At 38.0% G+C, this 72089-nt stretch overlaps 3 protein-coding genes, 1 long non-coding RNA gene and 1 pseudogene across 6 annotated transcripts; 4 read left to right on the top strand and 1 right to left on the bottom strand.

Annotated features, from left to right (window-relative positions):
• Positions 1-13110: 13110 nt before the first annotated feature.
• Positions 13111-14084, top strand: LOC122136478. The gene is made up of 3 exons (XR_006154157.1): positions 13111-13164; positions 13266-13327; positions 13959-14084. It is a non-coding gene; the product is annotated as an uncharacterized LOC122136478 (long non-coding RNA).
• A 1580-nt stretch (positions 14085-15664) lies between these two features.
• LOC122136477 lies at positions 15665-16976 on the top strand (annotated as a pseudogene).
• Positions 16977-17005: 29 nt separating this feature from the next.
• LOC122136476 (CREB-binding protein-like) lies at positions 17006-28287 on the top strand. Its single transcript, XM_042719595.1, is given in 17 exon segments — positions 17006-17121; positions 17331-17570; positions 18129-18217; positions 19336-19476; positions 19565-19621; positions 19777-19854; positions 19942-20009; positions 20091-20170; positions 20172-20242; positions 20410-20556; positions 20653-20766; positions 23627-23792; positions 23912-24079; positions 24160-24321; positions 24434-24715; positions 24989-27001; positions 27004-28287. Coding segments are annotated over 17 exon segments (4230 nt in total). The 5' UTR covers positions 17006-17034; the 3' UTR covers positions 27271-28287.
• Positions 28288-31073: 2786 nt separating this feature from the next.
• Positions 31074-43238, bottom strand: LOC109062167 (heat shock protein 75 kDa, mitochondrial-like). Its single transcript, XM_042719606.1, is given in 20 exon segments — positions 31074-31597; positions 31676-31748; positions 32274-32422; positions 36051-36065; positions 36788-36858; positions 37083-37221; positions 38102-38287; positions 38369-38516; positions 38592-38661; positions 38761-38881; positions 39046-39201; positions 39299-39372; positions 39465-39574; positions 40108-40268; positions 40358-40429; positions 41575-41715; positions 42170-42252; positions 42509-42529; positions 42532-42660; positions 43042-43238. Coding segments are annotated over 20 exon segments (2142 nt in total). The 5' UTR covers positions 43163-43238; the 3' UTR covers positions 31074-31495.
• A 5852-nt stretch (positions 43239-49090) lies between these two features.
• On the top strand, positions 49091-60726 carry LOC109062218 (butyrophilin subfamily 1 member A1-like). Of its 3 annotated transcripts, none has more exons than XM_019079301.2 (9): positions 49091-49431; positions 51418-51517; positions 52646-52721; positions 54551-54901; positions 55013-55288; positions 55539-55646; positions 57126-57170; positions 57450-57476; positions 57963-60726. In XM_019079301.2, exons 2-9 carry the CDS (start codon positions 51503-51505, stop codon positions 58493-58495), a joined length of 1431 nt encoding a protein of 476 aa, XP_018934846.1. In that variant the 5' UTR covers positions 49091-49431; positions 51418-51502; the 3' UTR covers positions 58496-60726. The 3 variants fall into 3 exon arrangements, with proteins under 3 accessions (XP_018934846.1, XP_042575530.1, XP_018934848.1); XM_042719596.1 differs by having other exon boundaries at positions 57960-60726; XM_019079303.2 differs by lacking the exon at positions 51418-51517 and having other exon boundaries at positions 57960-60726.
• The last annotated feature ends 11363 nt before the right edge of the window (positions 60727-72089 follow it).

The raw sequence follows: 72089 nt of genomic DNA, 5'->3' as shown, positions 1-72089 counted from the left end.
ATCTACCACTACTGCGCAGCATTTATGGATTACTGTATGGTTTATACGCACTAAATGCGCACTGTGGTAGTGTTGCGCAGAAGTCAGGGGGTGCTTTAGATACCGATTAATCGATTCTGATTATTTTTGCAATGTATTCATGGATATTATATTAGATGATCTAAGGAGGAAAGGCAATATTTCTTAGGGGTGTGCAAGACGTTATCGCTCCGATCAATTCACACTTGCATATGTCAGTAAAAGCCTGTTCACGTGGATTCGGGAGTAGAATCACCTCACCTGCTTTCAGATGGAGAAGTATCTTTAATGAAATCAGGTGTTCGCGGTGCGTTCAATGACACGCTGTCAATTCCCATCAAACGAATGCAAAAATTCGATCACAGCGATTATGAATGTGATATTGCCCTAGCTTGTTCAATGAACTAACCGACCATGTTGGCCCAGAACTCATAAGCACTGCCCATTTCTGGTTGCATTTTGAGAAACATTCAAAAGGGCAAAGTAAAGAGAAAGTGAAGTACAAAAACACGCACCGATTGCACGACAGTGCGTGCGAGAGAGTCCAGTGAGCAGGCATTTGAATTCACCACAGCCACGTGATAAGAGGGTTCTTACGAAGTGTTCTTAAGTACCTTGGAAGTATCTTTAATTTGAGCTTTTTTTCAAATTTTAAAGTACCTGGAATACACCCCTTGAAAACTTGCCATAATTACTTGAATGTTGCTAATAGCTGACATTAGTATTAATTTTTTGTTTTCCAGCGATTTAAAAACGGTAATCGTTTTCACTCATTCCAAAAAAACCCCCCCTCTTTCCCCTCAACCACAAAATTAAAACCATACGCCTAAGCGTTCTCTGAGTATTAGCCACAGCACACCGTTTCGTCCTGTTTTTACGCAGCAACACGGTGATATCACCATATTACTCCTCGTCTTAGGGGAAAAGTGGTCTCGGGCTATATCCAGTGACAAAAAGTTGATTTGTCGTGTTACCAAACTTTGATAGTGTCTAGTGTTTATATTTGTGTTGGATCTTAACAGGGTATTTCATTTGGGAACGTTGCTAACCAAGTCATGAACAGCCATCTGCAACGTCAGGCGTATGTCTTTACCAGCCTGGAGCGCATCTCCATACATCAGCAAGCTTGGCGACAGCAAACTCCTTCTCGAGCATTATGCTGTGCGTTTGGTGCTTGCTTTCCCTTTCATGTTGGGAAAACACGGTGTGCGTTATCTCACACTAAATTATATAAAGTAAAAATAAGTTTATTAACAATATGGCAAAGAAACTACAAGAGAATGCATCAACATTTTTTTATATTATGTGATTTGTTGTACATCGCTATTTCAAAATAAAAAGCTCAAACCCTCACTCCGGAGTTTGTATGTGGCCAAATATTAAAATTACACGGATTTAGACGCTGTTGAATCAGAGGGCAAAAAGCATTGAGGACTTCCTGTGCATTTCTGCCAAAATAAGAGTTGAGAAAAAAGCAAGAACTCCATTCATAAATGTTAGTATTTTAATTTACTGTTGTTCTATAAATAAAAAGAAGACAATAATAATGATGATAATAATTACAGCAGCTCTATTAATACATTTATTATAACGTTCACACATAGTGTTCAAATTGGGATCTGTAATATTTTCTAATGTTTTAAAAGAAGTAGTGGTTGACCGATATATCAGCAAGGTCAATATATCTGCCGATATTTGGCATTTTTCAAATATCGGCATTGGCCGGTGGGTTTTTTCTGTTTGGCTGATGCGTTCGAGGCAGCGCCTGATCACACAGTGCTCACATTCTCCCTCTGGTTGGCCGTCGTCGTTAGCAGTTCTTTTTAATATGGATAGAAGTCTGTCTAATAATCAGATAGAACAGTTAAGCAAAGGAATTAAAATGTACACAAAACTTTTTTATTAAATTTCACAACCTTGCAAACTTGGACGAATCCAGTAGTGAGATCTTTTGAGGGGTGTATATGTGACCTGCATGATCGTGTGTCTGATGACTTTTGGTCCGTGCAAATTGAATGCTTTTAAACATTAAATAATATAATCCACAATCTCACGGAGACGACAGGAAGATATGGAAATTGAGCATATCGCCCAAACACTAATGTATCAATTGTTTTGTAAATTTCAGGTGCAGGTACATTAATGTAATATTTCGGTGAACTTTCATTGAGAAAAAGGTGTCTGTTCATTGAGAAAAAGGTTCTGTTCATTGAGAAAAAGGTGTCTGTTCATTGAGAAAAGGTGTCTATCGATAACATTTTTCTGTTGTCTATAGTGTAGGGACGTATGAAGCAGAGCTCACACAGAAGGCAGTTTCAAACCAAAGCGCTTTTTGTTTGCCGACGCGCTAAATTCACATGTACAGCTGGAAATCTATTTGTGGGAATCTCACGCAAAACTCCCATTCATGTCTTATTCCAATGGAAATGTCTAAATTTGGACATGCGAAAATTTGTAGAAGGGCGGTAAATGTTACCGTTTTTATTTATTTTTTTTTTTTTTTTAGTGGGCCAGATCCATTGATTTTATATTACTATTGAATTTACTTTTTTAAGTCTTTGTTTAATTTAAATTATTTGAAGTATTTTTTGAATTTAAAGGCATAATTCAGTTGGGGGAAAAAAAGCTTTTGGCTTCTCTCCTGGCGCATCGAGCAAATATTACTTATGCACGTTTCTTCTCAGCAATAAAATAACACAACTGTCTTTGAAAAAAAGTGCATAATGTTTTAAATAATGTTTATAAACCATATATAATTAATAAAATGCTTAAAAAATTAGAAACAAAACATCATGCAGTATGATATTTTTATACAAAGGATTTATTTACCAATCAAAATAGAAACTTTTCTTCATTTAAAAATGAATGCGTGGGATAGGGGGAAAAAACACCAAAACTCTGAGACATGTTTTTTAAATGTTGAACTTCATTCATTTACATGGCTTTCAAAAACATGCCTCTTGTTGAGTGCAACATGATAAATGTCCTTATAGAAAATGTGATAAATGTGTTGTGGGGAAACGGCTTTCAGTTTCGCTGAAAAAACACATCTCCGCATTGATGTTTTCTTTTTACGAAATAATTTGAAGAACAACAAAAAAAGACTAACAAAGCATTAAAAGCAAGACACTTACATCGTCGTCGCCTTTCGTGCGCCACTGATAAGGGAGCCTAACGCACACCTAAAATTTGAATGCCCAAGTTTTTGGAATTTTAATGTAGATTTTATTTCAAATTTGACAAATATTCATAAATTTAAATTTTTTTTCTGACAGCCTATTGTATATGGATAGCACATCTTTTGGTTTGTCTATCAAATTCAAAATAAAAAGAATTTTTTTATTTTGCTGATTATTTGTATAATATAAAAATGGAAATCTGCCATATGTCTATTAAATGTATAGATATTTTTTTGTTGTATTTGGAGCTCTTTTTTGGTTGGCCCCAAAACAGAAATTTTCTTTTTTATGAAAAACCCTAAAAAATGAGACAAAAGTATGTTAAAAATTTTACCCCAAAAAGGCCCCCCCGTTTGGGGGGGGCCCCGTGAGAAGTTCGGGACAGTAGAGGGGATTTGCCCATTTGGCCCGAGGGCCACTGCAGCGTGGGCAAAATTTTTTATATCGATGTTTTTTTAGAAGATTTAAAAGTTTTTTTTTAAATTAAAAAGAAAAAAAGCTTTTGGGCGCAAAAGGCAGTCCTTTCGTATTCAAAACCTTGTGTTCTGTGTAAACCCAGGGCGCACAGACAGCCGTTTCTTTTACATCTCGATTTTCCAAAAGGGTTTAAATAAAACAAAATTTATGCAAAAAACGCCCAAGGCAATAATTTTTGTAGTTTTAACCCAATAAATAATATATTAAATTTTATAGAGTTTTGGGGCCGCACGTGCCGGGCCCCAAAGTTAATTTCCCGGGCCCTTTGTTTTTTTTATCAGCCCTGGCTATGGGCCATCTACAAAAAATTTAAAATTAAGGGTGGTAACTGTTTTGGGGCTCGGGGGTTGGGGCTTTTGGAGGGGTTTTTCCCAAACTTTATTTATTTTGGTGTAAAAATAGAAAAATTGACCAATTTTCCAAAGGATTCGTTAAATTAAAATGAGAAAGGTAATGCACTTTTAAAAAAAAAACGGGGGGCCACTGGGGAGGGGCGATATTCAAAGCGTTGTCACGCGCTTTTCCCATCAGTAAACCCTTTTTCCCTGTTAAACCGCAAAATCTCCATCACCTGTTTTTAAAAGGGAGCGGCTTTAAAACATCCCGAGCTTAGATCATGAAAAGCCTACACAAAAATCACTTTCAAAAAAAAGGGCAGATGAATCGCCTTCGAATTGAACCGATACTGCTTTTTTTTATATCGCTGTACTTCGAGGTAGACATTTTTAATTTCATTAAATTTTCTAGCATTTTATTTCATCTTGCTTTAATAGGTTTTAAAAAAGGGGGGTTTTTAAACCCGGGAATTAATTTGGGGCCACAAAACCCGCACATGCATTTTTTTCAGTTGTTGCCTTTGAAACCCGTCAAAACACTGGATTTACAGATCCCCAATCTCCCGGACATTTTTTGCTATGGGCCATTTTTAATTTGTCTATTCTTGTAATTTTTTTGTTGTTTTATTTACTGACGGGTTTCTTTTTTTTTAAAATAATTTTAAACTTTATATTTGTTTTTTTGGCTAGTGATTTTTTTTGTGGTATCAAAATTGTATAGGGAAATTGTAAAATGTAATTATCTAAAATAAATAAAAAAAATTTTAATAAAAGTTTTAATTTAGAATACAAAATAACAGATCAAAAAAAAAATGATAACCCAACTTTTTTTATTTTTTGTGGAAAGGCCAGTAAAATATTGGCGGGGCCCAAAAAAAAAAAAAAGACCACCCCAGTAAAAAAAAATCCGTAGTGTTGATCTCGGAGTGAAAGTGAGAGAATGACGGGCCAGCGGAAGTGATGCCCTGACGGGGAGATCCTCATTGTGGCAGGGCCCGCGGGGCGCGTGCAGCCCCTAAGGGCTCAGGCCGCATTGTGATGGGGGGGATGGGGGGTTTAAAAAACGCGCGGAGGGGGCTCTAATCTGATGCTCCGCTCCCGGCCATCCGGTAAAAAGCTCACAAAAAGTGCCCCAAAGTAACCCCGGTTTTAATGCATTTTTTATCCACATGCAATTCTTTTAGTATCAGCAAATAAAAATTAAATCAAATCAAAATGGAAAATTTTTATTTTTTAATGGAATACTGTATTTGTTTTTTTTGGGTAATTTATCTGTGCACTACATTTTTTTTAAAAAAAATTCATGGCCCTCTTTAATTTTTAAACCAAAAAAACAAAAAACCGCCCTCCCCGTTAAATTAAAAAAAAAACAAAAAAAAAAAAAAAAAATAAAAATCCCTATTTAAAAAAAATAAATTTTTAATTTTTAGGGGTTCCAACAATTTTTTCTTTAATTTTGAATTCCCTAAATAAACCGTTCCAATTTTTATTTAAAAGAATTAGGGTTTTTTTTTTTTTTTTTTTTTTTTTTTTTTTTCCCTTTTTTTTTTTTTTTTTTTTTTTTTAATGCAAAATTTTTAAAGTACGTTCAAAAGTTTGGGGTCAGCAACTTTTTTAATAGAAATAAAACTTATTCAAAAGGGCAAATTAAATTGATCAAAAGGGGACGGAATATAAAATTATGATTTTAAAAAAAATGCCTTTAAAAAGGGGAATGCTTTTTTTTCTTTTTTACTTTCGGTTCAAATTTTTTTAAATTTTTAAAAATTTTAAAATTAGGGGTGCACCGACAAAAAACCTTTCAACAGACGTGTACATTTGTGCAGATCGCATCCCACACAAAAATCTTCTTTCCAAATGTTTTGGTCAACCTGTTCGTGTTTTTCTCAAAATAGCTCTAATTTTTTTTCTAGTTTTTAAAATTAACTTCTTAATAAACCCCAAAAATTTTTTAAAATATACAACAGTATTACTGTTTACTTTTTAAATAAAAAAACCACCCCTTGGGGGAAAATTTTAAGGGAAAATCTTTTTAAAAAATCTACCCCAAAAATTTTTCTGAAACGTGGAAAAATTTTTAAACATTGTTTTATATCGTGCATTTTTGGTTTGGTGTTTTTAGGGAAAGCAGACACCATTTCTCAGCCTCCCCTAAAAGAAAGTGGGTCTCTACTGCTCGAAATGAGGGGCGGATTTTAGAGCACTGATGACAGGACCCTTTTTGTACCCCTCTTTGGGCCCCTTTAATGTTTGGCTCGACAGCGTCTACTCTACCTGGCAGAGAAACAGGACCTTTTGCTGTGGAACCCCCTTTCCTTTTTCCCTTTAATTTAAATTAAAAAATACACTGGCACCCCTTTTTAGCCATTGTTTTTTATGAACGTTTAGTTGGGGGTTTACAGAGCGACAGGTTTTTTTTTTTTCCCCCATAGAGGGTCTTACAAAGTAACGGCCCGTTTTGGGGAGCATATGCACAGGGTTTTGGTGCAGATGTCCACTGGATTAAACCCCTCAGATCCAAAAAAAAGGACTTTCCCCCCGCCTCCGCCTACCCTGAAGGGTGCTTCCCGCGTGCCCAAAATTTGGGGAGTAACCCCAAGGGTTTAATTTTTTCCGGCTTTTTTTTATTTAGTCCTTTTTCCCGGGGCGAAAAGGCTTAATAGTCCCTTTTTCACATTTTATTCATTTGAGTCTTTTAGTTTTTTCAACAAAAGTCATTGCATTTTCAACTTTTAATCAAAACCCCAGTAAACCCAAACCTTTTTTTGGTAGCTTTTTAGTGACGTGACATACAGCCAAATATGGGGCCCCGGGCTCAGAATTTGTGCTGGGATTAACCCCTCCAGATTTCACCCCAAACAGCCGTGACAAAACCCCACAAGCCGCGAACACAAAACCCCCCGCAGTGGGGGAGCCCTTTATTCCATCAGTGCCTTTCTCAAGGGGGCCTCTTCGTGGGATTGCTGGGGCCCGAGACTCGAACCCCCAACCTTTTGGGGGTTTGGAGCCAAAAAATTTCCCTAACCATTAGGCCACACTTCCCCCCATATATATGAACTTCCAAAAAAAAAAGTCATTAATTCTTCTTTTTAGACCAAAACAGGGAAACCAATGAGAAATTGAATCAAGGTTTAATTTGGGGAAAACTTGAAAAAAAATTTTAAAATTTCATTTTGGGTGAACTGTCCCTTTTAAACCCGTTTGCCCAAATTCCTTACTTCAGTTTTGCTAAAACTAGGGGGGTGCCCTTTTTAGAATTTGGGGATGAGTTATGACGTGATCAAATGGGGACGGGTTTTTAACTAACGGGGGGGGGGGGGGTTATAGGGGATAGTTTTAAAAACGGCGACACTGATTTGCCCACTTGCTCTACGTTTTTTTAAAATCATCAGCAAGACAACCCAGTGAATGTTTTCCAAATTTAAAAGACACACACATGAACAATCCCAAAAAAAAAAAAAAAAACTTTTCAAAGAAAATGCTTTGTTTTTAAAAAAAATACACCCAGTAAACCAAAAACCCTTTTTTTTAAAAGTAGGTACTTGTAACAAAAAACCGTTTTTTCCCCATTTTTCACACAGGCCCCATCAAGGGTTTTCTGGTTTTTCCCCTTGCCATCTGGTTTAAAAAACCCCAAAATTTCCCATTGGCGATGTAACCTTTTTTTTCGCAACAATTTCCAAACGGGTTTTGGGTTTTAAAACCCTTTTTTCACGAAATTTTAATTTGAGCCGGAAAAAAAAACCCTCACCCCCGACGTTGGGGTCCGGGAACATTTTTTTTGGATCCCCCCCCCTCAGTCCATGTCACATGGGAAATTAATCGCCAAATTAAAAAAAAAAAATTAAAATTTTGTAGTTTTAAATGTTGTTTTCGATAGAATCCCCAGGGGGATTATTTCCTCCCCAAACCCCTCAAAATTATCATCCGCGCCAACGGTTTTTTTTAGCAAATTTAAAGCCGCAAACCCCCCGCCCTCCCTGATTAACAGAAGAGTGGAGCATAAAGCTTGAGAGAGAGCACTTCTTATCCCAGCGTGATTTTTTTCGCTTATTTACCCACCTTCACCTAAACTTCAAGTAAATCGACCAACGAATTGTTGTGACTACAGGGAAAAAAAAAAAAAACGGGATGTGGCTGGTCACACTTATCATAATCCTACACCTTCGGACCGGGGTGCTGAGGCCATTGTTTCAGAATTGCTAGATTGCTAGGTCGCGTTTTGGTGGCCTATCCATCCATCACTCGCCCCCTGCCATATTGAGACTAGATATGCAAACGCCCCTTATCCGATTGCAAATGCGATTTCAATGACAGGGACACACATTTTTGAAAGACAAGAGACAGTAGCCTATAGGATGTATTTTGAATGTCTGGTAGTCCTTAAATAATAAGAAAGAATATGACGCAAAAGAGTGGATAAACTGGACCGTTTACCCAAATAAGAATTTTTAAAACAATTCTGTGTTGTTGTTGAAGCCTAAGAGGACAGGAGCACATTGTTTTGATTAAAGGCGTACAAATGGACGCTTTTAACACCTCAGCGAATAAACTCCCAACTTTCAGCCTCTCGTTGGCTTGAGGCTTTTATCTGAACCAACTGAGAATATTTAGAAAGATTTGTGGTTTCTTTTATATAATAACACAACCGAAATGGGGCTTCTATCTAATTAAAACTATTCCCTCCAGCTGCGAGCAGCAGCAGGTGCCTTTTCAACCGTGTGGGCATGGCCATATCCACGGGACCCCGGGGGTGTCAGCAAGGCCCCACGGACCCCCCCCCGAGAAGCAAAAGCGCAAAACTGATCCAGCAGCAGCTGGTCTGCTGCTTCAACGCCCACAAGTGCCAGCGGCGAGAAGACGTAAGAGAGGAGCGCAGGCCAACGGCGATGTGCTCGCCTGCAAAGGCCCTGCCCCACAGAAACGTTCGCCGCACCATTGAAGAACGTCCTCAAAACCACATGACCCACTGCCAGGCGGGGTAAGTCCTGCAAAGTGAAGGTGAGAGGTCAAATGGAGACCAGTAATGTTAAATGTATAACTGGACTCCAGCACTTTAAACCCAAGCTCTGAATTTTATAGAAAATCATGGTCTGTCATCTCTGAAGTTAAAATCTGAATAGTGCTGTGTGTCTTTCCGTCTCTCTTTGTCCAAAACCATATTCACAGTGATGACCTGGTATATCTCAGTGTTGTTAAAACTGTCTGGCCGGGCAGGGCTCAGGTCATTTCATGTAAAACTTGGGAAGTCAATCGTGGCTCTTGTGGTCTCACTGTCTGGAACGTCGAAAAACCCCTTTTATTTCTTGCAATGGTTTCAATTGACGGTCGGGACAAGGTAGGCGGAGTGTTTTTATTACAGTGTGAAGAAACAATGTTGGAGACGTTTACTTGCTCATCAAGAGTGTGTGTATGTCTGATTTAATTAGTTTGTGCTTGTTAAGATGAGCATGATTATTTAAATCGCTCTTGATATTGGCTTACACTGCAGGAGGAGGGACCTTAATATCTAATAAGGCATTTTTATCACCACACCCATCACCCATTTTGCACATTTCCACAGCAGAAACTGAGATGGAGAAAACTGTTTAAATTATGACCAAGTTGTCGCAAAACTACATTGCCTTTCATTATAATCAACCAATGCTACAATTGTTTTTTAATTCAATTCCTCTGAAATTCTTTTAAGAAGTTGTGATTGCTCGGTATTGTCATTTTTTTTTAATGATTTTTTTTCTCCATTTCAACAGTGGCTCACTGGCCTCACTCTAGACAAGATCGGAAGCTCGCACTGGGAAAGAGACATCACACCGGCTTTACTCTGACGAGACTGCAAACCCGGCAAACGACGTCCCGTCTGGTTCTGCCCCCTGAGCAAAGCCAGCGACAAGAGAAACCAGAAAGCGTAAGTCACGTTCTCATTTAAAATAACCCACCGGCACCGATAGACTTCTCCCCTGCATGAGCTTATTTTCCCAAGCAGGGATCTTGATCATATTTTCATCATAGATCAAGGTACTATACTTCATGCTACTTACATGGTAAACACTGCATATTAAAACAACAAACAAAAAAGATTCCTAGCACTATCATGTGATGTAGTACAAATAACTCCTAACTATTTTTGTAAATATTTATTTCCTTATTAGGGGCATTGAGATTAGTTTTTTTTTGAATGGGATTTTTTTTTTTTTTTTTTTTTTTTGCAATTTTGCATCAAATGCAAAAAAAAGTGAAAATGGGAAAATCATCATTTCTGCCCTGATATAAAAAAAAATGAATGCCTCTTTAAAGTATAGAAATATCTACATTAATGATTTAAATGTTATAAACTCTTTAAGGGGTTTGTTACTCTACTGATTGTGTGTATGCATACTCATGCTTTGAGATGCGGGGTGAGCGTTCACGATGAAGTGCTGCCACCTGTAGGGTCGTGTGTGCAGCTCGGCTGCGAATTCTCCTGAATGTGAAAAGCACGAGACCAGCAGCAGCGGATTCCGGGCAGGCAAGCGGGACTGTAATCGACACTGCGGGGGAGGGGGCTCAACCCCTGGTTTTTTTTCACAGGGGGCGGGGACACACAGAGCCTGCTCCCGCTCTCTGATCATGGACAAGAACGAAACACTGACTCGTTTAAATTTTTAAACACCCCCGTAGTGGCCAACAGAAGCGTCGCCTCTCTCAGTGTCCTCTTGCAGTTCTGTTATCTGCCGCCCTGCTGCGAAGTGCTCTGTGTTTGCAAAATGGCTATTCCACACTTCAGTCCTTCTGTTTTCTCCAGATCAAGTAGAATTACTGGCAAGCTTGCAATTATTCCGAATAGAAATAATTCCTGAAATGCATTACGTTTCAAGGCAAGACAATCCAGATGACTAGGATAAATTTAACTAATGGATATCACCATATTACTGCCCCAGTTGACTGATTTAATTACATTATTTTCTCAAGTAGTACTGCATATTTTCTTAAATGTCATAGTTTAATTTTTTTATTATATATGCACTAATTTTGCAGTTATACTTCCAGAAAAGAAATCGAAAACAATGGGGATATTTAAAAGCCGATTCAAAGTTATTTTATTTAGTGGACAAATAATTAAGTTGGAGCAGAGGGGATTTTTGGATACTCTCTTTATCCACCAGTCAGATAAAAAATACATGGGGGGTTTTTAACTTTGTTTTTACCTTGTTTTTAGACATAAATAAAATATGTAAATCAGGTGAATGTATATATAACAACAAAATCCCTCTGCAAAACCTTTGTTAATCATATGAATAAAAGTACGTTTGACTTGAGTTCAACAAATATGGTTTCTTCTAGTTGCAGCGATGCTGAGCTCTACTACCCACACTGGCATGCAGGCTGCGCTGGGCCTGTGGGCACGGCATAGTCAAACTGCTACGCCTGCCTGCCCATCAGCAGCAGAGGCACGCACATAGAACCCAGCTCTATGCAGCGGGGTCCGAGTACGCCGCACTCGGCCTCCGTACCGGGAACCAGCCGGCTGCTGCAGACACAGGTCGCAGGGGGACAGCAGCCCACACAGCAGCAGCAGATGCGCTCCATGCATGCACTAGGTATCAACTATCAGTTCGCAAGGAAATCTAAAAAGTGTTTTTTGAGGAAGAGATGAATATTTATTGACGACACAATACATGTTCCCATGTTCATTATTAACACATTGAAAGCTGCCTGTCAATTCTGTAACTTCATCTTGCATCATATTGATTGCTTTGAGCCATTTACTAAACATGCACACTAGTTGCATCAGATGATTTTATTGCAGAATTATATTTTAATAAATGCAATTTATCAAATATCTTTAAACATGCCCACAAGTGCATTAGAATATTTAATGCATAATGTTGCGTTCTATGGCAATTATCAAATATCTTTAAGCATGCACAAGTGCATCAGAATATTTGTTTGTAATTAGATTTGCTTAAATGCCTCATGGGTTAAAGATCAAAATTGGTGCATCATGGTCTATAAACAATAGATTAATTGCATCTGCTGTCAGTATGCATTGAAACGTCATGCTGCTCTCCTAATATTGTGTATCCATGTGTAACTCCTGTCTGGTTTCCCGCAACATCTTCAGGCACTAATCAGATGAACATCGTGGCGGTAACGGTATGGCTGATCAGACGAACCTTCACACTGATTCCTCTCTCCCCTCATCCCTCAACCAACAAGTGAGTCTCTTCACCTTCACCCCTCACCTTTAACCTCTCACACACACTGCAGAGCAGGAAGTGCTCATCTATAGAGTCCAGCAATGTAAGAGAGCAAACAATATCATTTGTAGAATGATTTTACAGCAATTCTGTAGCAATAAACGGTTGAATGAATGGAAAATCTGAGATGATAAAAGGGAAAAATGTTTTAAAAACTACCATTGAAACAAATCGCCGTTTTGGCTGAATTTTGCGCGAAATGTCATCACACCGGTACGTTCTTTGATTTGTGTTTGAAGAATGTAACGTTTCGGGAAGGCAAAACTTGAAAACTAATGTCGTAATCCTGCTCCCACAGTCAGTTGATGCCAGACGGGTCGAACATGGGCGGCTCGGGGAACCTGCCCACAGCTGCGCCGCTGTCAATGCCTGGCATGAAGAAGCCCTGGCACGAGCACGTCACTCAGGACTTGAGGAACCACCTAGTGCACAAGCTGTGAGTTGGAGAAGTCGTCATATTTCATAATCATGATTTGTCAAGGGTAGTTTCTCTTAACCCGGTATTCCCCTGCAGAGTTCAAAGCCATATTTCCGACCCCAGACCCTGCAGCACTGAAGGACAGACGCATGGAGAACTTGGTCGCTTATGCGCGTAAGGTGGAAGGGGACATGTACGAGTCTGCCAACAGCAGGTAAAGCTCACAAACTTTCTTGCTACATCTCAACCTTCTTTCAGGATGGTGTTTGTGATTGTACGAAGGCACCAGGTGGCTTATGTTTTTAATATCTCTTAATATCTTGTGTTCAGGATGAGTATTACCACTTTCTGGCTGAGAAGATCATAAGATCCAGAAGGAGCTGGAAGAGAAGAGAAAGTCCAGGCTGTCGAAAGCCCCAAATGGGAGCTCAGGGTCCTCAGCAGCCTGGCCTTCCCCACGCCCAACACTATGGGACCTGGACAAGCCATCCGGCCTCCGAGTTAGTGGCTTTGTGTTTTAAATGCTTTGACCTTCTGGTTGTTAGATTTCCCTGGCTGCTTTCTTTTGATTAGCTGCTTAAAATATGCCTTATTTCCTCAGATGGACCTGTTCCTATGTCCAATGTGCCAAATCAGTTGAGGCCCGGATGCAGGTCCCTCAAGGTATGGTTTTTCATTCTGTGTACATGTCTACACTATTGTTTCAAAAGGGTTGAGGTAGCTAAGTTTTGAAAAAGAAGTATCTAATGATCAGAAAGTCTCATATCTTTGATTAAAACTACAGTAAAAACAGTAATATTGTGAACTACTATTAAAATTTAAATAAACTGTTTCTGTTTTTTAATGTATTTTAAAAATTCTTTATATATTTGATGCAGTGGTGAATTTTCGTTAATTTCTTTCTCAAAATCGCACTGACTGAACAGTTGTGTACGTTCTTCTTTATCGTCTGTGATTCCTTTTTGGCATAGATTTTTGGAAGAATGTAATAACTTAATCTCTGAAAACAGCAGCCTTTCTGAAATTTTGTCAAGTAAACACATTTAAGGTCAACCTTAATTGAGTAATTTATGGCAATATAGCAAAAATGAAAATGATTTGCACTCTAAGATGTCATATTTACAGAAATGTAATCGGTTGTGAATGACATTTTCACGTGTTGACTTGAGTATGATAAAAGCAGTCGGGCAGGTCATAATTGGTAGCGCAGGAATTACTCAAAAGCTTCAATCTCCCGTTGAGCAGAAAATCTCTTTTGCCTTCTTTTAATGTGTTTTTTCATCATGTTCTTCAGGGATGGGACAGTTCAACCCCGTGACCATGCAGAATGTGCAGATGTCCCAGTCACCAGTGGGAGCTCCACGGGCTGTGTCCCCTATGACCCACCCCACTCAGATGGGCATGGGTTAACGTTCCAGCGGTGAGCAGCAAGAAGTGATTCCAGATTGATTCCAGTTTTGGAATTTTTATATTTTTAAAACAGTGTATTTTTAGTCAGATTTGAAATGCTTTTCTCCATCATTTTAAGTGTATTTATAGTCAACATTGTTTATGAGGTGTGCACCATTTTGGATTTGTATTCATAAAAACAAGCTTGTTTCACTGGAAAGTAAACTTGTGAATAGCTTTATCATTCATGTTGTGTTAAAATTGTTTTTTAGGGCAAAAACATACTTTTGTGGCTCAATGCTAATTTCTCTTCATTCTTTTGCAGATGAGTATGTCTCCCTCCAGGTTGCCACAGGCACCAGCAATGATGGGAGGCCATGCTAGCAACATGGTGGGCCAGACCGCAAAACCAGAACCAGTTCATGAACCAGACGCCGTTCCCAGCCTCAGCCGGGGGCATGAATGTGAATGTAAACCTGGCTCAGCAGTCGGGACAGACTGTCCCACAGGTGAGATGTCAGAATTTAGTACGGTTTCATTGTTTGTGGTGTTACTTGGGTGTTAATAAGAGACGTTTCACCACCACAAACACTTCTTGTCTTTCTATCATAGAGTGCATTAGTGCCTGCCCACTTTTTCAGCGGTATTGGTTCCAGAAGTTTTTTTTCCATTCATGTTTTTTCATATAGATTAAAAAAAAAAGTTCTAAGTCATGACCTAAACCAATCAGCTGTGAGGAGAATCGCAACATTATTTACATTACGTTTATTTGAAGTAAAAAGAAATTTAAAAATTCAAACAGAAACACAAAGGTACAAGACTGAGTACTCGTTGACTTTAAAGAGGGAAGGAACTGCAATCCCAAAATAAAAATGGAGAAATATAAAAAATATTTATTTAAAGTGGTTACATATAGTTTAAGTTCAAAATATGCATTATTATATACAAATATGTAATTTTTTGAGAGCATAGCAAGACCAATTTGATTGCGTCACTAGTGGAGCTTCGCTCGCCGCACCTTTCTGATTGGTGGAGTTTTCTTTGCAGCATTATGGGTAATGTAGTTTTTCAACAGGCCTCCCACTATGAAACATCTTCTTTTTTTTTTTCTTTTTTTTATAAATAATGCAGTTTGATGGGTTCAACAAAAGCATATACCATTAATTAGCATCCTCTGGGCTCACAGTAGATCTGTCTTTAAAGGTTTTTGAGTTATTGTTAAAATCAGTCCTCCTGTGGAGAAAATGAATGGAGTTTTTACCTCTGGAACCTGACTGGTTTCACTCTATTGTAGTTTGTTGTGCTGTATCTGAGTTGGTATGCCCTGCATCTCTCCTCTGCAGCAGCAGCAGAACGCCTAACCTGACCCTGAATCCTGTGGGCCCTCTGGGCACCCCGTCCACCCTGTGCTCCACCCTCTCCTCCGCCCTCGCCTCCACCCCGTCAGCTGCAGCTAGCCTACAGCCACTCCAGACCCAGCCTTCCACGCCAGCCTCGGTCGGAGGCCACGTCACGCCCACCCACATCCCCAGCGGCTTGCCCCGCCCTCCCTCAGCCCTGGGCTCCTCCCCTGCCCACTCCCAGCCGCTCACCGGCCCCTGCAGCCCCAGCCCGAGCCCTCCCTGCAGATGCAGCAGCCCACCTCTGTGCAAGCGCAGCAGCCCCGCACTCCGGTGAGGATCGCCATGAAAAAACACAGCCTCGATTGCAGCTGTATGTCATGACACCCTTAAACTCATGTCCTTACTCGTTTGTCTGTCCGTTAGCTCTCTCAGATGGCCGCTAGCGTTGATAATAGAGTTCCTACGCCAGCATCCGTGGCCGAGACCCACTCCCAGCAAGCTTTGCCCCCTGACTACCATGCTGCCGAAAACACAAAACCGAGTATCAATAAGACGAGCAGGACTTTGGATCTGGGAAAAAGCAGCTTGATGTCAAGATGGAGGTGTGACTAAAAAAAAAAAAATCTTAAAATGGTTCAACAATTCTTGAGTTTCTTGAGTGTTTTACACTACCATTAAAATGTAAGAAAATAGTCAATTAATGTTAGTAAGAAAATTACTGTTAATATTAATATAAGTAAGTAAGAAATTTTATTCAATGAGGCATTCATTGATCACAAGTTACAGTAAAGACATTTGTTACAAAAGACTTCTATTTTAAATAAGAGTTATTCATTAGAATTTTCTGGTCATTCAATTCATTCTAAGGATTCTTTTCAAAGAATCCTGAGAAAGAATTAAGCAGTGCATCTGTTTTCAACATTGATAATAATAAGAAATATTTCCTTGAGCAGCAAATCAGCATATTGAATTGTAATAATATTTCAAGTTTTTTTAATTGTGTTTTTGATCAAAAACACACAGCCTCGGTGAGCAGAAGAGACTTCTTAGGAAAACTAAATATTACATGAACCAAGCTTTTGAACAGCTCTGTATTTCTTTGCAGTATACATTTCTTGGTTTTTTTTATCTTTTAAATATATTCATAGTCTCTTAATGTTATATTGACACTTATTATTGCATTTATTTGTTGAAACTGTTCAACTGATTTGTCTTGCTAGCTGTAATGCCAATTTATAACACTCTTCATTTCTCTAGTTTCCTAATATTTCATTGTCCCGTGACTCAAGTCTAATGACACAGTCGTTAGTAAACATTTAAACATAATTCATGTTGTTCATTAGGATGAAGATGTCAAACCTCCTCAAGTAAAAGAGCAGCCAGAGTCTGTAGAACCTAAACAGGAACCGATGGAGACGGATGAGAAGAAACCAGAGATAAAGACCGAGCCGAAAGAGGAGGACGTGTCCGGCACCAACAGCACAACAGCATCCGGTCAATCTGCCCAGTCACGCAAGAAAAGTACAAACGTTTTTCTGAAAACATTGAAACCACATTTAGTAATATCTGGAACTAGATTAATCACACAACCTCACTTTGTTACAGTTTTTCAAGCCGGAGGAGCTCAGGCAGGCGCTGATGCCTACATTAGAAGCTCTGTATCGTCAAGACCCAGAGTCCTTGCCCTTCCGCCAGCCGGTGGATCCCACTCTACTGGGCATCCCGGTAAATACCATACACCTATTTATTGGGCTAATATTTTATATATACATCTCTTTAAATGCTCTAAAAATATTAAATAAATCAGCCCTGCATCTTCTAAAAAAAAACTGATTTTGTCTAGTATTAGCCAGTTTAATGCTGCAGAGTTCAAAAATATCAATGAAAGTTTTTGAGTTTTGATATTTGTTGTTGTTTTTTTTTTCTTTTCCCAGGACTACTTTGATATTGTAAAGAACCCAATCGATCTTTCCACCATCAAGAGGAAGCTGGACACGGGGCAGTACCAGGAGCCCTGGCAGTATGTTGTCGACATCTGGCTGATGTTCAACAACGCCTGGCTCTACAACCGCAAAACATCTCGAGTGTACAAGTACTGCTCGAAGCTGTCCGAGGTGTTCGAGCAGGAAATTGACCCCGTCATGCAAGGTCTGGGATACTGCTGTGGACGCAAGGTGAGGACTTGAGCTTCTTCATCCAGGAAAAAGAGTGGTTAGCTAGATGAGTCCTCCACATGAGCTCAAACTCCTCTAAAATGAAACCCAGAGCATCTTTAGATATTTTTGAGTGCAATTCAGTGTTTGTATTGTTCACGTTAAAGCTGTTAAAATGTTTTTTGATTATTTAAATAAAACTGGAATAAAATATAAATATTGGATGAAAAACTTGGAAATGTAGATAGTTGAAACAAAAATGAGAAGTTGAAATATAAAAAAAAAATATATATAACTCATTTTTTATTTTAAGTGTTGTAGGAAATACTAATGCATTTAATTATTAAAAAAAAAAATCTAATTGCGTTTGGCTAATTTCAATTCATTTTGTTGAATCGCTAAAAAGTAACTAAAACATCAACTAGAAATGAAAACAGGAAATATAAATATAAAAGCAAATTCAAAATATTACTAAATACTACAGTAGGTATGTAATAAAGAAGAACTAAAATATCACTGGTGCAGTCTGTTGTTAAATAAGTTGCTCTTAACAGAATTGTATTTTCTCTGTCTCCACAGTACGAGTTTTCACCTCAGACGCTTTGCTGCTATGGCAAACAGCTCTGTACTATCTCCAGAGACGGCACATATTATAGCTACCAAAACAGGTAACCAATGACATGATCAGTGGTGTGAGAAATGAGAAGGCGATGATTGACTTTCCAAGTGGGACTGTGATGCACTGAGATCATGCTTGGGATTTTTAGCGCTCAGTTGACTCCATGTTGTTTGCACCTTATAAACGGAGTCATTAAAATAAAAAGTTCAAAGGTTAAGCGTCTTGCTCTAGGTTACAGTGGTAATACTCTGTGGGTCAATCGTGGTGGGTTTTGAATCTCTCAGTTCGCAAGCCTAGATCTGGTCTGTTCCACCCACTAGCCCACTAATATTTGTGTAAATCCTGAAAACTTTGGCAATAGTCTTTAGGGCTGCACAGTTTATCAGATTAAAACCAAACTCTGTGTGATTATCAAATTACAACGGCATTGCGTTTTCATTAAATATATGTTCTGCGCATTTCAGAGTGAAGCATGTTCTTGTTATCAATGGTCAGTGTTTGAAAATTAAGAAATTAAGACAGCCATAAATGTTTTTGCAATTTTACAATTATAAAGTAAAATTATTGTTGTGTTATTTTTTATTAAACACTTTATTTTAACAAGTGAAATATCACAATAGTAATATTTTATTTTCTTGTTTTAGCAATTTTAGATTTTTCTTTAGTAACAGTAATAATAATAGCTATTATTTTATAGTCATTTTGATATATAATCCCCGTTTTTCAGTACTGTGTAGCCCTGCAGACTTTAATGTATTTTTTTTTATCAGAAAAATCACAATTAAATGTTTTTCCCCAAATCCCGCATTCGTTATTGTTAAGTTGTTAATACAAAAATTGTGCATCTGGAAAAGCTCAGGTGCATCACTTTTCCATAACTGGCATTACTGCATGTTTCTCATCATCACATTGTCTCCGTTTCATTGTTCTTAAAATCAAATCAGAAAAGGCATGTGGTTACTTTCTAGTGCATGACAGGACATACCATCCTGTAGCTATTATTTTTTTTTTTGATTTAACGTTCATTTGTGAGTTTGAATGCTAACCTGTGCTCTGCCTTGGACTGTTTGCTGTGTGTCGATCTCTGTCCGACCCTGCGTTCTGCACTCTTGTGCTGTGATGCTCTCCGTGTGCGGGTTTGCCTGTGCTCTTTTGTGCTGGCTCCAGTTCACCCAAATATGGCCTTGTTGCCGACAGGTATCACTTCTGCGAGAAGTGCTTCAACGAGATTCAGGGCGACAGTGTCACCCTGGGAGACGACCCGGCCCAGCCGCAGACGTACGTATCTGCCGCCCAGAAGGCTTTGAGGTTTTTCTTTGTTAAATTACACAATTTATACTCAAAAATGAGTTGTGCATGTATGAAGGTAGAATTTATCTTGTATGTCTTTCTGCAGTATGATATCAAAGGAGCAGTTTGAGAAGAAGAAAAATGACATGTTGGACCCCGAGCCGTAAGTTTCGTCATTTTAATGCTTGTACATTTTTTATATATATCTTTAATTCGAATATTATATATAACAATTAATATGTATGCAAATACTGTGCAAGTGTGACGAAATATCCACTCTTGTCAAAATGGTTTTTAACAACACTTTCTGTCTAACAGCTTTGTTGAATGTAAAGACTGTGGCCGAAAGATGCATCAAATCTGCGTACTACATTATGACGTCATCTGGCCATCAGGGTAAGTGTTTTATCCCACTGTTCTCCTGAAGAGTTTAGCATGACATGATCCTACAGCTGCTTTGTTTGTCTCCCCTTCCTATAACAGTTTCATCTGTGACAACTGCCTGAAGAAGTCAGGGAAAACAAGAAAGGAAAACAAGTTTTCTGCTAAAAGTGAGTGCTTTTCGAAGCGTCTTCCTGCTTGCCTCTCTGTCCGTTGCAGAGTGAAGTAACCCTCTGTGTTTTTCTGATCAGGGTTACAGTGCACAAGGCTGGGCTCGTACATCGAGGACCGAGTGAACAAGTACTTGAAGAGGCAGAATCACCCCGAGGCCGGGAGAGGTGTTTGTGCGGGTGGTCGCCAGCTCTGATAAGACCGTGGAGGTCAAACCTGGGATGAAATCCAGGTAACGTCACAGAGAATGAATATGAATCGTGTAAAGTTATTCTATTGAAGTCATTTCAAAATGTATTTAGAAGTAAACTGGTTACATTTTTAATTCATGTTGACAAAAGTATGGCATGTACAAGAAATTGAAATGAGCTGATTTTGCATCACATCATTTCTTTGCAGGTTTGTTGACTCAGGAGAGATGGTAGAAAAGCTTTCCCTACAGAACCAAAGCACTTTTGCATTTGAAGAGATTGATGGAGTGGATGTGTGTTTCTTCGGCATGCACGTCCAGGAATATGGATCTGAATGTCCCTTTCCTAACACCAGGTATCATGCAAATACTGATCAATGGGGAAAAAAAAGTAACAAATTGTATCTTGAGCAGGCTGTATTGACTAACTGTCCTTTTACTCCTCTTTCCAGACGGGTATACATATCATATCTTGACAGTATTCACTTCTTCAAGCCTCGGATGCTAAGAACTGCAGTTTACCATGAAATCCTCATTGGTTATTTGGAGTATGTTAAGAAACTAGGGTAAGTGCCACCTTGAAGTTGAAATATAATGTTTAATTATTTTTTGGTCTTAAAATACTTGCTTTCTCCAATCTCAGCTTTAAATGACAAGTCCACTTTATATGAGCCATTCACAAGTTATTTGCCCAACCAAAAACCAAATTAGAAATCTTGCACATCATTATTTTTCACTTCACTATTAACACTTGCTTTTGTGATCTAATGGACCCTTTTCACAAGACTGTGACGATGCGTTTAATCGGGTCATATGATTGCTGCTAAAAAGAACATTATTTTGTGTGTTTGGTGTAATGCATTGTGTTTATGCGGTTTAAGGTTCAAAAAGCACATTATTTTCCACATACTGTATTATTATTTCTCCTCTGTGCCCAGCCTTTCTGAAACGTGTCGATTTTTACAAAGCTCATCGGTCTGCTAAGCGAGGTGTGCGCTGATTGGCCAGTTATCCAGTGCATTGTGATTGGCCGAATACCTCAAGCGTGTGACAGAAATGTTACGCCCATTGCCATACTGTGATGGGTGTCCTGGTGTGACAAGATAAAAACAATCAAACCGATTACAAACGAGGCATTTCTTGCATCCAGTGGGGACATAATTACTGATTATAATGACTCCTACTGTGTTCACACTTGGCGTCTTTTTTTGAAGCTGCCAGTGTCTTTTACATTATAATCCTATGGAGTAAACCATGTTTTCAAAAAATTCCTGAGCGCTTTTAAAAAATGCCACAGCTCAGAGCGTCTTTTTAAGTTGAAAAAAAAGTTTAAGTTTTCTGGAAAAAAACAGACATGTCTTTTTGACAGTTGACCAAAAAAGTACGAGTGGCGAGACCCTAAAACAAGGATTTGTATGATACGAGTACAAAAGTCTATAAAAAAAAATATGTCGCAAACCGGGCATCATCCAACCAGAGCTCCTGAACTAAATGGTTGGAGCAGCACCATACAGTTTCCTTCCCCAAATAATGTTGCGCTCCCACAAAATGTCATTGTGAACCGAGTTGTGAATCGACGTTAAATTGTGTATACGACGTTTCTGCAGCACACAGTGCTAGGCTACCGTTGCAGCTGTTGTGATAGCAACAAAAGGCCCTTGGCTGCTATTTGTAACCAAAACGCTGCCAGCTTTTTATTTATTTAAAAAAAAAAACGCTTGTCAACTTCTTGTCAAAAAAGACGGCAAGTGTGAACGCCCTTATACTGTCTTTTACGCGTTGTTGCGTATCACGCCGTGTAAACACAAAACCATGTATCCATTTGTAATCGAGAGTAGAAATGACAAACAACAAAACTTGCGTTTGCATCATCAGTGGCAAATTCTTTACAAATGAAAACTGACTTACAGGCTGTGAGTCAGAAGTGCCAGACTGTCCTTGCAAAGTTGGAATTGCCCCATTTTATTAGGGGTGTAAATCGGATGGTTCGTCACGATACGATATCGATTCTCATACCCAGCGATACGATATTTGCCGATACCTCAAAAAATTATACGATTCGATTCGATACAGAAGTATATCGATCGATATATCGATATTTTGATATTTTTACATCTATTTTAAACAACCATCTACATTTTTATTAACTCACAAATGCAACCAAAATATATAACATGAACATTTATCTGAAATTTTCACATTGTGTACAGTACCTCATTTGGGACATTCACAACAAAAAAAAATAGGCCTAAACATTTTTTTTATTTTTTATATAATACAGAAAATAAACAATTGGAAAAACAATGCTGGCTGCTACTATGGGCTCAGTGCTAAAAATCTTTTCTACAGGTAACCAAATTATGAGGAATAGCAGAAAATAAATACAATACAACAAAGACACAAGTTCAATAAAACAGTTAAATAAACTGCTTTTCAGGTTTTCAGTCTCAGTCTAAAATCATGTTTAAGGTATGGTACAGTAATGTAGTAATCAAATGTAAAATAACTGCATAGTCTTCACTGTATAAATGAAATTTATATTAATCATTTTTGATTTTACAAAGGTTATTTAGTCAGGAGTAGTGAGCACTTCTTTGACAACATTAGATTTATTATTAGTTTGCTTTCACTTTAAAGAACCAAGCACGGATTTATTATTATTTATTTTTTTTCTTTATTGATTTTTTTTATTAAGTATTATGAAGAAGACTGTGTTTACTATGGGATTTTCGAAAACGCGCATTTTGATGTAATTTTGTCTGTATTTATTCATCCATGCACAAAAAAAGAATGAGTTGTTAAAATGACCCGTTTTAGGTAGGCGTGGTTGACTCAACTTTTATAAAGAATATCTCTTTGGATTTGAGACTTCAGTCTTTGCAACTTTACAGATCTTCTTTATGCACCAAGTGCTTGTAACACTCCAAAGAGAAAAGAAAAATTTAAATCGCATAATATGACCGCTTTAACAGTCATCAGCATCATAAATCCTCGAAAGTTTTTTTTTATATTTTCCTTTTTTTTTTTTTTTTTTTTTTTTTTTTTTTATATATGTAAATTAATAACACTACTTTGTATCATATCACCTTTGCATCAAATTACAAAAATGCAAGGGTGTTTCTAATGCAGCGTCTATGGGAGCGTCTATGGGAGGGACGGTAAATTTAACATTCTATCTTCTGTCGTTATCAGTATCTAATTTTTTTTTTTTATTTGAAAGTCATGAAAACACTATCGTGGAGTTTTTCTTTTGCTATTTGAGCAAATGAGAATGCAAAAAATATATTTGTGGTACTCTCCCATTCAGTGCTGTTGAAGTTAACCCAACTATGATGACTTCCGCTTCTGAGAAACCTGGAAATGTGAAAAAGGTCCATGGCATTGGTAGGGTTATGCACTAATGAATTTGGTTTTTCCCACCTACAGGTATGTGACTGGTCATATCTGGGCCTGCCCACCTAGTGAAGGCGATGACTACATCTTCCACTGTCACCCTCCTGATCAGAAGATTCCCAAGCCTAAAAGACTGCAGGAGTGGTACCGCAAAATGCTGGACAAAGCCTTTGCAGAAAGAATCCTCCATGACTACAAGGTATGCCAATGCTGAATTTGTTTTTAAGGGATTTACGGTCTGTTGGTTTTCATTCACAACTGGTTAACGTCAAACTGATACACATACGACTCACAAAATGACTCACTTGTATTGTGCAGGACATATTTAAGCAGGCCACAGAGGACCGGCTTACAAGTGCCTACGAGCTGCCCTATTTTGAGGGTGATTTTTGGCCCAATGTTTTGGAGGAAAGTATCAAGGAGCTGGAGCAAGAGGAGGAGGAGAGGAAGAAGGAGGAGAATACAACCACCTCTGAGACAACAGAGGTTAGTCAGAGAGACAAATGGTGTGAATGAGTATTTAGTATAGTCTGTAGCCATTTGCTAAATGTCTTCTTGTACCACAGGGAACCCCAGCTGACAGTAAGAACGCCAAAAAGAAGAACAATAAAAAGACCAACAAAAATAAGAGCAGCGTGAGCCGCGCAAGCAAAAAGAAGCCTGGGATGCCGAATGTAGCTAATGATCTCTCCCAGAAGCTATATGCAACAATGGAGAAGCACAAAGAGGTTGGGCCTGATACATTACTTATTTTTTATTTTTTTTAAACCTGAATACCATTTGTTTTGCTCTGAATGTGCCAAGTGCTGACCAGAAACCCTCTCGTTTCCTAAAATCCAGGTCTTCTTCGTGATCCACCTGCATGCTGGTCCAGTGATCAATACCTTGCCTCCGATCATGGATCCTGACCCAATGCTGACCTGCGATCTGATGGATGGTCGTGATGCCTTCCTGACACTGGCCAGGGACAAACACTGGGAGTTCAGTTCACTACGCCGCTGCAAATGGAGCAGTATGTGCATGCTGGTGGAGCTACACAATCAGGGCCAAGACCGATTTGTGTACACTTGCAACGAATGCAAGCATCACGTAGAGACACGTTGGCATTGCACCGTTTGCGAGGTCAGTCTTCTCTTTGTGCAGCAGTCAAGTCTATTGCCTTTGTTTGCTCCCATTATTTGTTTTTTTAAAAACAGATATGCTACTGTTTTATCACAATTTATCAAGATCTAAGGTTTAAACTAGTAGGTTGTAGGTTTAAAATCTCTCAAGGAGCAAACCTTCCTTGACAACTGTCTCCACCTGTAAATATAACATCAATCTCCAGTCGTGCAACAGTAAATAAACATTCTGTGATATAATTGTCCTAAAAAACAAAATTCTGATTTCTTTCAGGACTTTGATCTATGCATTAACTGCTACAATGCTAAGGGCCATGAGCACCAAATGGTGAAGTGGGGTTTGGGCCTGGACGACGACAGCAACAACCAGGGCGGCGAAGCCAACAAGAGTCCACAGGAGAGTCGACGCCTCAGCATCCAACGCTGCATCCAGTCGCTGGTGCATGCCTGTCAGTGCCGCAATGCCAACTGCTCTCTGCCATCTTGTCAGAAGATGAAGAGAGTGGTGCAGCACACCAAGGGCTGCAAGCGCAAGACCAACGGAGGCTGCCCTGTTTGCAAGCAACTCATTGCGTTGTGCTGCTACCATGCCAAGCGCTGCCAGGAGAACAAGTGCCCCGTGCCCTTCTGTCTCAATATCAAGCACAAGCTGCGGCAGCAGCAGATTCAGCAGAGGCTGCAGCAGGCGCAGATGATGCGGCGGCGCATGGCACTCATGCAGGGCAGAGGAATGCCGCCCAGTCTGCCCTCCCCAACTACCTCAGGAGGTCCGGGGACGCCCAACTCTCAGCAGCTGCAGCAGCCTAATACGCCTCAGACCGCGCAGACATTAGCCAACCAGCCCCAGCAGACACATCAGAATGTGGCTCCAATGGTGCAACCCTTCCCCAACCAACCGTCTACACCTGGGTCGCAGGGAAAATCAGGCCCGCAGTCCTCGCCTCTGCCCCAGCAGCAGTCTCCCCTGCCCATGCCGCCTCAACAACAGCCACAGCCCTCTCCGCAGCAGCAGCAGGCTTTGAAGGTTGCAAAACAAATAGAGATGATGACGAAAGTTCAGCAACAGCAGCAGCAACAACAACAACAGCAACAACAACAACAACAACAACAACAACAGCAGCAGCAGCAGCAAGACTACAGGATGAGTGTGAACGGCATGCAGATGAACCAACCTCGCATGATGACTTCCATGCAGATGATGGCCCCTCGTGGCCCTCAGATGGTTCAGAACATGCAGCCTGGCCAGTGGCCAGCTGGGATGCAAGGGTCCATGCAGAATTCACAGGCACCTCTGCCGCAGCAAGTGCCACCGCAGCAGATGGCCATGGCCCCGCAGCAGTCTCAGGTAGTGCAGACTCCTCAACAGGCGCAAATGATGCAGCGCGCCATGATGCAGCAGCAACAGCAGCAGCAGCAGCCTCGGCAGATGCAGGCTGTCATGCCTCCCCAGCAGGCACAACCACAGGCTCCGCAGCAACAAGGCATGCAGCAAAGAGGGGTGGCCAGCAGCATTGCTCCAGGAGCGCTGCAGGACCTGCTGCGCACATTAAAATCACCAAGTTCCCCTCAGCAACAGCAGCAGGTCCTCAACATCCTCAAATCGAACCCGCATCTCATGGCGGCGTTTATCAAACAGCGGACGGCAAAGTACCAAGCCAGCCAACCGCAGCAGCAGAACCCGCAGGCCATGCTCGCAGCTCAGCCGGGAATGCAGACCATGGCTGCGATGCAAACCGGCCCCGTGCAGCGAGCCGTCATGCCGCCTCAGCAGCCGCAGCCAGCTGCAACCCAAGCCGTGGCTGCCCTCGGACCCCAGGGACAAATGATGAACGCTGCACACAATGGAAACCAGCAGCTGTTTCGCCGGCAACTAATGCGCATGCAGCAGCAACAGCAACAACAGGGAGTAATGCCTCCAGGACAAGGAAGATTCCCGCAACCTCAAAGTCCGGCCAGCTACTCACAAATCCGCATGCAGCAGCAGATGGCCATGCAGGGAGGCGCCGGGGCCATGGGTCAGATGCAGCCCATGGCTCAGATGGGCCAGCCTGGCATGAGCATGGACGCCCAGCAGAACATGCTGCAACAACGCATGCTGCAGCAGCAGCAGCAACAGCAGCAGCAGCAGCAGATGCTAAAGCAGCAAATGGGATCGCCGGCTCAGGCCGCTTCCATGAGTCCTCAACCCCACATGCTTGCAGGACAGCCACAGGGAGCTCACTTGCCCGGACAGGCCATGGCCAATGCGCTGGGCAACCAAGTGAGGTCGCCTGCACCCGTGCAATCGCCCCGCCCCCCCGTCCCCAACAGCCGCCACATTCCAGCCCGTCCCCGCGCATGCAGCCCCAGCCCTCTCCCCTGCACTCCGGCGTGTCCCACCCCAGCCTGGCGGGACCCATGCCGGGCCACATGGACCAGGCTCACCTGTGCACACCCGAACAGAGTGCAATGCTTCCGCAGCTGAACACGCCAAACCGTGGAGGGCACCCCAACGACATGAGTATGGTTGGGGACACATCGGGAGACACGTTAGAGAAGTTTGTCGAGGGATTGTAGCATTAAGAGACGTTCTTTTTGAGGACAGAGGTGTGTTTTCTACACAGGAAATTAGAGAAGGCGACAAAATGAACTGTAATAGGTTTACACAACCAATGGACTGCTTTTCTTCCCTGTTGGAGGGATTGAAATTACTGTTTAAAGAGCAGAATCACAAAGGGTATTTTTCTGGGAGGGTTGTCGGACCGGCCGAAATGCAGTGCTGTTCTATGAGTTACATTTTTAATTGTTTTGTTTTCGTTGTTTTTTTTTTTTTTTTTCGGGGAGGGGTTTATTTTGAGCTTATGGACTTTTTAAATGGAATATCTCAAGGCAAAATATTTGATTTTATTATTGAAGACTTTCGTTTGCATGTTTGCAAACTGAAATGCATTTTTTTTTTTTTTTTTTTTTTGGGGAGTGTGTGCGTTTAGGGACTGTAAGATACTCAGTGTGGAATTAGGATCAGGAGCAATCCTCATTCCGGTCTGATACGTATTCACATTTACCAGGTTTGGAAAAGGACACACCGCCTTTTTCTCTCCAAACTGTGGAGTTTGTACAGAGGACCTGTATTCATTTGTACAGAAAGGAGCTTGGCTACTGCACACACACACACACATACACATAAACACACACGAACACGTGAGCAAATTGTGAAAGTTGCTCTTATTTTTCAAGGTGCCCAAATGCGTTAATTTATTGGCCTGGATTCAGTAGTTGTCTCTTAAGATGTAGGAAGATGTTCCTGTTTTTCTCGTTTGATCTCTGAAACATCAATGATGTCCCCTCCACCTCGCGTATGAGGCCGGAGCTTCTTCTGACTGCTGATTCGTTCAAAGAGTTCTTCAGTCAGCCTCTTTTGTTTTTCTCCTCATGAAACTTGAATTGAAGGTGAACGATTCTTTAATGTAAATCATGCAGCTTGATGACATACTGTAAATAAAAGGAAAAAAAGATTGAGATCGCTGTATAAACTGGTTAAGAACTTGTTTCGTACTTATATACCATATTGTTAAATAAACTGTGTGCAACAGACACGACCATTGTGGTGACTTCGTTTGCGTGTTTTTGCAATTCTGATTTCAGGTAATTAATATGCATAAGTTTTAAACTAAAGTCTGTGTCATTTCAAACAATTAGTGGACCAGAGCTAGTTGTTTAATTAATAGAATTGAGGTTTTTCTGTTTCTGTGATTGAGAAATGCATGGATGTGTTTCTCTGGATTCCGTCTAGATTATCACCTATTTTATTTATTTTTTTTTTGAAAACACATTTAGTTTGATTATTTTTAATATAATTTAATTTGTCTTTTCTTTTTTTTATATATGGGAGGTGTAGGATTAATTTATAAATCTGTTTAGGTTTTATTTCATTTCTGATTTGCTTTATCTAAGGGAGGAGTGAATGTACCAGAACATTACATTTGAAATGCAATTATCAAATGTGCCACAGAAGTTGAACTAACTGACCATTTTTCAGCATGAGATTGGAGTGTGTGCTCACCACTGGCTTCACTGCACCTTCTGGTGCCTGAAAGGTGCCACTGCAGTTTAGAGCCCTTGTTCTGCAATTCACAGTTTCTGAGCACACCGCATGTTTCGTTTTACAGGTTTGGATGTGATTGAATTGCATCTTTTTTCCCCTCTTCTTTTGCATGAGTCTTTGTTCTAAATTTCGGCACCACTGTGACTGGACTGTGGCGGGTAATCTCATTCTGACCAATGATTGCAAGTGTGGTATTGCTTAATGATTAGCAATTGACCAAAAAAAAAAAAAATGTGAAAATGCAATTGCTCTATTGCAAGTGTAGCTCCACGCACACTGGTGAGAGAAACCCTGCTACGAGCGATCCTGAGAAACTGATGACTAACAAACCAGTCGCAAGCAAAAACAACTACAGCTCAAAAACTGAATTTGGTTGTTGCTCCTCTACTGAGTGCTTCATCCGATTTTCAGGAATTACAATTGCATTTTTTTTTATTATTAAACCCACATATTGTGTACGTGTCTTGTTAATGCATTGACCATCATTTTTCTGCACACTATAACTGTCTGAGGAGCGGTGAATGAAATCACAGAAACTGAGGTACATGTCTTCACTTATTCACAAATGTGCTTGTCTTGTGGAAACTGCACACAAAATGGTGTTTAAAGGCAGCTGCCTCTGCCTCTCTGGCGGTTTTTATTAATTAGTGACTTAACTGATAATTGTTGGACAAGTAATTTATAAAATAAAGTTTTATTCTTTAAGTCAATTGGAATTTCAATTTTTTTTTGTCATTTATGACTTGTCAATTTTGACTTAATGCTTTTAAATGATTTTTTTAAGGCATCCGGTATTACTTAGTATGTTGTAATTTTAACTTTTTATATTATGATTGTGAATTAGGTTCTCATAATTATGATTTTTTTTTTTCAGTAAATTCTGATTTACGAAAGCATTTTTATGTAGCATACATGGGCTCCTAATGTCGCTCTGGTGGAAAACGCATCCATCAAACGCGCTGTGAGAAGTCACACATTCTAGCTATTACTGCGTTAATTATCTTAAAGTAACCCCTGTATTTCGGGGGGATGCAAATGCTGTATTTAAATGCATTTGTCACTCTCTTGGAAGTTTGCGGTGTGTACGTGACCTCGTACTCGTTCTGTGTGTTCCGGAACGCTAAAGGGCTTGAAACAAACGGTGAAACGGTTCACTTTTGGCGCTTAATGAATTTTATGATTTAAGCTGTGCCTACACACTATATTTGCGTCATTTTGGCGAGTTAGTCCTGCAAGAAATACTACCCACGGTGGAAACCTTTAACAGATCACACAGAACGCGCTGTGCGTTCGATGGTGCTGGATTCTATTGTTTTTTTTTTATTCGTAACCACGAGCTGTGGTCTCACAGTTGCACCACATTTAAAGAAACATCTCTAAACGGGTTAAAAACGTGCCTGAGACCATGCATTCTTCATTCAGCATCGCTGCTTTGTGTTCTTAAACGCAAGAACACGTTCTGTGTGAACGACCCAAAGTAACTGTTTTCAGGCTAGGTGGCCTTTTGAATTGTTGCATGCACACTGAAGCTTTTTTTTATTTATTAATTATTTAAATTTATTTAATTAATTAAAAAGTATTTTATAAAAGAAACTGGCCTGTTGTGACATCATAATTGGCTCCATCTAAAGTTATTTAAAATAGCACTTCGTTCATGCTTTTGTAATCCCATAATTTATGAGCTCAAATTAAATTAATGATTACCTGAAATATTTGTACGTTTCAAAATTCATGCCATGCCGCAGGGGCATTTTTTTAAAGCTATTGAAGGCAATGGTGATAACACAACGTCTAAAATTAATGTTATTTGAATTATTTGATAATGTACAGGTAACACAAAGAACCACACAGCATTTGAGGTTTCTTTTTTTCGCCTTCATATTCTTTACAGTAAGGTGAACTAGAATCCACATGATCTACTGTAAAAGCGTGACTAATAACTGGCTGGTTGACCTCCATCACAGTATGCGCTCATCGGTCACTGCGCCTCCTGCTGTCTGAACGAGGCAACTGCAGCGACGAGCGTGGCGCACTTCTTTCTGAGCGCGCTGGATTCCCGTTTCATTTCGAAGAGTTGGATATGATCACATTTAGCCAAGGCGCATTTTCTTTGGCGTTTATGAAATTATAGAATTTTTCATGAGACGTTAAGGAAGCACAAGAACGGTTATTTATGCTTTATCATTTTTAATAAATCAAAGCATTAACCCATATAAATGTTTTATTAGAGGTTTTGTAGTAATTTTTTTTTTTTTAATGGCTGAAAAGCATTGGAGACACTTAATAGGTTTTATTTAATATTTTCCTCATGCTAATTTCAATGAACGTATGGAAAACCTGTTAATGTACAGAATCAATGGACTGAAATGTGAATAACTTTAGAGCAAAAAGGTACAAGAAATATCAATATTCAACATGTTTCACCGGAATCATCTTCTTGCTATGCCATTATCTCTTGCATCTTTTCAGGTTAATTCAGGACTCAGTTGTTGTTTTGTCCAGTCTGACAGTCGTCTTATTAAAACATGACTCAATGTCACACCTGCACAAAGATTCTCAAGTCTTCATATAAACAACGTTTGTTTGTGTTTAACGTGTGATGATGACCTCTGCGGCATGGGACGCCGTCTTTCTGCATCCATGCATGGCTCTAATAAAGGCAAAACAAGTCCGTCAGGCTGAACTCCAGCACAGGTGTCAGTGTTTCTCCAGAGCTTGAGTCAGGAGCTGATTCAGCCGCGAGATCATCGGACGAGGGTCTTCGTTCAGGCCAGCGGTGATCATGGCGTTGTCATAGATCTGGTATGTGAAAAAAAAATGGAATTTAGTTTTTAATTCGAAATAGGATTGAGATGAGAGAGTAAACGGTTTCTTTACCTGCTCGAGGAGAAGCTGTGCCAGCTCAGGGTTTGAGTCCTTCAGTGCATGAAGCTTCTTGATCAGATCATGTCTGCAAACAAACGCTTGATGTTAGACAGACCACAGCATTTCTACAATGCAAATATGCTACATCACAATAATCCACATGACTCCAGTCCATCAATTAACATTTTTTTGAAGCAAAAAGCTGCATGTTTGTAAGAAACAAATCCATCATTAATGTGTTTTAACTTCTAACTGTTGTTTCTGGCTAAAATACAATACTACATTGACAAAGAGAAGTCTGGTGAGAAACATGTTACAGATCAAGTACGGATTATTGTGATGTTTTTATAAGCTCTTTGGACTCTCATTCTGACGGCACCCATTCTCACTGCAGAGCAATCCAGTGCTGAGCAAGTGATGTAATGCTACATTTCTCCAAATTCTGTTCTGATGAAGAAACAAACTCATCTACATCTTGGATGATCTGAACACTGTTCATCTGCATCTCCTCACTGTAAGGACATTATTTTGGAGACACTGGGCTGTTTTTATTCTTCATGCAAACCATCAGATTGATTATTTGTGTTCATTTAAATCCAGCGTCTCGTACCCAGCGTTGATCTCCAGCGTGGGCTGCAGGATCTGGGCTCTCTCCTCTGAGCTGCGTGCGAGCTGCTGCGTGCGCAGGACAGTGTCGAGCGGCGCCCATCTCTCCAGCACCGTGATCATAGCGGGGTGTGTGTCCAGACGCGGCGTCACCTACAGAAACATTGGTAAATGTTAATAAAGATAATAACTGGTGTCAGGTTTTTACACATTTGAGAGTAAAAATCACTGTTTGAATTTGCAAAATGATGTAAATGATTGAGTGTTTACAATTAAACAACATGTAAGTCGATCAGCATCATAATACAAAGAGTGATCAGGATTTATTACAAGGCTGATTACCAAACAAATAGACATGAAATATTGATCTGAGATGAAATTACAGGTGCATCTCAATAAATTAGAATGTCGTGGAAAAGTTCATTTATTTCAGTAATTCAACTCAAATTGTGAAACTCGTGTATTAAATAAATTCAGTGCACACAGACTGAAGTAGTATAAGTATTTGGTTCTTTTTTTTGTGATGATTTTGGCTCACAGTTAAAAAAAACCCCACCAATTTACTATCTCAACAAATTAGAATACATTTTTAGTGAATTGTTGGCCTTGTGGAAAGTATGTTCATTTACTGTACATGTACTCAATACTTGGTAGAGGCTCCTTTTGCTTTAATTACTGCCCCATCATTGCGGCGTGGCATGGAGGTGATCAGTTTTGTGGCACGCCTGAGGTGGTATGGAAGCCCAGGTTTCTTTGACAGTTGCCTTCAGCTCATCTGCATTGTTTGGTCTCTTGTTTCTCATTTTCCTCTTGACAATACTCCATAGATTCTCTATGGGGTTCAGGTCTGGTGAGTTTACTGGCCAGTCAAGCACACCAACACCATGGTCATTTAACCAACTTTTGGTGCTTTTGGCAGTGTGGGCAGGTGCCAAATCCTGCTGGAAAATGAAATCAGCATCTTAAAAAAGCTGGTCAGCAGCATGAAGTGCTCCAAAATTTCTTGCTAAACAGGTGAAGTGACTTTGGTATTCAAAAAACACAATGGGCCAACACCAGCAGATGACACTGCACCCCAAATCATCACAGACTGTGGAAACTTAACACTGGACTTCAAGCAACTTGGGCTATGAGCTTGTGAATTTTTTATTCAGAATACAGGACCTGGGTTTCCAATGAAATACAAAACTTGCTCTCATCTGAAAAGAGGGACTCTGGACCACTGGGCAACAGTCCAGTCTTCTTCTCCTTAGCCCAGTAAGACGCCTCTGACGTTGTCTGTGGTTGCAGGAGTGGCTTAACAAGAGGAGTACGACAACGGTAGGCAAATTCCTTGACATTGTCTGTGTGTGGTGGCTTTTGATGCCTTGACCCCAGCCTCAGTCCATTCCTTGTGAAGTTCACTCAAATTCTTGAATCGATTTTGCTTGACAATCCTCATAAGACTGCGGTTCTCTCGGTTGGTCGTGAATCTTTTTCTTCCACACTTTTTCCTTCCATTCAACTTTCTGTTAACATGCTTGGATACAGCACTCTGTGAACAGCCAGCTTCTTTAGCAATGAATGTTTGTGGCTTACCCTCCTTGTGAAGGGTGTCAATGATTGTCTTCTGGACAACTGTCAGATCAGCAGTCTTCCCCATGAACCAAAACCTACTGAACCAAACTGAGAGACCATTTTGAAGGCTCAGGAAACCTTTGAGTTGATTAGCTGACTGGCATGTCACTATATTCTACTTTGTTGAGAACCAAAGACTTAAACTACTTTAGTCTGTGTGCACTGAATTTTTTTAAAACACGAGTTTCACAATTTGACATGAATTACTGAAATAAATGAAGTTTTCCATGACATTCTAATTTATTGAGATGAACCTGTACTATTACAGAGAAATGACAAACTTCTGAATACTAAATTTAAACTAATGTAAATTTGTTTTAATTTGTATGCAAATGAAATGCATATTTTGCAAAATTTATATAATTAAAATTCATGCATATGGAATTTATATTGCTGTACATGATTATAAATAGACATGAAAATATTAATTTGGATTTATTTATTTTATGTAAGAAAAAAGAGATTTGTGAGATAAAAATCAGATACCACCGCTAATACTCAAATTGAAACTAATACTAAATTAAATATACAATTGAAAAAAATACATCTAAAATTAAAACTTGTGTCGAAATGAAATGCACATAACTGCATATTGTATATAAATAAAATTATGAATATTTGAGGTAGTTAAGCAGAGTGTGTAACAGGCTAATTAAAATTGTGTAACGTGTATAGTGCAATTTTTTTTACTTTTTTAAAATAATATATATGCAGTTCGGTATTGCATATTTAAAGTTCAAGAATGCTTTTCATTGCATAGAAATTGAAATACATATTGAAATAATGCTTTAAATGCATTTATATGTTTAATAGGCAATACTTTATAATATTACATACAAAAAGTGATCAGGATTTATTACATGGCTGATTACCAAACAAATAAATAAATGGAAATGAAATATTGATTTAAGTTGAAATTATTATTAAAGAGAAAAGAAATCAGACACCTTTGAACTCACAAAAAAATTAAACATTTTATTTATTAAATATAACAGGCTTATTAAAAATGTAATATATATATATATAAAATGTGTGTGTGTGTGTGTGTGTACAGTTGAAACCAGATATTTACATACACTTAAAAAAAAACACAAAACTTTTTTTTTTTACTGTCATACATTAAATCAGAGTAAACTTTTTCTGTTTTAGATCAATAAATATAAACATATTTTTTGCATTTGTTAAATGTCAGAATCGAGCGAGGGAGAATTTTTATGTTTTTTTTTTTATCACTTTCATCAAAGTCAGAAGTATACATACACTAAGTTTATTGTGTCTTTAAACAAAAATAAAACTCCAGGTGATTCCATTCTGAGCTTAAGAAGCTTCTGATAGGTTACCCGATTCCATTTGAGTTAACTGGTGGGACACCTGTGGATGCATATAAAGACACACCTCAAACACAGAGCCTCTTTCTCTGACATCATGGGAAAATCAAGAGAAATCAACTAAGACATTAGGAAAGGAATTGTGGACCTCCACAAGTGTGGCTCATCCTTAGGTGAAATTTCCAGATGCCTGAAGGTCCCACGTTCATCCGTTTAGACAATAATATGCAAGTATAAAAAACATGGGAATGTACAACCATCATACCGCTCAGGAAGGAGACGGATTCTGAGTCCCAGAGAGGAATGTTTTTTGGTGCGAAATGTGCGAATCAACCCCAGGATAACAGCAAAAGACCTTGTGAAGATTCTGGCTGAAACTGGCAAGACAGTGTCATTATCCACAGTAAAACCAGTCCTGTACCACCATGAGCTGAAAGATTACTCCGGGAGGAGAAAGCCATTACTTCAAAACCACCATAAAAAAGCCAGACTACAGTTTGCAACTGCACATGGGGACAAAAATCTTAATTTCCGGAGACATGTCCTGTGGTCTGACGAAACAACAAAAATTGAACTGTTCAGCCATAATGATAAACGGTATATCTGGAGGAAAAGCGAAGCTTTGAAGTCTCAGAACACCATCCCAACTGTGAAGTATGGGGGTGGTAGTATAATGTTGTGGGGCTGCTTTGCTGCAGAAGGGACTGGTGCACTTCACAGAATAGATGGCCTCATGAGAAAAGAAAATTATGTGGATATATTGAAGCAACATCTGAAGACATCAGCCAGGAAGGTAAAGCTTGGGTCTTCCAAATGGACAATGACCCCAAGCATACCTCCAAATTAGTTACAAAGTGGCTTAAGGACAAGTCAAGGTATTGGAGTGGCCATCACAAAGCCCTGATCTCAATCCCATAGAAAATTTGTGGGCGGCACTGAAAAGGCGAGTGTGAGCAAGAAGGCCTACAAACCCGACCCAGTTACACCAGTTCTGTCAAGAGGAGTGGGCCAAAACTCCAGCAAACTATTGTAGAAAGCTTGTGGAAGGATCCCCAAAACGTTTGCCCAAGTGAAACAGTTTCGGGGCAATTCTACCAAATACTAAGGAAGTGTATGTATACTTCTGATTTTGATGAAAGTGATAAAAAAAAAATACATAAAAATTCTCCCTCGCTCGATTCTGACATTTAACAAATGCTAAAAAAATGTTAATATTTATTGATCTAAAACAGAAAAAAAAATTACTCTGATTTAATGTATGACAGTAAAGAAACAAAAGTTTTAGTTTTTTCTGAAGTGTATGTAAATATATGGTTTCAACTGTATATATATATATATATATATATATATATATATAATGTCATTATTTATCTAGATACTTGTCTAAATATTTTTCATAGTATACTTTTTGGTTCAGTGTACACTTTTTTTAAATATAGTTGCATTTTGACTGATTTTCACAAAGTTACCTTTGCTATACAATTAGTATAGTTTTTGATGCAAGTAGAGGAAATGTACGAGAAGGTAATGTGGTTTTTTCTTGTTGTTAGTTGTTGGTTTGTTGATTTTTGTGTCTCTGTGTGAGTGTGTTTTTCTTATAGGGGATATGATCTTCTGTCTGCTGATCTGTCAGTCGCTCTGATGCTGCACAACACAATCACAGCACCACTGACTCAGGCTGATCGGATTCGTTTTTAGGTAACTGGCCTTTCATTTATTTGTCTAAATGCTTAATTCACATTAACACTGTTTCCAAAACAAGGTGAAGAATCAAGAACATGAATTCATCAATTCAAGAGATCCAGAATCACTCTTTAGCTGACACGTCTCAGATAATGACAGAAAACTGTGACTGTACTGACTCTTACCTGGTTTGCTGTCCTGAAATTTCTCCTCTTTGTAATGATCTACGACAATGTCGGTCTCGGCTGAGATGAGCTTCTTCCTGTCGAACTCTCTGAGGTGAAGCAGCGTGAGCTCATCGAACTGCTCAAAGCAGAACAAGACCTGCAGGAACACACACAACCTCAGAAACAGACACATCTTTTTCTGCTGTTGTGCTGCAATCAAAATGACTTTCCTAACTAAATCCTTGTGCTTAACTGTAAATATTTAACCAATTAAATATAAGACCAAACAAGTATTATTTTACAAATATTAAAATATAAATACATAATGATTAATAGAATAAATCGCTAATAAATAAGCATTAAATAAAAATATTTTTTTCTTTTGAATGTTAAAAAGTTAGAGATTGAAAAACTCTGTCTTAATAAAAGGTAATAGGTTTTAATATTAAGTGAGCTCTCCATTTTTTTTACCATGTTGTTTAAAAGAACAGACAGACATTAAATAAAAAAAGTTAGTTTTTTGTTTTTGTTATTCAATATATATTAATATATTATTAAAAGTATAATACAATTATATTATTAAATACACAATTTTATATTATGATTAATTTATATGTAGTTGTTTAAACATTTACAATTATGCACCTTTTGAATCTATTTTCTTAAGATGAAAAAAATTGAGACCTTGAGAAAACAACTTTTTATCATTTCTGTCATGTTGTGACCACATCAAAATAGATGAAATGATTGAATCAGTGCATCTTTAGCCTTCCATTAGCTGCTGACCAATACTTTTGGCCATTTTGAGATTAACAGCAGCGTTGGCGCCCCCTTGTGTTCATCTCAGGATCTATCGACAGCCTTGTCAGTGGATGCACAGTTTATGCTTTCAAAATAGGAGTGAACGGAGTACATACTAATCAGTTAGCAGTTGTATCCAGCAAATCTGCAATGCACTGTATCAGTCTTTGGATCAGCTTGTAGACTCGAGTGTGACAGTGAATATTAACTGTAGACCTGACTGTCTCTAGTCTCACCTCCATATCTTTCTGTTTCATGGCCTCAAAGTACGGCGAGTGCTCGGCCAGGTGGCGATTCGGCGCACACAGATAGTAAATGTTCCTCGTTCCCGCCTTCATCCGAGAGGCGTACTCCATCAGGCTGGTCTGCTGTCCCGCAGGAAGCGCTGACGACTCGAAGCGCAGCAGCTTAGCGATGTCCTCCTGTGACGACATAATCAGCTGTTTAAACACACTCAGAGAGAAACAGACTGATTAAAAAGGCCAAACGAGTCGTTCTCGCACCTTGACGCTCTGCTCCGCTGTGGTGACGATGCCCTCGCGCATAAACAGCCCGTACTCATCAAAGAAGCGAGCGTATTTCTCCGGATCCTTCTTGCTCTGGTCCAACAGGAACCGAATGACCCGCTGCTGTAAAACATCCCGCAGTTTCCTGAAAGAAAAGAGTCTGTTACTCTTATTTGCACGATACAAAAGTAATAATGTGATATTTCAGGCTGGTTTGTACCTGATCAGAGCACTTTCCTGTAGCAGCTCTCTGCTGAGGTTCAGAGGAATATCTTCACTGTCCACAACTCCTGCAAATGCAGTCACACAACTGTCAAATCTCCTCTGTTTTTTAATCTAATAATGCATTTAAAGTTGGTTTCACTCAAACATCTGGACGCTCATCTGACCTCGCAGGAAGCGCAGCCACTTGGGCAGGATGTCTGTGGCTTTGGTTTGGATCAGAACCTTCCTGCTGTACAGAGCCACGCTGGATCCCATCTCACGACTCACGTCAAACATGGAGGGTTTCTGCTCACACACATTTACATTCAACCATAATGCAGTCAGCTGTGCATTCATCTAGTAATGTAACGTAACTAATAGATGTAAATAATTTAAAATTACATTATTTGTAAATCTGTACAATTTTTATATGCATAATGTCAAAGATTCAGCTGTCGTCTGACGCTCACCATCTCCGGCACGTAGAAGATGCTGCGGATGTTGAGCGGGGCGTCTGCGCGGTAGTGCAGTGTGTAGCGGGGTTTATCATGAGCTTGAGCCACGTAGCGATAAAACTCCTCGTGCTGCCACTCGCTGATCTCTTTGGGCTCCATCATCCACAGCGCCTGCAGAGAGAGAGAGAGAGAGAAAACAGCTCAGGACTGATCCTCAGAGCCACAGGGAGGTCAAAGGTCACTCACAAATACACTTCACACACTGTACCTGCAGGGTGTTTAACCGCCGTCCGTTCAGGAAGATGGGAAAACTGACAAAGTTACTGTACTTAGTCACAACCTCTGAAAAACAGACCACAGTCACTTCAGTGAGTTTGTTTTCCAAGCATCTCATGTTTTATGTCAGTGTTTTTCTGGTTTTGAGCGCTGCACACCTTTGACTCGGTCTTCTGATGAAAACTCTTTGCAGTCGTCTTTAAGGTGGAGCACGATCTTGGTTCCCGGACGCACACCTGAAGCTTCTGCGATCTCAAACACTCCAGAGCTGCCGACACACAAAACTCAGTGAGTCAAACACAAAAATCTGATTCATTTTATTCAAATATTTCCTGTGTCTTAATGTTCGATGCCTAAAGACAGTCTAATAGCCACAAATATGGCAAAACCTGGCTGGGATGTGCAGTTAATTTGCGTGCTGATGCTCATTTTAGTCTTGATTTCAAACTCGGCTTCCAATGATCAAGAAAACCCAATAATTGACATAAAACTATAGTGCCACCCATTGTTTTTCTTTAAAGCAGTGCACTTTTCACCCCAAATGTAATGTTCAAATCATTTAATGTTACAGATGTAACATGCAGTTGATTTTTCTGCTGTATTTGCACTATTATTTGTAATTTCTTAATTCTTCAATAATTGTTTAAGGGCTTTTTTACCTGCATTAGTTGGCCTAGTATTAGTTACCGTGTCATAATATTACCCACTCCTCATGTTTAAATAATCGTGATTATGATATAGACCATTATGACTTCTGCCATAATCAAGGAGCCCTAATAAAAAAAAGCACATTTCTCTCACCCGTCTGAAGACCACTTGTATCCAGGAGCGCCTGGTTCTGCTGACTGAGAATAAACGTCCACTTTATCAGCCACCATGAAGGAGGAGTAAAAGCCCACACCGAACTGACCGATGATGGAGCTGCTGGCCTCCGCTTGATTCTGAAGAGCATCCAGAAAAGCCTGATGGAGGAAGAACAAAAGGACCATGAAATAAAAGCACTGTCAGAATGAGGAACATAGAGTTTGGAAGAGTTCAGTGAAGAGCTCACCTTTGATCCAGATCGAGCGATGGTGCCCAGATTAGCCACCAGCTCCTCTCTGTTCATCCCAACACCCGTGTCCTACACATCACAGCAGAACAATGTTGATCAAGGCATTCTACGCAGAGATTACAGTGCTCCCTCACTACAATGGAAAACTAATTAATAACATTAAAATATTTTTTAAATGTAATATGTTTAAAATATGCAAATATTAGATTTTTTTAATTACTTTCATCTTAAATTAAGTACATACTGTTGAATTCAGATGCATATAAATTATGCACAAATTAGTAAATGTATATTTCAGTTGTTCATTTATATTACAGGCTAATTAATTTAAAATGACATTAAGTAATTTTATATTTATAATGTAATTTTAAAATATGTAAATACAGAATTTATTATACTATATATATATGTGTGTGTGTGTGTGTGTGCAATATTAAATTTATTGTGCAAATCATTTAAATTTAATGTATTAAAACTTATTGTAATGTAAGTTTGAATGCATATAATTGCAAATAAGTTAAAAAGTTAAAAACACAAGTTAGTGCTTTAAATGCATATTTCAGTTGTTATTTTGTAGTAAAATTACATTATATATAATGTTTAATAGATAATATTTTATAAAAAATAATGTAAATAATGTAAGTCACAGTGGTTCAGCTGCTTTAATAAGACTGTAAGCTCATGATATGAGGGCCCCTGCACAACTGAACTAAATTCATTGCTATGATTAAAAGTGAGAAGTGAAAATATATGAAGTACCAATTGCAGCACTAAGTTTAGATCTGCTCATGTTGCAGATTGATTCTGTTGCAGATCACGTTGAATTAAGACTGCAACGGCCACTCAGAGGCATTTAGATTAGTCACCTCTGAAGAAATCATCATGAAGAGTTGAAGGTTCAAAACACTGTTTGTTGTTACAAGATGAAAAAAAAAAAACATGCAATAGAAAGATATGTAGATGGTTGATTTTTTGTATGCCTAAAAAGGGTCAAGTGTGTTTTATTTCATAAACTGAAAACAGCTTTGGAAATATGCAAACTATCAATAGAAAAACTGTTCTTTATCTTCTTTCCTTAGAATGCAATTGGTCTCAAGACTATTTAAATAAAGTGATGTGTAATGGAATATGATGTATCTAAAAAAAAAACTATCAATAACAGCTGTTTAATCTGATTCTAATACATGATTCTGTTCTCGGGGAGTTGAAAGTACCTGGATGGTGAAGGTGCCTGTGGCTGCGTCTGTCTGCAGGTGGATCTCCATGGGTGCTGTTTCTCCTCCTGCTGTGATCATCTTGTGCCTCAGCTTCTCCAGAGCATCACTGCCGTTTGAGATCAGCTCTCTGATGAACACCTAACACAGCAGAAGTGTGTCAGAAAATCACTGAGTCTTTTAGATGAAGTTACAGTCTGATTCATGTATTTACATGATATTTCTTCTGTTCATGCATATATTACATTATTGTAATTTATATAGATATTTCTCGGATGGGAAGAATCCAATCCTTGAAATTAAATGCTATATTTATTAGTGTAAAAACTTCTCCAATGAGACACAAATGATGATTTTTACCCAAATCAAGCTGATAAAATATGTCATTCAATTAAAAATATGTGATCAAATAAATCTACAAGGTGGCCAATATATTGCAGCTGTATACATAATACAACTTTATGATGACAAATCTGAGGAACTCAAATAATCAGCCTGAAAAAATGTATCGGTTAATCACAACACAGTCTTGAATGCTTAAAGAGAACTGATCAAACAGGACCGCATTGCATCTGTTTTTTGTTTAATTTATCACCTCTTTCTCAGAATACAGCGATCTGGCCACAATATCCAGCAGTTTCTTGGTCTCTGCTTGAAACTCGTGTTTGGAGTAGGATCCTTATTTAAAAAAGAAACAAGAGTTTAAACATTTTCATCATTTCCATATGCTACGGTATTTGGAGTGTGGAACTATAATTGAACTATATTACTATAATTGTAAGTCTCTGTTGACAATCTTTTACCATCTCAAATCTGTTTTAGGATCAATGCAAATGTTTGGGACCGTAAGAATGCATTGTTGCTGAATAAAAGCGTTAATTTCTTACCAAACAAATAAATAAATAAATCTCTCTGAGCCCAAACTCTGGTTTACCTTGAACGTTCTCGGTGTCGTCTCCTCCTCTGCGCTCTCAGTCTGCTGTGTGCTGTATCTGCGATGAGCCACACTGACCCCAGCAGCACAGCTGGAGCTCCAGAGTCGGACAGATCTGCTGTGAGGAAGCTGCTGTCTGCCATTAGTGTCAACTGTTGAAGAAAAAGAGTCAGAATCATCAGAATCAAACAGCACTGATGTTTTATTAACCATATAGAGGGGTCTGGATTTGATAATTGTTGCTGTTAGTCTATGCTCAATAGTTTTTATATTTCCATTCGCAGGTAAACATAGAGATTATTTACAGAAATTGATAACATTACTGAACAAGTCCAACTGAGCAATACAGACTTATTCAGTACAAAACGTGCTTATTTTGTCAATGAGACAAATAAATTTTTTTAAAGGAACAGCCTGTGTTTGTTTGATCAAAATCATTCGTCCCCTTTTATAATATTTCAACACGCTGCTGTTCTGATTCACTGATCATCTTATTAAACGGCTAATCCATGTTAAACACATTAAACATGTACCTCCAGTGAAAGTCGCGGGGACTATTTTTTTCCCGACTCCTCTGCTGGAAGACAACAGCCTGACATGAGCCCTCTGAGAGACATTCAGAGAGTATTTGAGTAAACCTAATGATCGGATCATTTCTGCTTCTGCTGCTGCTGCTGTAGTTTGACCTATAGAAGACTGGAACTACGGCGTGACAAGCGTACGGTGAGTCAAAGGTCCCTGGTGACGCTCACTGATGACGTCTGCGTGCACTTCGATACATGCCTGTGTAAAATGTTTTACATTTACATTACATTTAGTCATTTAGCAGGCGCTTTTATCCAAAGCGACTTACAAATGAGGACAATGGAAGCAATCAAAAACAACAAAAGAGCAATGATATACAAGTGCTATAACAAGTCTCAGTTAGCTTAAACGCAGTATACGTAGCAAGGGCTTTTAAATAATATAATAAATGAAAAGAAAACAGATAGAACAGAAAAAAGAATAGAGCAAGCTAGTGTTTAGTCGGTCTTTTTTTATAATTGTATAATAAATGAAAAGAAAATAGATAGAATACAAAAAGATTAGAAAGGTAGTTAGATTTTTTTAATTTATTTTTAATAGAATTAGAATATTGAGTGCAAAAGTTAGAGGGTCAAATAAATATAGGTGGAGATGTTTTTTTGCAATTATGCATTTTGTGGGGCTTTTGGATTTTGTATAAAAAAAAAAAAATAATGACTTTTTAATTTATATTGTTTTTTTATTTAAGTGATGTGTTTGGGGATACGTCATAGGCTGAATTTAGCTTTTACAGCTGTTTTAATCTGCCTTCTAGTGCATGATTCTGTTCTTTGAGCCCCTCACAGAGTCACTCGTGATGAAGGTGTTGTATGGCTTGAATGTACCCTGGATTGCTGAAGGTGCCTTTGGCAGCATGTGTCTGCAGGTATTATTTGAAAAATACCTACATATTACTAGGCAAAATATTTTATTTATTTCATAAATGTAGGTGACCAGACGTCCCGTTTTCCGGGCACAGTCCAGGTGTTTTGGTGTCCCTGCACCCGGCTAGAGCTGTCCCCACCTTTTAAACAAAAAGCAAAAAACCATCAAAACGACCCGCAAACACACTGTAAACGGCCCGACCAATTTCAGCCCAAGCTGGTGGCAGTCGCATGATCGTGATTATTTTCACCAGCAGAGGGCGCTGCGAGCTACAGATTACTTGTTCTCGCGTCGCTACTGTGGGCATGAAGAGCTTAAGAAAGCAGAGCGCTATAATAATCATCTATTATCAAAAGAGACTGCGTTACTGGTTTCAAGGTTGTCATCACATAGTAAATAGCCTACATGTTAAATCAAAGTAAACTATTTGTGTGCACAGTATAACAAGGCATGATAAGGTTGCGCGATTGCACACTATATATGTCCCAAAGTTAAGTGTACACACCGAAGTGCATGAAGGACCGTCAGGGTGTATTCTGGCAAACTGTTCACCTGTCACGTTTCGCAATCGGCAAAGCAAACTGTCTTAGAAGTAGAAGGCGGGGCAACAGTTAAAACATTTCAAAGTTAAAGTTCATGCAAACACATATTAACAGACAAGTTTCAGTCAAATATTTATGGTTCAGGCCTATAACAAAACCCAGTGTTAATGCAGAGCGCATCTGGAGCATTAGAATACTGTAGCAGATTACGAACTTTTAATCTCACATAAATTCCTCCCACGCACTTTTTCGGTCAAGTGTGTACACATGGAGGTTTTCAAGAGCCGGTGTGAATAAATACAGATTTAAACTCAGAGAGACAGGATAGTCTGCGCATAATCTAATGGTTAATTCGGACCCAGAATAAAGCGAGATCACGGAGCGCTAAACACTCCTGCTTCATTCATACTCGAAACCGGAGGGCGCTCTCGCGCAGAAAGTCATACCAGGAAATTACTAATATGGACAAAAGCGTCCTATTGCTGTATGAAAACAGAAATGTTTGGAAACATTGGAAACATGAAAGACATTAAACATACGATTGCGACAATATATGGTTTATTTGTGTTTTTCAGGTCATCTCTAGGTAATAAATAATATGAACAATGCAGTGCTAACTGACATAGCATTTATTATGGTAGAAACCATTCTGCCTTATGTGATAAAAAAAAGTGTTTGTAGTATATAAACGAATCATTATTATTGATTATTGTCCAGCAGTTATCTGAATTCTAAGCCTATACGTTTTTGAACAGTAAAATTGTTAATGTTTTTTAAATAAGTTTTTTTTTTTCTGTTCACCAAGCCTGCATTTATTTAATCAGTAAAACAGTACAATTTTGAAATATTTTTTACAAGGCTTTTTAAAATAACTGTTTTCTATTTTTAAAATGTGATTAAAAATTAATTTTGATTTCAAAGCTAAATTTTTAGCATTATTACTCCAGTCACATGATCCTTCAGAATCATTCTGGTATTCTGATTTCCTGTTCAAAAAACACTTATTATTATTATGATGTTGAAAACAGCAGAGTAGATTTTTTTTTTCAGATTTTTTTTTTTTAAAATAGAAAGTTCAGAAGAACAGAATTTATCCGAAACAGTAATCTTTTGTAACATTATAAATATCTTTATAATCACTTTTGATAAATTTAAGGCATCCTTGCTAAATAAAAGTATTCATTTCTATAATTTATTTTCCAAAAAATACAAAAAAATGATATTGACCCTAAGCTTTTGAATGGTATAGATCGTAAATCCTGATCTAAAACATAAATCCTGATCTTTGGATCCTTCTAATACTTGATAAGAAATGACAATTGTTTTTTTTTTTTTTTTTTTTTTTTTTTTTTTTTTTAACTGTTTTAAATATTGATAATAATGATACATTAAAAAAAAGTTTTGTGTTGAGCAGCAAATCATCGCATACTACCATGATTTGGAGGCAGTAGGATATGTCATGTGACACTGAAGACGGTAGTAATGATGCTGAAAATACAGCTTTGAATCACAGGAAATATAATTACATTTGAACAGATTTGCACAGAGTATTCCATAGAAAGCAGTTATTTTAAAATAGTAAAAATATGTTCAACAACATTGCTGCTAACATTTCTGTCCCCCTCACTTCTGAAATGATGGCTACGCCCCTGCTGTAGGCTATCATTGCAGAGCTGAAGAACATGATTTTTTTAGGGATCACATGCATAGTTATGTACAATAACAATATGACACGATTTAAGAAAAGATGGAAGAGATGTGTTTTTAGATGTTTCTTGAAGATGCATGTGCATTACTGCATGTAAAATATATTTTGCTTTGCAATATAACAATTTTAAAGGTAACAATGTAATTAAAAAGGCAATGGTTGACATACTGTTTGTAATTGTATTTTACCGGACAGTTAATAAAAAGTTACTATTAATTACTATCAGTTAAATATATTACACACTTTCATTATACTGAATTTATAGAATAGAGCAGGTTTATTGCACAGCTGTACTTTTAATTTTAAGTTTTAGTTGTAGTGGAAATTTACAATTAGTTATAGTTCTAATGTAAACAAATATGTACAGATCTACGAAGTTGCATATTTACATTATTTTTACAGTAACTTTGCAATCTGTACAAATAAAACTAATTAATTTATTCCTTGTGTTATGTCTAATCCTTAACAGGCAGCTATCTACTACTTTGTGCTGTTCTTCATTATTAATTACTGATGTAATATCAGGGTCGAGTTATAAATCCGTCTTAGTAGGCCTACTGTAAACCCATGGCTTTATCAGAATCTGTTTCAGAATTGGCTGGAGGAGGGTGAGCAGAATTCGGCTGCTTACTTCTTTAGGGTTGGAAAAGGCAGCAAATTAAAAAAATTTCAGCAACATAGTTCAGCAACTATGTATTGATAAGAAAATAACTAATGACTTTAAGATAATTGCAGATTTTTGTGCTAAGTTCTTTAATGATTAATATTCTTCCAAATTCTGCCAGCAGAATTGTTTTGACTCTTAATTCTCACATAAAATAAATGAATGGCCTAAAGAAGACTGTTGTCTTTGTGATGAATCAGCATAAAATCAGGGTTTCATCCCAGTCATTTTTAATTTAATATTGAAATCTGAAAAATGTAATATTCTTTTATCTCATTAATTTACTTTATACCTGTCCTCACAACTAGAAATAAACCACTGATGATTCTATCAGTGTCAGAAATGTACTTTCCCATTAGGGGCAACTGATTTGTTTTTTTAACGATTTAAACAATATCATATTAGGCCTAAATATGTATGTCATACAGTGATCATTCTGTGCAGCGCTGCTTCTAGTTGCTTCAACTTCGTGGGATTGCTTCGGAAATTGGCAGGTCGTAAAATCGTGTCGTATACCACCTCGTCCGTACGATTTTTAGATAAACTCACTCGTGACGTGTGCGTGGACATACGATCTTCCGACCATCCGAATTCGCACCGTGTACGCCTGCCTTTAATAAAGAAGCCTTCAGTCTATTCGTTCAAGATGCTGATTCATTCAGGAATAAATTCAAGTGTCTGTCTTTAATAATTGGTGAGTGAATTGTCTATAATAATGGGTCTTTCAAATACTGATATCAGGATTCACATCTGAGAACTACTATCCTTACCTATCATGCCACACAATGTAACTGTAAAAATAATGTAAATATGTAACTTCACATAATTCTGTACATATTGTTTACATGTTTACATTTGAATAAAAACACTTGACCCTCTGTTTGCTCTCTGTTCGTTTTCTAACTAGGCTACTTGTTTTTCATTAAAAAACACTTGCTTTCTATATTCTATATATTTCTATTCTATCTACTTGTTTTATTTGTGTTTGTGTGTGTGTGTGTGTGTGTGTGTGTGTGTGTGTGTGTGTGTGTGTGTGTGTGTGTGTGTGTATAAGTCAACATTTGAAGTGGATCAAATCGTTTAATCAAAGTTTGTGTGTGTGTGTGTTTGTTTGTTTGTTTAAGTTTTTTTTTGAAGTTGATAATGTTGTTTATTTTATGTCGAATTTCTCCCATCTCCCGGCTGCATCTCTGGAGCTTAGCCACAGTGATCTTTGGGTTCTTCTTTACCTCTCTCACCAAGGCTCTTCTCCCCCGATAGCTCTAGGAAGGGTTCTGGTCATCCCAAACGTCTTCCATTTAAGGATTATGGAGGCCACTGTGCTCTTAGGAACCTTAAGTGCAGCTGTAAGGTCTTATATAGACAGGTGTGTGGCTTTCCTAATCAAGTCCAATCAGTATAATCAAACACATCTGGACTTAAATGAAGGTGTAGAACCATCTCAAGGATGATCAGAAGAAATGGACAGCACCTGAGTTAAATATATGAGTGTCACAGCAAAGGGTCTGAATACTTAGGTCCATGTGATATTTCAGTTTTTCTTTTTTAATAAATCTGCAAAAATGTCAACAATTCTGTGTTTTTCTGTCAATATGGATTGCTGTGTGTACATTAATGAGGAAAAAAATTAACATAAATGATTTTAGCAAATGGCTACAATATAACAAAGAGTGAAAAATTTAAGGCGGTCTGAATACTTTCCGTACCCACTGTGTGTATATATATATATATATATATATATATATATATATATATAACAACTGTGTTGTGATAGAATTTGGTTTTTTTTGATCTTTTGTTTTTTTTTGCTGTTTTTTTATTTTTGTCTTTTTTTATTGTCTTAGTTTGAAATCGTCTGATAAATATAAATGTAATAATTAAAATTTCCACCATATCCAAACAAGTGGTTAGCGTTATTTCAAAGGACATAAACCATCTCTGATTTTTCTTATATCATGTCATATTGTTATTGTACGTAACTATGCATGTGATCCCTCAAGAAATCGTGTTCTTCAGCTCCGCAGTGATGGCCTACAGTATTCTACAGTATTCTAATGCTCCAGATGCGCTCTGCTTTAACACTGGGTTTTGTTATAGGGCTAAACCATAAATATTTGACTGAAACTTGTCTATTAATATGTGTTTGCATGTACTTTAACTTTGAAATGTTTTAACTGTTGCCCCGCCTTCTACTTCTCAAACCTCGTACTTTCTATGGTATAGTGCTGGGAAGACACAGAGGAACATTGTGCTCGAGTTACCCATCGCGTGTGTGCAAGCACAGTTTGCTTTTTCTCGGACTGGCAACAGTTTGCTTTGCCGATTGCGAAACTTGATTGGTAAACCGTTTTACAGAATATACCCTGACCCAAATCCGTGGCCAGGGGTTCCAGATCAGCGCTCTGTCCCATCGCAACGGCACAAGAGGACAGCTGACAAAAAGACAATTCTGCCAGGATAGGTGGAGCCAGAAGCGCTCATTTTTGTTTTTATGTTTTCCGTCATAATGGAGGAGACGGTGATGTAGGCTTACCTCAGGCTCAGCCGAGACCGTAGCCAGGTAAGTTACTCAGGTTGACTGGGTCCCTAATTGAATGCATTAATTCGTTATTAAAAAAGATGAAAATGGAGTTGAATATGTTTGCTTGTCTTATAAGGCAGAAACAATAAACCACAAAAAGCCCACGAATCCCAACAAAGACTGCTACCGAGGATTCATGTTTGCCAGCCCAAGTGACCCCCTTTGCCCAGTTAAAAGTTTCAAAAAGTACACCACTAAATGCCCACCTCCTTTTATTTTCATCCACTGAAAGCCCCACAGGAGCTTGATAGGCGAGAGAACCTCGCAGTGGCGGAAAGTTTTATACAGGGTGTGGCCAGGGCTAATTCAGGAGGTCCATGACAGAAAATCAGTGTATAACTCAACCTGGCATAAAAAATGGCAATTATATAAATTAATACTTTTATTTAACAAGGATGTTTTAAATTGATCAAAAGATGATAAAGACATTTATAATGTTACAAAAGATTTATATTTCAGATAAATGCTGTTCTTCTAAACTTTCTATTTATCAAAGAAACCTGAAACAATTCTAACAAAGCTGTTTTCAAGATAATAATAATAATAACTGTTTTTTGAGCAGCAAATCAGAATATTAGAATGATTTCTGAAGGATCATGTGACTGGAGTAACGATGCTAAAAATTCAGTTTTGAAATCGCAGGAATAAATTACATTTTCAAATATATTCAAATAGAAAGCAGTTATTTTAAATAGTAAAAATATTTCACAATATTACTGCTTTTGCTGTATTTTGGATCAAATAAATACAGTCTTGGTGAGCAAAAGAGAATTCTTAAAAAAAAAAAAAAACATTAAAAATCTCTTTTACTGGTAATGTAGTCTACACTTTATGTTTTTCTCATTTTTTTCTAAACTAAACTACAGGGAACCCTAACGATTGTTTTGTATACAAGTTCATATTAGACCATTTTTTTATAATAACTAAATATAATAATCTATACATAAATATAAGAATCTACATTTTTATTAATTATAATAAAAAAGCAATTATGAGTTAATATATAAATGTAATTTTTTGCAAAATTTTCTCTACTGTACATTTTTCTCAGTTTATGGACACTAATAAGTGGATTTTCTGCTGTTAATATTTTCTAGCTGCTGCCTTTCCGCGGTTGATACACATGTTGAGTGATTGCATGATACACATTACTTTCAACATGGATCGGATGTTCATTCAATGTTTATTTCATGCTAATAAGAATGCACTCCTGCTTCGCTTGAACTTGAGGCAAAGCGGGAGCGCGCATGATCCATCACGCTACTAAAAAAGCTCCAAAACTGTATTTATCGTTTGAAATTCTTAATAAAATTTGAATGAAGATTTTGAATGCTGAGACTTGGTTTCCTACTGTGTCGTGTCCGTCAGCTCATTGTCTGTGTCCTCGCTGTTCTGCGATGTTTTTCACTCCATAAGAAAATGAACGTGTGTCGAATGAGGAATTATTATTTGTGTAATAAATCCATTATTTAGATTTTACTCTCCCTTGCCTCTGAATATTCACCATCATTATAAGGACTAAATAAGTGTCATAATAATAGTTAGTGTAACTAAATGCAGGTACTTTATAGTCTAAATCTTTTAAAGTTATTCAGTGATAATCATAGAGTTTACACATCTCTGAAAGTTTAACGCCTGATGTAAATGCAGTACTGTAACATCTTTCATTCAGCACCTTAATATATAAATATTTTTATATGTGCTCAATATGTGAGTCTTTACATTGTTTTGTAGGTATAAAGGTTTAGTTTTTGGAGGATTTCAGTTGCTGTTCTGCTCAGTGTGTTGTTGGAATAATAATAGCTGCGTCATAACAACAGAAGTCTGTTTTCTCAAACTTTAGGTGTAAATATAAAGTATAAAGTTGTTGGTGTTTATAATATAAATTCCAAGGACAACAGTTGCCCATGTGAAAACTTATCCCATATAGAGTGACAGTGTGTTTCTATCTGTCTTGTTTTCCAGATTAATAACAGTGAAATATTTCACCAAATATCAAGTGAACAAACACTGTTTAATCATATAAAGAAAAATTAGTTAATTACAGTGCATGTGTGAAAAAAAGGTAAGTAAAATTGCAGTTATTGCTTTTAAAATATTACAGATCTGAAAGCAGGAGATTTAAACGAGCTCTTTTAATTTCCCACAATTGAAACAGGATTAAAAAAAAAACATGTCAGTAAATTAATTTCTAGCAGCCGATTGCCTGAATTTAGATGTATAGAGATCTGTGTTTGTGCATGTGTGATAGTTTATGTCGTGCATTTCATCCAGTTTAAAAGTTTTTCTATAACATAAAAGGATCGTACTGTGTGTATGAAATGTATTTGGTAAGTGTATGTGTGTAAGCAAGTATTGAGCTGAATTGTGGTTCATTGATGGGACCGGAAGAAAAACTAAACTGAAAAAATTTAGGAAAAGGACCACTAATAATAAATTGGCTTCTAAATCCTCTTAAACAGATGCACCTTTCTTAAATATTTCATTAATGCTTTATTTACTCTATAACTTTCCAAGCCATTATTCAACAGTTTTTTTTTAAGTGTAAAATTTCCTATCCCCATTTCTTTAAACTCTTCTACTAGAATTATCCTTTCATTTTGATAAGCGGTGCAATATATTAATACATGATCTACAGTTTCTTCTAATCCACATAGACTGCAATTCCCAGACTCATGTTTGTTCATTCTATACAGGAAATAAGTACTCTTCTACTGCCTCGACTTCCTCTTTCACCACCAATTTTATTTTGAATCTGATAAAGATGTCTTCCTGGTTCCTCATTCCATTGTACTTGCCATTTGCCTTTTATATTATAGCCTTAACTTCTTGTGGAATATTCAGTTCTACATAAGATCATTTCAGCGCCTCCTTTGCTAGATGATCCACTTCCTTTACCCACGTCTTCCCATTTTCCAAGGCATTTTATCTTGGCCTGCCATCTTTGCCCTCTGCTGGGTGTTAACAGAGTCGCTCAGGGCTTCATGTGTCTGTGGACATCATGCGCATCACAACGTTTGCTATTTCTACTGGTTTAAGCAGTTTTTCTGTAACAGAAAGGGATAGTCGATGTGTATGAAATGTAATTTGTGTGTGTACACAAGTATTCAGAGGCAAAACACTTGCATGTTAACACCATTGTGTGAGTTTCTGATTATAATACATGGTTTCTCTTTTCATATTTTTCTTTTAGCATCCATTTTTCTCAGACATGAAGTTAATTTTTTTGACACTGCTGGTTATTATTGGAATTACGGATTCAAGATCAGGTAATGATTTATTATTTTTAAAGAGATGAAGCATGTCTTTATTTGTTAAAGTGGTAGGAAGACCTAATTACACAAGGAATAATGTACAGTATGCTGGACATCTTCTGGCTAAAGGTGTTAATTCTGTACATTTTCCCTGTAGCCCTAAAGTCACACATGATGTAGCGAATCAGCTCAAGGGGGAAATATGAATAATCAATAATAACTAGTTATGAGTAATTATAAATATTTAGATCTGCTGTAAGTATTTACTTGACCTCTCAGTGACAACTGTCTGTCAATTCTAAGAACGCTAATTTCCTGGTTAAGGAAAATAACTTTCTTACTGTACAATACTACTCAGAGCATGTAGCTAAAACCTGCATGATTAGGGACTTCATGAGCAAACAATGAACAACCTCAAGTGTGATACAAATAAGACTTTATTAACTACATGAACACTTAAGCTAGTCTAACATACACACACACACACATACGGTCAGCATAGGAAAAAGGGTTAAAGCTTAAGCAGTAAAGAGATGAGAAATAAAACATGTAGCTATCATACAATTTGATATTCAGCAGCCTGAAGGAAACATCAGTTTCGTAGTTCAAACACACCTTTGTAAAAGGTGCATATGATACTTAATGTATCAATTAATAAGACTAAGTTTGATACTTGCACGTCTTGCTTGTTTGAAAAAGAGTCCTAATGCACTTTGGGGCTCCAGTTGGTCTCTGCTGAGGTGAGTTGATGAGAAAGACCAGTTCGAATCAGAGGATATTGATGAATGGAAAGTCAAGGCTGAAAAGCCTGGCACAAGTTAGGGTGGTTTTTAAGGCTCTTAGCTCAGCATCTTCTCCTGGAATTCCTGAATCTAAAAGAACCGCCCTGATCTGGTGATCAGTGATCTATATAGGGTGACGATGTCACACCCTCAGGATTTGAGTGAGCCAATGAGGAATGGTACCTTTTGGAGGGAAGTTTTACAACTCTTTGTTTCTAGTATGGTGTCTTGCATATGAAATTAGATTGGGGGGTTCAAGAGAAGAATCTTTAGGATTCTTATAAAACTAATGTGTTGCATAGGCATCAACATATAATATACACTCTCATTTAGATCATGAAAATACGAACTCATAGATACCAAACATCATATAGATGAGGTTATATTAACTAGTGATCCATCATAAGCATGAATAACATATACAATACACAAAACACAATGTACAAGAACAGTAACAGCACACACAATACCCTAAAGTATATGTGTGTTCATTCAAAGAAAGGTTTTTCTATGAATTAATTAGAGAAGAGTCCCTTTTTATGTGCATTATGTGTCTGTTTTTGAGAGACTTGAGTTAGGAGTTGTTTATTTTCTCTCCTGGGTGTCGTAAACCTAGTGTTATCAGATAGTGTGCCTGTGGTTGCTTTGGAACCAGAGGCCTGTTCTGCCCTTTTTGAGGTGATAGTTGCCTTTTGGGGAAGGGTCTATATTTGGTTAGATGAGGAGGCGTTAGATATTATTTGTTAAATATAACAAATAGTTGTGTGTCTGATTGGTCCAAATGCTACAATGATATGTTATGATCAGTGAGATGTGAAAGATCAAATTGTGTCGTTTCAGTTTCAACATTAAACCTGGCTTGATACATCTAAGTGTACTGCTCTTATTATTTGTTTGTCCTTTTGGAGGTTGCCACTCAGTGATGTATGAACATTATACAAACTATCTTCTTTTGTAAAAGAAATGGAAGGTTTGGAGAGTAAATAAATGATGACACCTCAGTTTACACAATGCAGTGAAGACTTAAAACCTGTTAAGACTTATTCTCCTTCTCTTTTACAGAGCAGTATGAAGCTGTGGAACCTGCAGATACAGTATTTGCTTTAGCTGGTGAAGATGTTTTTCTGCCCTGTTCAGTTAAACCCTACATCAGTGTTGTGGACATGAGAGTGGAGTGGTTTAGACCTGATCTGAAAAACGCACTAGTGTATCTCTATGAGGATCATGATGACAGAAACACAAATCAGAGTCAGTCCTACAGAGGGAGAACAAAACTGAATCATCAAGAATTACAGAGAGGAAACGCATCACTCAAACTCTCATCTGTCCAAGTCTCTGATGAAGGACGTTACAAGTGTTTAATTCAGTCCAAATCCTGGTCTGTTAATGCCACTGTTATTGTCAGAGTTGAGGGTGAGTAAACCAATGAAAACTATAATTTAATGAATTTAGTTATGATTCATTTTGTGTACATGTTGCTGTTTTATGTTTATATCACAATGAATGTTCTTCATCTTCATCTAGCTGTTGCAGGAAGTCCTCCGGTGATCATTGTAGATGGATTTGATCAATCAGGTGGGCTTCGTCTACAGTGTGAATCTGAAGGTTGGTATCCTGAACCTGTTCTTGAGTGGCTGGACAGTGAAGGAGTCCGTTTGAGTTCAGAAACTGCAGAGACACACAGAAATGAAGATGGATTCAGTGTTAAACACACCCTCACTGTATATGAGACAGACAGCAAGATTCACTGCAGAGTCAAACTGAGACATCACATGCTGGAGACAATGATTATCGCCACAAGTAAGTACTGGCACATTGTTCCTGTACTTGTTTGTCATGTTCTCGTGGTATTTTTGATTCAGTTAAAAATAAATAAATAATGCATTATCAGCTTATAGGCCATTAAGTTAAAAGCACAGATGCATTAAGTTTACAATAGTTTTGTATTAACAGTATGTATGTACAATTCAAAATTGATCATAATATGATTGAAAATGATTTAAAAATGTTTGATTTACACAGTGTGCTTAATTATGGTTTTGTTTGGCAGGTAATATGTTTGATCTCTGGAGGACATCAGTCATCCTGATTTCAGTAGCTGTTGTGCTCAGTGTGAATGCTGGAATACTGATAGCTGTGTTTACTAAGAATAACAGAAGTAAATTCTTGTTTTCTTGTTATTTTATAAATTTTATTTAAGTAAATAGACTGTGAAAAGTTCTCACGAACAATGTTAACGCCACCACATCTCAAATTAATATTTGGGTTTAATCCATGATGGCAGTTTTAAACAATATAAAATGTAGCTAGACACTTGTTGGCTGGTTTCCTTGGTTGAACAGATGTAGGCATATGGTGTATTCCAGAAAGCAAGGTTAGCTTACCATCACATATACGCTGAGCTCTCAGGTGATTTCAGTATGTATAAAGACTGTGAAAGTGGATCCTCACGATCCTTCTGGCTTTTGGGGTTTTAAGCAGGAAAAATTACCACAGGGATAACTGGCTGTTCATAGCTATGTCACTTTTTGATCCTTCGATGTTGGCTCTTCCTTTCATTTTAAATCAGAATTCACCAAGTGTTGGATTGTTTGCTGACCAATAGGGAACGTGACCTGGGTTGACTAAGGAACTGCATTTTCAGATATGTGGTGCATATGTTTGGCTCAGGAGTCACTGGTGAGAAGCTACCATTTGTAGGATTATGACTGAATGCCTCTAAATCTGGGTGGAACCCCTAGCAGGATGACCAGGACACTGACCCACACTGGAGTTGAGGGAGGAAGGAGACATGGTGAGGCTTGGCTGCAGGAATCAGGGCGACGATTGACTGAGACACAGCCAAAGGAAGTGGAGTCCAAGGTGGAGCCATGGTGACAAGCATCTGAAGTGAAACCAGGACACTGGAGGACTGACGTGGAGCTGGAGGGAAGGAGGAGCTCATTAGAGGTGAAGGGGTGAAGGGATGAATTGTAGATGAAGGCCAGGAAGTCAGTTGTTCAGGCAGAGTGAACAGCGAGTCGAACAGCGCTTCAGCATTTCAGAAACAGGAACAAAACAGCTGGGTAAAGTGCAACGAGAACTAACCATGAACTAAATGAAACACAGATCTTAAATAGACAGACTAAACCAATAACAAAATTAATAGTAGGTGTGCAGGTAAATCAAACGATAAAAAACCAAGTAACAGATGAAAACCAAAGTACTCCGGAGCCGGTTTTGTTCAGATTGCTATGGCTACTTGCATACCCTAAAAGGTGCTTCTGTTTTTGGAACCGAAAACTGAGTTTATCTGCTTGCTTACCCTTAAACATACCCGTGTATGTCACATAATCTGCTTTCTGGAATACCCCCCAGGTGAATATAGCCTATATATTTAATGCTGTTTTCTCATGTTTCATTATGAGATTTGATAATTAGAGAATAAAACATGAACAAATTTTTCTTTATTGAGTTATTAATTTATTATTCATTTAAAGTCAGTCTCTTAACAGAATCTGTGTATTAGTTTTGTGTATCTTGTCCTGGTCAGCATTTGTTTGTGTATTGTATATTTATTCAGTTAGCAGATGTACATATCTTTCTTTGTTAGAGTTATATATATATATATATTCATCTTTTTCTGAATTTCCTTTAGAATTTGATCAACGTTTACAAAATCAGAAGATGATTATATTACAAGGTGAGTTTGTTTATATGGCTTCATTAAAATATTAATTTATTACTTTTGAATTGTTTGAATGAATGAATGAATGAAGGAATGAATTAATGAAATAATTAATATGCTGTGTATTCATGTGTGTATCCAATTAGTTATATTTTATTATAAGATATTTAAACACTGTAAAGTGTCTTGGATTTTTTTTTGGATCAAGTGGTGATTAAAATTATTTATTTTATTATTGATCTAAAGATTAATTCTGTTATGAAGCCTTTATAACTTTGTACTTTATGTTTTTAGAGATCACGCATTTAAGAACACACACAGGTGAGTGAAAATCACTCATGTTTAATAACATAATTATTTATTTTAATAATTCTATTTTCACAAATTCATTATTATGTCAATTCTTTTATGTGTTTGGGAGTTTTGTATAATGCACTGTATAAATGCAATCAAATGATTTAAATCCTAAATGATCAAATGCAGTTTTAGTCCCATAAGGGAAACTATTTATTTAAATGTATAAATGTTTAACAAAAGAAAAGCAAGATAAACAAATCACCAGGCGATCCAGCAATGAGCAACAAAATGACACACAGAGAAAACTCAAGCACATATAATAAAACAGCAAATACATGATCAGAACAATTCGATCATTAAACATTACATTTGTTTACAATTAATGATGTATTTTTTATTCCTGTTTATCTTGTTGTAAAGTTACCATAATTCTTATTAAAATAAAATTAAACATTGCCTGTATTTTATTATACTCATCTGTAAAGCAGATGTTTCTATATTTTTCAGCAGGGGATGTGATTCTGGATGCTGACACGGCTCATCCACATCTCATTGTGTCTCGTGATGGGAAACAAGTGAGTTATGGAAACACACAACTGGAAGGAGTGAATGGAAAAAGATTTAATGATTATCTTGGTGTTCTTGGGAAGGATGGATTCTCCTCAGGATGTTTTTACTATGAGGTTCAGACGAAGGGGCAAACTGAGTGGGATTTAGGAGTGGCCAGAGCATCTGTTTACTGGATGGGCTTGACTGTTGTGAGTCCTATGATTGGATACTGGACTGTGAGTCTGAGAGATGGGGAGTGTTGGGCTCGTAAGTCTCCACACGTATCTCTTCCTCTGAATGTGAATCCTCAGAGGGTCGGTGTGTTTGTGGATTATGAGAAGGGTCTTGTCTCTTTTTATGATGTGGAGGGTATGTCTCTTATGTATTCTTACACTAATCAGTCTTTTGATGAGAAACTCTATCCATTTGTTAGTTTGGGGTATCTGAGGAATGAAAACTCAACACCACTGATTATCTGTGATGATTACTTCTGAGATCAGTGGCTGCATTTGCATGTTGAAGTAAATGAAATAAAAGGAAATACAATAATTGCAAGAGTTATAGCAATACATATTAAATATTATTTACACTACCAGTTAAAAATGTGGACATTTGGATAATAATGAAAAGCATCATGAAGAGCTTATCATACAGTTAACATACAGTGTCTTTTTAATCCTGTTTTTGTTATCATTTGTTATCGTGTGTGTACGAATTTGTGTGTGAAATAATGGCACCTGGGCCAGGTGTCATATGTTTCACTCATTTCTCAGTCTATTTTTTCTTTTAAATTTTAAAAAGGTGTTGTATTTTTGGTTTTATTTCATTTGAATATTTTACTTAAAAATCTATTTCAGTCCATCAAATTGATAGGAAAAGCGAGACTACTTCCACAAATGCCAATCATAAATCCTATAGACAAAGCTTGCAGACACATGACTACACAGAGAGAATGATTTCAGTGGCCCGTTTATTAGCTGGAATAATGGGAGGGACTCTTTCATTGCGTGGGTTATTCGGTGATAGGTGAAAGAGAAAATCAACCTGGATTATTTTATTTATGACTGTTACAAACTGTCATATGAACTCTGGATTGCTTTATTAATATCATATCATATATCATATAAACAACTGAGTAGGTAAGTTGTGTCACAACTGAGAAATACATTTACCTGAACAAGAGTTTGTTTAGCATGAGTGATATGAGGTCTTATATTGGTTTAGAACAAAGAATATATATTCTTACAAATGACATAAGAGTTTTTTTAAGTATTTTGTTGTTGTTGTTTTTACAAATATAAAACAAAGTAAATGTTATATGTAGATACACGTTGTGTATTTGCATCCTACTCTGTCATGATTGGTTTAACCAGTTTTCTTGTAACAGAAGGGTGTGTGTGGGTCCGAAAACCAGTCAGTATCTTGTGTGACCACCATTTGCCTCATGCAGTGCAACACATCTCCTGGAGTTGCTGGATATTGGCAGGAACTGGAACACGCTGTTGTGTACAAAAGTATGTGAATCTCTAGGATTAGCTGTTAATTTGAAGGTGAAATTAGAGTCCATCTGTTCAGATGTGTTTTTAATCAGTGAGATGAGGTGTCAGTGTGTGCCCTGTTTTATCTAAAGAACAGGGATCTATCAAAGTTTGGTCATGTTTGTGGTAGTGTATCATGACACAAACAAATGAGCTCTCCGAGGACCTCAGAAAAAGAGTTGGTGTTGCTCATCAGGCTAGAAAAGGTTTCAAAGCCATCTCTAAATAGTTTGGAATCCACCAATCCACAGTTAGACAGATCGTGTACAAATGGAGGAAATTCAAGACCACTGTTACCCTCCCCAGGAGTAATCCACCAACAAACAACACTCTTAACAGCAAGACTTGTAAAATCCACTAGGTTTCAAAGGACTGCAGGCTAACTTTTAAGCAACTAAAGGCCTTTCTCACATTGGCTAATGTTAATGTTTATGAGCCCATCATCAGGAGAACACTGAACAACCATGGTGTGCATGACAGAGTCGCAAGAAGAAAGCCACTGCTCTCCAAAAAGAACATTGCTGGCCATTTGCAGTTTGCTAAAGATAATGTGGACAAACCAGAGGAATACTGGAGAAATGTTTTATGGATGGATGAGACCACAATAGAACATTTTGGTTTAAATGAGCAGTGTTATGTTTGGAGAAAGAAAACCTTATCCCATCTGTGAAACATCATGGTAGTAGTATCGTGGTTTGGGCCTGTTTTGCATCTGGTCCAGGACAGCTTGCCATCATTGATGGAACAATGAATTCAAATTATACCAGCAAATTCTGAAGGAAAATGTCAGGACATCTGTCCAAGAACTGAATCTCAAGAGAAAGTGGGTCATGCAGCAAGACAACGACCCCAAGCACACAAGACATTATACCAAAGAATGTTTAAAGAAGAACAAAGTTGATGATTTGGAATGACCTTAATCCGGACCTTAGTCCAATTGAAATTTTGTGGAAGGACCTGAAGCAAGCAGTTCATAAGAGGAAACCCACCAACATCACAGATGAAGTGGTACTGAGGAATGGGCTAAAATTCTACAAGCTGTTGTGAAGTACTGATCAGCAGCTACAAGAAATGTTACTTGCAGTTATTGCTGCAAAAGAGGTCACACCAGATACTAAAAGCAAAGATTCACATACTTTTGCCACCCACAAATATTTAACACAAGATCATTTTTCTCAATAAATAAATGACAAAGTATATATTTTTGTCTCCTTTGTTTGATTATTTGATTGGATTCTCTTTGTCTACTTTCAGGATTTGTGTGAAAATTTAATTATGTTTTGGGTTATTTTTATGCAGAAATATAGAAAATTCTAAAGGGTTCACAAACTTTCAAGCAGCACCTCTCATAAGTGTTGTGGACATGAGAGTGGAGTGGTTTAGATCTGATCTGAAAGACTCAGTAGTGTGCATCTCTATTAGGACCATGAAGACAGATCAGAATCAGTCTTACAGAGGGAGAACAAAACTGAATTATCAAGAACTACAGAGAGGAGATGCATCACTCAAACTCGCAACAGTCAAAGTGTCTGATGAAGAAAATTATAAGTGTTTTATTCAGTCCAAATCCTAGTATGATTAGATTAGATTCAACTTTATTGTCATTGCACATATAAGGTACAAGGCAACGAAATGCAGTTAGCATCTAACCAGAAGTGCAATAAGCAGTAATTACAGGATATACAGTGTCTACAATATGTTACAAATGTACAATAATATACAGATAAGGCAGTACTATAGACATAATTTACAGATTTCTAAATACTATCAGCATGATATACAGATAGGTGTACTATGAACATACTATACAGATTGATGTTGTAATAAGTGTATGTACACTATAAGCAGAAACTATGAACATATGAACATCATTTACACTAGTGCAATGGACAGAAAAAAAAATGCATAGAAAATATTTCAGTGTGCAAATGGATCATTCAGTATTCTGTATGAATGACAGACAGTAGTGCAAGTAATAACAAGTGAACTGTTTGTTTGTTTGTAAACCAGATGTAATGATGAGGAGGGGTGAGGAGTGTGTGTGTTTGGTGTGTGGTGGTGGTGGTGCTGTAGGGAAAAAGCTGTTCCTGAGTCTGCTGGTCCATGTCTGGAGGCTCCTGAAGTGCCTCCCAGAGGGCAGGAGGTTAAACAGTCTATGGTCAGGTTGAGAGGAGTCCTTAAGAATTCTGTGAGCTCGACGTAGACAGCGTTTTCTCTGGATGTCCTCAATAGCAGGAAGTGGTGTCCCTGTGATGCGTTGGCCAGTTTTCACCACCCTCTGCAGTGCCTTGCAGTCAGCAACTGAGCAGTTCCCATACCACACTGAAAAAAACAATCAGTAAATTTACTTAATTTTTATTTGGCAAGTTTTTGCACGAGCATTTTTCAAGTAAATTTAATACATTTGGAAATTAAGTAAATCTACTTAACTAAATTAAGTAAAAAAAAAAAACGAATAAGTACATGTAACTTGACCTGTTAAATTTTTATTGAGTAAATTTCGCTTACAAATCTGATATAATTAAGTAAAATCAGTTGTTCTTTTAAATACATTTTACATGTTTTATGCAGTGCTGGTAATTAATTTAAATGTAATTAAATTTTTTTCTGTTTATAATGTCACAAAAATAATACCATGACAATGTGTAGTTCAGAGTCTTTTTTTAGGAACAAATCATGCAAGAAATAGCCAGCACACACGAAACCTATGATGCTTAAGATCACTTTAAAAATAGTTTAAACCAACAGCTTAAGCAATAGCAAACATCCATGTTCAATGGCATATTAAACACATTACAACTCCAATTAGCAGTCATTCTATGCATAGATATGACAGCTTCTTAATCTCAGTATCAAAACATGACTAACAGACTGCAGTTACAAATAAAACCTGTTAACTAAGCCCCTGACCCCACCCCCCAAACAAGAAAACTCCTTGGCCAAGGGAATTTGGAAAAGTTTTTAAACTAATAAAAAACCTGAAACAGAAATTCTAGAAATTTCTAAATGTAAAATTATTTTTTCAAAACAGTTTTATCAAATGAGGGTAAATAAGTTTCTCACTTCTGTCCTTTTCAACCAGTTTACAGCAAAGACAGCACGAAGGACTGGATGCACGTGATAAATATTCTGCAATTAAGAAAACAGACAAAATAAATTGGTTAACAGCATATTTTTAAACTAAAAGTTTATTTAGTATTTGCATTCACATAATTCATTTCACATAATTAAATTTGATGAAACGAATGAGGATTTTTTTAAACACTACAGAACCAGTGGCTATCTTTGAGTTGTACTTTTTTGGGGGCTGTTCAGATGTTGTGCAGAACGAGACTATAGTCTTTGAAAAGAGATCACAAAACTTGTGTAAAAAAAAAAAAAACAAGAAAGAAAAAGAAAAAGAAAAAAAAATGAAATGAAACATCATCACTATATTAAATCAAATCAAACTCATTAAAACATACTGCATCACAGTTCACCTTGCCATTTTTCTTTGCATTAAACTACGTTAATTTAGTTAATCGTGTCCATATAAAGATTTTTAATAATCTTTTAACTCTTTTTTTATTTAAAAAAGGGAACGAGTTATGGTAATTTACAAAGTGGACACGACTGAGTAAAAAAGGGACCTATTAATAAACAACGCACAATAGGGCTTGGGCGTCGTGACGTCATTACTTGGCGTGGCCGCCATGCTGATGGCCTCCTTTACTGCTACTCGGACTACTGCGCAGTGTTTAGACATACTCCCTCTCAGCCCTGTGTCTTAATTTGATTAATTAAAAATCTATTTCAACCATGGTAAACCGTTGCTGTATTGTGGGGTGTAATAGCGCAACACATAATCGCCTTTTGAAAAAAAATGGATTAACTTGCCACTGCTTTCCTGCTTGGAGGCGCGACCACGGAGACCAAGTTAGGTATAATATCTGAATATTAATTTATATAGCTTAAGTAAACACTGAAAATAAGGGAAATTTCCTGGGCTACTCATCCAAAAAACCGGAAAATTTCTACATTCATCTTTCTGTTGCTGTCCCTCTGCTGACAGCAAAAATTCGTACTACAAAACTGCTGCATTAACTAAGCGAGATTGTGAAGCTCTGTCTAACGTGACTTTGCTTACATTGGTGTGAAAATCCTGCTCTCACAACAACCACGCTGTTATCTTAAAAAGGCCAATATCACGGTAAGGTTGCTTTCAAGTAACGTTAAGCAAAACGATGGTTTAAAAATATCTGTTTTGCTGGAAGGGCAACTGTGTAGCAACAGGACAACAGTCCGATGGAAGGGCTAACGGGATATTTTACAGGAAAATACTACAACGGGAAGACAGCGGAAAAGAGCTCAATATACATGAGAACCCCGGAAAAAAAACGGGAGGGTTGACAGCTACTAACTAAACTTTTGAAACACATAAGTTAGTTAAAAGTACATGTGAATGGTTTTGTTAGCACTAACGGTTACTAAACTTGCAACTAGGCGGAGTGCTGTTTACCTTTGTCCGGATTACTGTATACTGTTTGCCGGCTTTATGATCTGCAGCTCCTTAACCCATCCATTTGTGAACTGCACATGAGACTCCAATGACTTGTAGCTTCGGGAACTGTTCTGAAGTGTAGGCGCTCACAAAACAAACAAGGTAGCCGAAGATATCTGTAATGCAAAAGTGCGGCAGCAACTTGTCGTCGGTGCTCCACTCTTTGTTGGGATTTTCATATTGATCCAAAACGTTAATAGTGCCGATTTTGTCCACATACCGATCCCTGGCATCCCTACTTAGCATATCCCTGTAAATCCCACAACCTTTTCGCGATTTTAACATATTTTTTCTTTTCTCCCAACTCTGTTTCTTCTCGTTCGACTTGCTGTATGTTTACATTCACGACGCCATCAACATGGCCGCCACGTCCCAGAATGCAACGCGGCGCCCAAGCCCTGTTTTTGTAAAGTATTTTTATTATGGTTGGATTTTTTGTATTGTGCACGATTTATATAAAATTATGGAATGAAAACGTGTTCACCAATTGTTAATTCGTGGCTGCGACATACGTATTTTTTCCTAAGAAACAATGCACAACCGTACAAATTCACATATTTATGTGAAAATCGTTTTTTGCTACGTAGACTGTAACGTTAGCTTATATGGTGCTCGTTTACAAAGCTAACTCAAGAACACGCTAAACTTTTCAAAGGTACATAATGAAGTGATAACAACACAATCATCTAATGAAATTATGTTTCTTGAATAAATTCAATGTAAAAATCCATAATATAATGCGGTTTTAAATAGTAGGCCTACTTACCTGTCGAGAACTAATGGAGATCATGGAGAAGCCTTCAATCATCGCGGGTTTTCTTTTCCACGCATGCGCAGATTCCTCGCTTTAAATTTTATGTGATTTTTAAAATTTGCTTCAAGTACTTTATTAATTCGAGTAAAAATAGCTAGATAATCACAAGTCAAATTTACTTCTCTCTGTTGGATGTATAATATTTACAAGAAAATATTGAGTATATATTTAGATTTTACTTAATATTCAGGAGTTTTTAATTTTACTAATATATTTTTAGTAAAGATGCATGATTTTTCCTGTTTTATTTACTGAGCCATAAAATCATTTTTTACAGTGCAGACTGTGATACAACTGGTCAGGATGCTCTCGATCGCACACCGGTAGAAGTTCACCAGGATGGCTGAAGGATGGTTCTTCTTCAGTGTCCTGAGGAAGAAGAGGCACTGGTGAGCCTTCTTGACCAGGCTGGAGGTGTTTGTGGTCCAGGACAGGTCCTCCGAGATGGTGGTTCCCAGGAACTTGAAGCTGGAGACATGTTCAACAACCATTCCGTTAATGTGGATGGGGTCATGCGTGCTCCTTTCTTCTTCCTTAAGTCCACAATGAGCTCCTTTGTCTTGCTGGTGTTAAGGAGGTTCTAATCATTGTCTCTGATGAGGCCAATCACCGTGGTTTCAACTGCAAACTTAATGATGGAGTTGGATCCATGCACAGGCTTGCAGTCATGGGTGTAAAGGGAGTAGAGGAATGGGCTCAGCACACAGCCTTGTGGTATGCCGGTGTTAAGTGCGATGGTGGTGGAGCAGGTGTGGCCAGACCTAACATGCTGAGGTCTGTTATTCAGAAAGTCCATAATTCAGTTGCAGAGGGAAGTGTTAATGTCCAGGTCTCCAAGTTTTGTGGTCAGCTTGGAGTGAATGACAGTGTTAAATGCCGAGCTGAAGTCAACAAACAACATCTGTACATACGTGTTTGTTATTGTCCAAGTGTGTGAGTACAGAGTGCAGCACTGTGCATACTGCATCCTCTGTGCTCCTATTGCGACGGTAGGCAAATTGGTGTGGGTTCAGTGTGGGTGGGAGGCAGTCCTTGAGGTGTGCAAGGGCCAGTCACTCAAAGCACTTCATAACAATAGGTGTGAGTACTACAGGGCGGTAGTCATTCAGGCACATCGGGGAGGAGTGTTTCGGCACTGGCACAATGAATGTGGACTTAAAGCATGTTGGCACAGTTGCTTGGGTGAGGGACAGGTTGAAAATGTCTGTGAAGATCCCTGCAAGCTGCTCTGCACATGCCCTAAGCACACGTCCAGGAATGCCGTCTGGGCCAGCAGCCTTGTGTGCGTTGATCCGGCTCAATGCAGTGTAGACATCTGTGGAGGTGAGTTTGAGGGGTTGGTGGTCTGCTGAGAGTGTGATCTTGGTAGCCATCTCCTTGCTGTCACTGTTGAAGCAAGCATAAATGTAATTTGGAACGTTAAGGAAGGAGACGTCTGTGACCATTGGAGTAGAGTTGCATTGCTTGTAGTCACTGATGACCTGGATGCCCTGCCACATGCGTCAGAGTTGGAAAAGTGTGCCTCTACCTTTAGCTTGTAGCAGTACTTGGCCTTTTTGATGCCCCTCCTCAGGTTAGCCCTGGATTTGCTGTAGGCCTGAGCATCATCTGATCTGAAGGCAGTGTTGCAGACTTTCAGCAGGAGTTGCACCTCCTTGTTCATCCATGGCTTCTGATTAGGGTACGTTGTGATCTGTTTTTCTGTTGTACACTGTGAATCTGAAGGTAGGAATCCTGAACCTGTTCTTGAGTGACTGGACAGTGAAGGAGTTAATTTGAGTTCAGAATCTATAGAGACACACAGAAAGATGGATGGATTCAGTGTGAAACACACTATCACTATACATCACAGTGACAAGATTCACTGTCAAACTGAGACAATCACATGCTGGAGACACAGATTATCACCACAAGTAAATATTGACACTTTGTATTATTCTATTTCTCTCAAATGTGATTTTAAAATATTAGTTAGGGATGCAAAGTGGAGCCATTATCTGTATCTTTATCTGTAGCAATCTCAAAACTATCTGTATCTGTATTCAGATAAAACTGAAAGTGGATGGGGATTGACCTGAAAGCTTTTCAAACTACATGAAAAGGCTCTTTTAAATGATTAAATGTTTTCATTTAACAAACATTGTATAGCTCATAAAAGTATTCTTCCTCATAATATAACATTTCTTTAAATTTCTGAGAATTAAAATAAATAAACTACAAATGTATCTTATCATTTAACCTGTTGAGCGGTACGGTCCCACATATGGGATTTTTATTTTCATGCCCCTAGGAGTACAGTCCTACATATGGGATTTAGAAAGTTCAGTGACATCACATCACTGCAAATTCAAACTTTGCTTTCACGCTTTATCTGGCGCTGAGACACCGCTGCACTTGTCATATAATCACAGCTATACACAGTGGTTTTAACCACAAAAATGTTTATTTTAGGTTTCAGACATTTAAATACACATAAATACTAGTAAAACAGTACATTTAGAGTTCGTAAAATACATACCGATGTTTATGGAAGCAGCAATAACAATACATTCAAATAAAATTTGCCACCATGTTTTATTAATATCATATACACACAGTGTAAGTAACTAGTCTTCTCTTTTGTCTAGAATTCTTCTCCCAGTTCACCGGCCACTTACTGCAGCGCAAAACAAACATGGTGGCGCCCCTCTCACGTTACAGGTCACGATCAGATCATTTAAAATGATTTTTAAATGACAAAAGACACTCATTTACACATATTTGTAAATCGGAATACCAGATAGTTAATGACATGGTAAGCAATTTTATGAATATTTTGAATAAAAAACGAAAAACGAAATAAAAGCAATCCATCTGTCATACAGTGTTATTGTGGCCGCAGTGTATCACGTGACAAGCATGATGCCTTGCCATGGAAACAATAAGGGGAAACGTTCTAAAATAAGGGTTGCCTAAAAAAAAACTCACTCTGGGGGGACAGCTAGAATATTTTAAACTCACCAGTGAAAGAGTTAAATTATAAAAAGTTATGTCAGGACAGGATCATTCACAACCTCAAATAAAAGAAACTATATATTGCTGATTAGAGAACATGGAATCGAGATGTGAAAGTATGTGTCTTGTACTTCACTGATCTGGGTACCGAGAGGAGCCAAAGTTGAGCACATTGCTGCTGGAGATGGCCATACTGCTGTTCCGTCCACAGAAATGTCTTAAATGAAGGAATTTCAACTTATATAAAAAAGATTGCTTCAGATCTTCTCCATATGAACTAGAACTGGTCCATATGTCCACAGGTGATATGTGGACATATGGACTGACCCACGGGGGGCAGTGCTACATATGGAATGGGTCTCTGAGGCACGTCCTTCCTGGGAGTAGGGATGGAACTACTACAAAAATGTGGCACCAAGCTGGTTCTTCCCAACACTTGCCTATTACCCAACACAAAGGAAGAAACTGGCTCTATGCGAAGATTGTAGAATCTCGCAAAGGTTTTAGGTGTTGCCCAGTCGACAGCTCTGCAGATGTCAGCTAGAGAGGCACTGTGCGCCAAAGCCCAGGAGGAGGCTACACCCCAGGTGGAATGAGCCCTCGCCCCCAGGCAGCAAGGCTTGCCTTGGGAATGGTACACCAAGGCGATGGCATCCACTATCCACTGTGCCAACCTCTGCTTGGAGATTGCCTTCCCCTTCTGCTGGCCTCCATAGCAGACAAAGAGCTGCTCTGAGCTTCTAAAGTGCCGGGTGTGGTCCATGTATATACGCAGGGCGCGTACAAGGACACAGCAATGCCAAGGCTGGCAGGGGGAAGTGCTTGCAGATTCACCACTTGGTCTCGGAAGGGAGTAGTGGGAACCTTGGGCACTTATCCAGGGCAGGAGTCAGGATAATGTGAGAGTAGTGTGGGAGTAGTACGGGGCAAATATTAGGTAAACTTAAATTATTGAATGTTCTTGATGGAGGTGAGCACGGTCAGGAGCGCTGTCTTGAGAGACGATATCTTAAAGGGTTATTTCACCCAAAAATATATTAGCCCATGTTTTTCTCACCCTCAAAGCATCCTAGGTGTGTGTGTATTTCTTTTTTCTTTCAGATAAAATCTGAGATTTGTGTTATAATTGATATTTTCTTTTCTATTTGAAGTGCGCGTTATTATGTGAATTGCCTCACTTAGGGGCTCTAGGGGTAAATAACTGCTTCCGCCTATGACAGAAGTGAGAAAAAAAGTTGTAACAAAGTTCGTAGATTGGGAAGGAGGAGGCGGAAACCGCCGAACATTTAACCAATTTAATAATAAAATAAACATAAAACTGAAAATAGTTTTGTTCACAAACGACTGATGTGCACAAACAGAACCAAAACAACATAAATAGTCCATGCCTGGTCCTCTCTCATCCTTTACTCTCGTTACTCCTCCTTTTATCCTTCAGGAGATCCTCCGTGGGACTCGAGACCGGTGAGTGGCGCAGGTGTTGCCCATTATCATTAACTCCACCAGCCTCACTCCTCTCCCACTCGTCATATATCCCCATCTCTGGGGGCAGCCGATCATGCTGGCTATGGCATACCTGGGGGTAAGGACAGACGAGGTGAGAGAAAAGGACATAGAAGGATGAGGAGAGACAGAGATGAGTGAGGGGAGAGAGAAAAAAAAACTGCTGATTTTTTTAAACCAGTCCTCAACCAGTTGATAGGATCTCACTCGCGGTGCCATGCAATGGTACTGGACATCTTTGGTGGACAGCTCGATGCTCCTCCGGCTCCTGGTAAATGGCGATGGCTCCTCCGGTCGAGGGCATCCGGCAGCGAGTCCCTCGTTCCCTGCTCCTCCCCAAACATGGCAGACAGCAGCAGGATCCAGCGGCCTTGTGAACGGCCCTGACTCCTCCACTCCCTCTTGGACAGCAGCCACCCTTCCTTGGCCCAGGAGCACGGCAGTGAACTCTCCGTCCCACAGCCACCTTCATTATTCCAGCACACACCGCCTCAGGCAGCCACTGGCGGTCTCCGCTCCTTCCTGCTGCTTGATCTCCTCAGCAACGTGATCTCCCTCAGCAGAGAGGGCTCTCTGACAGTGTGTCCCTCCTTCCTCCTGGGTTTTGGCACCAATGTTCAGCCTTAAATGATCTACTTAATCTATATTCATTTTACATTTATGTACCCGATATTGTGTCCTGTAAATGGTCACCCCCTGTGGTTACATAATGTGTTCAGTTAGCAAATGTACGCTTGTGTGATGTTAAACACAGCTTTTAAATACAACTAAATGATGTTGACTTGTTTGTCAGAGTTTATAAAAATGATATAATTTCAATGTTATTTTGTCATCTTTTGTTGGATTTTGTCAGAAGACAAATTATAACCAACATATTATTTTTTTCCAACAAAACAATGCATAAATACACTGTGCATTCATGTATCTTTACTATGTATTGTATTTTTATCATAAGATAATGTAAATAGTGTTAAGACTCTTTGGATTTTGTGTGTCTCAACTAGTGATTAAAATGACTTATTTTATTAAAGCCTTCATACTTTCTGTTTTTAGCTATCACACATTTAAGAACACAAATGGGTGAGTAAAATATTAATGTTTTATGGCATAATTGTTTATTTGAATAATTATAATTTCTCAAATTCTTCATCATGTCAGACATTTATTTATATGTATTTGAGAATTTGACATAATGCACTGCATAAATGCAATCAAATAATTCAATTTCTAAATGATCAAATTCAAGTTCATACCATAAGAGGAAAACTGCACATTTAAACTTGAAATACGTGAAACAGCAATTTGACAAAATAATGTAAACAACTGGGAAATATGCAATTTCTTTATTAGGGTGTTTACCACTGTTTGCCTTCCAACCTTCTTATGGTTAAGTCAAAAACAGATGTGAAAATTATGAACATTGTTGTTCATAATATAATGTACATTGAACATTCCATTTATTTATGATTAATGAAACATTTTTATTTATTTATTCTTGTTATCTTGTTGTAAAGTTATCATGATTCCTTTAAAAAAGTAAGAATTGTCTTTATTCAATCAATTTCAATATTTTCAGCAGTGAATGTGATTCTGGATGCTGATACTGCTGATCCATGTGTGATTGTATCTGATGATGGGAAACAAGTGAACTTGGAAACTTACACAGAAGAGAGCTGGATGGAAATGAAGAGCAAACTGACACATTTAATGAATATCTTGTTTTTTTTTGGAGGGATGGATCCTCCTCAGGGAGTTTTTATTATGAAGTTCAGCTGTAGGAATAAACTAACTGTTTTTGGGGAGTGGCCAAGGAAACATTTAACAGAAAGTGCTGGATCAGTCAGAGTCCTAAGGATGGATATGGACTGTGAGTTTTTCATATATCTCTTTTTCTCTGAGTGTGAACAACCAGATGGTTGGTGTGTTTGTGGATTATGAGCTTGGGTCTCATCTCCTTTTATTATGTGGGGTCCATGTCGTCATATCTACTTTACTATCAGTTGTTTGATGAGAAACTCTATCCATTTGTTTGTTTGGGGGATGTGTGGAAGATGACTGAATTTACATCAAGTGAAATGCAAGGAAATAAAAATTTCAAAAGTGTAATAGCAATAAATATTAAATATTCTTTACACTACCAGTCAAAAATGGTGATTTTATGCCCCTCATTATCTTAACAAATGTTTTTGATTTAAAGTCTACACACATGAAGCCAGTAGCTACTAATACCTGAATTACTTGAAACGTGATATGCAGCCACCCATATTTACAGGATAATTAACAACAGAAGCTGGTTCTTTACAGAATACAAGCGACTGTCATGTTTTTAAAGCCAAATACATGCTGAAATTAATTTTACCGATATCTGGAAGCGAGTCACTATTATGATTTATTTTATTAGCAAAAATTCAAATTAGTCAAATTAGTAATCAATAATTAATAAATTAATTGTTATTATTTACCAATGATTATTGTTTGCATACCTCCCCTGACATGCTTCATGTCTCTAGTGTTTGTCCCTTGAGGAAAATATTTTTGAAATAAAAAGGAAAACAGTTTTTTGAAGAGAGAGAAAAAGCTTTTGAAGAAAAAAATAAAATAAATCTTAGGACGTAAACTCGGCAAGGAGCCTATTTAATAGCCTACCTGCGGGGTATTATAAGAGAAATCAATGAGGAAGAGACCTGCTAAAGCACTTT

The sequence above is a fragment of the Cyprinus carpio genome, chromosome B3, assembly GCF_018340385.1.
Source record: "Cyprinus carpio isolate SPL01 chromosome B3, ASM1834038v1, whole genome shotgun sequence".
NCBI lineage: Eukaryota > Metazoa > Chordata > Actinopteri > Cypriniformes > Cyprinidae > Cyprinus > Cyprinus carpio.
Note: the sequence above shows the minus strand (reverse complement) of the source record. Positions and strands in the feature narration are given on the sequence as shown.

Coding starts and splice junctions, on each gene's coding strand:
- LOC109062218 (XM_042719596.1), top strand. Junction 54,902..55,012: donor TGTTATTGTCAGAGTTGAGG/GTGAGTAAACCA, acceptor ATCTTCATCTAG/CTGTTGCAGGAAGTCCTCCG. Junction 55,647..57,125: donor GTTTACTAAGAATAACAGAA/GTAAATTCTTGT, acceptor AATTTCCTTTAG/AATTTGATCAACGTTTACAA.